The sequence below is a fragment of the Pygocentrus nattereri genome, chromosome 10, assembly GCF_015220715.1.
Source record: "Pygocentrus nattereri isolate fPygNat1 chromosome 10, fPygNat1.pri, whole genome shotgun sequence".
Lineage (NCBI taxonomy): Eukaryota > Metazoa > Chordata > Actinopteri > Characiformes > Serrasalmidae > Pygocentrus > Pygocentrus nattereri.
In genome coordinates, this window is record NC_051220.1 from 10069075 (window position 1) to 10141163 (window position 72089).

The 72089-nt window shown below is 38.9% G+C and overlaps 4 protein-coding genes across 6 annotated transcripts in view; 3 read left to right on the forward strand and 1 right to left on the reverse strand.

The window, feature by feature from the left end:
- The first annotated feature begins 17554 nt into the window (after positions 1-17554).
- On the forward strand, positions 17555-23648 carry LOC108438750 (endonuclease domain-containing 1 protein-like). Its single transcript, XM_017716769.1, has 4 exons — positions 17555-17632; positions 21308-21644; positions 22396-22666; positions 23005-23648. The coding sequence occupies exons 2-4, from the start codon at positions 21333-21335 to the stop codon at positions 23199-23201; spliced, it is 780 nt and encodes a 259-aa protein (XP_017572258.1). The 5' UTR covers positions 17555-17632; positions 21308-21332; the 3' UTR covers positions 23202-23648.
- Positions 23649-33188: 9540 nt separating this feature from the next.
- rlf (RLF zinc finger) lies at positions 33189-47587 on the reverse strand. The gene is given in 9 exon segments (XM_017716733.2): positions 33189-33332; positions 33334-38298; positions 38404-38545; positions 38713-38849; positions 39114-39316; positions 39691-39826; positions 41241-41322; positions 42380-42534; positions 47402-47587. Coding segments are annotated over 9 exon segments (6006 nt in total). The 5' UTR covers positions 47564-47587; the 3' UTR covers positions 33189-33308.
- A 4016-nt stretch (positions 47588-51603) lies between these two features.
- On the forward strand, positions 51604-68281 carry LOC119264141 (phospholipase B1, membrane-associated-like). The gene is made up of 16 exons (XM_037541812.1): positions 51604-51754; positions 54023-54084; positions 54310-54400; positions 55388-55446; positions 55858-55925; positions 56583-56626; positions 58631-58751; positions 60249-60300; positions 60605-60685; positions 61470-61535; positions 61897-61988; positions 63598-63679; positions 64953-65054; positions 65232-65327; positions 66395-66466; positions 66556-68281. The coding sequence occupies exons 1-16, from the start codon at positions 51700-51702 to the stop codon at positions 66670-66672; spliced, it is 1260 nt and encodes a 419-aa protein (XP_037397709.1). The 5' UTR covers positions 51604-51699; the 3' UTR covers positions 66673-68281.
- A 1367-nt stretch (positions 68282-69648) lies between these two features.
- larp1b (La ribonucleoprotein 1B) overlaps positions 69649-72089 on the forward strand; it is a 62807-nt gene continuing 60366 nt past the window's right edge. For all 3 annotated transcript variants that reach the window (XM_017716737.2, XM_017716738.2, XM_037541877.1), the window contains exon 1: positions 69649-70267. In XM_017716737.2, coding sequence (XP_017572226.1) covers positions 69988-70267 — 280 coding nt within the window. In that variant the 5' untranslated portion in view covers positions 69649-69987. The remainder of the gene's footprint in view (positions 70268-72089) is intronic.

A 72089-nucleotide genomic window follows, 5' to 3' on the forward strand; every position in this document is an offset into this window, starting at 1 on the left:
CCCACTAGTTCTGTTAAACAATATGGGAATATTTTTAATTGGTTAAAAGACGTCACGCCTCTTCAACTCTTATACACCTCTCACACTAACAAACACACACATTGCCCAGAAGCAGCTTTTCTGAGCCCATCACACAGAAGAGCAGTACAAGTAAGTAGAAACCATTTTCTACTTCAGTTTTTTCTGATTAACTAAGCATGCTAACCTAGTACATATGAGCAAACAATGCCCAGCACAAAGTGTGACCTGTCTGTTAGGCCTGTTTATCCATAAATTAAATGTCAAGTATTTGAAGGGCTTTGTTTCAAAAGCTATCAAAGACCACTTTCAAGACTTCACTCATTTATAAGTTGTTAGGAGTGGGCTTCTCACTCATGCTAGGATTATTCCTTGTGTGCATGTGGCATTTACAAGGAAGATCATGTGAGTCTAGAACTGAAAGATTTGGGGAACATGTCTAAGTGTATTTTTCCCAATATTGCAATAACAAGTTAAAAGCAATGATAGTCTATAAATGAAGCTCCAGGCCTTTGTCAAGAAGACACACCATTTTTTGGACTTGAGGTTTGAACACTATGTAGATGGGAGGGAGTTCTCGAATGAGATGGCAAGATCATGATGAGGACCTGTAGTCGCAGGGATGAATATCAGCTCAGTCTTGCTGGGATTGAGCTTCAGGTGGTGGGCTGCCATCCATGTAGAGATGTCAGACAGGCATGCCGAGATGCGACTGGAAACCTGTGTGTCAGAGGGAGAGAAAGAAAACATTAGTTGAGTGTCATCAGCATAACAGTGAGTAAGAGAAGCCATGAGAAGATATTACATCACCAAGAGAGCTAGTGTAAAGAGAAAAGAGAAGAGGACCCAGGACCGAGCCTTGGGGGACGCCAGTAGAGAGCCTGCATGGAGAGGATGTGAACCCTCTCCATGTTACCTGATAAGAGCGATCCTCCAGTAAAGTTGGTAAAGTTGTGTAATCTTAAAAAAACACCTGGTGGTTGATTGACAACAGGTCAGTAACATGACTGGGTATACAAAGAGCATCTCATTGAGGCTTTCGAAAGTAAAGATGGGGATCTGTGAAAGACTGCATGATCAATACAAGAACAAAGTTTCTCAACATAAAATAGCAAATAACTTTTGCTTTTCATCATCTACAGTACATAATATCATTAAAATGTTCAGAGAATCTGGAGAAATCTCTGTATGCAAGAGACAAGGACAAAAAAACAGTATTTGTTGGCTGTGGTCTTTGGGCCTTCAGGCAGCACTGCATTAAAAATGAACAAAACCAATAAAATTTCTCAGTTTCAACATTAGATATGCCGTCTTTGTACTATTTTCAATGAAATATAGGGTTTAAATGATCATTGAATTTGTATGATCATTGAATATGTACATTTTGCACAACGTCCCGACTTTTTTGGAAATGGGGTTGTAGATTGATCTTTAAAAAAACAACATACTCCTTTTCTCTTTCTGGATGAAATTCTAGGTTCTTCTTGCTCTCCTGTCCATCCAGTCTCTCAAGCACAGGACAAGTAAAGCTCAGCACCATGAAAACAGCAATGGGACATTTCCTTTTCCCTGGTCATGCTGCACAATGTTCATGCCCCCTGCAAATTATGACTCATTCATACGCAATCACTTTGTCATTGAAGATTTTAACACTCAGGATCGGCATGCATGGGAAAGGTATCTACTGAAGCATGAACTTTGTGCAAGAGAATGGCAACAGTCGTTCGTACACATCAATGATCTACCTGCAGTCAAAAGCATCTGCAGTCCACACGGCGGTTTTCATGTGAGCAGTAATTTTTGCATCAGCAGGCAGCGATTATATGTTAAGTTAGAAGTCAAAACTTTGAATCACACGACTGTAATGTTGCCTATCTAGATCATATGTATGTCTATGTGATTGTGGTATGTAACCTTGTGAATACTGGCAGCATCGACTGTGTGCCTATGCTCTACGAAAGGCAGGTCAAAGGGCACCCAGACTACAGGCTGCCTTGTGCATGACGTCACACATGAGCCTCAGCATTCAGAGGACAAGTAGACATTTCATCTGCAAGAGAAGGGAAAAATGAACTAAATGCTTAACTAATATTGATGTTTTTCACTGAAATGTAAATCAACTTTTTAATCCTATTTGGTTTAATGTTTACATAAAAGCATGCTTGCAAAGCAAAAGTTGCAATAATCTTTGGTGGAGGATCAACTTCGCTTGTGCATTGAGATAATAACTGTCACTTTCTTCATCCTCATCAGGGATAAATTGTTCAGTGCTGAGACACTGATTTTGCATCCAAATCCTTTAAAAATCCAAGTTGGCTTGAATGTTTTTAATTCCAGTTCCATATCACTGGAATTAAAATGAAGCTGTGCTGAATTTCTATCAGTATTTGTTTTCCTCTACTATGTTATCTGTGTAATATTAGAATGAGTCAACAAGTTGAGTGTGTTACTGTTTACCTTACCATGTATGAGAGATGGGTGGATTTGGGTTCCCTACTGCTGGTTGTGTTAGCATAATGAGTCCTTTGACTAAACACTGTCACAGCATAAGCGTGAGTGTGACATTATACTGAGGTTCTGTCTCTTTTGATCCATTTGTTGTGAAACTTCCACACAGGGTAAAGGGCAACATAGTTTTCAAACTATGTCAAAAACTGAAAAATGACAAAAATAGAGTTTTGTTCAGACGGCCTCAAATTACAGACTGTGGTCCATCTGTTTCTCTGCATGCTTTGTCTCCCTATTCTTCAATGGCCAGGACCCCCCAGGACCAGGTATTATTTGGGCGGTGAACCATTCTGAGCATTGCCGTGACATTAAAAGGAAGAAATATCTAGGTCTTACCTTTGAAGACTTGCTGCAGCTTTTGCTTTGGCGCTTTGACAGTGCATTTTAGCTTTTATAGCTAATTAAAGAGCACTGCTCCTAATGTTGCAGGCCTCTAATGACAATAACATTATAGCAATTTGTGTTTGGCCTTGGATGGTAGAGAACAACATACTGCATCAAGGAACTTCTACATCTTCTAACCGCACCTGGATCACTGATCTCTGATCCAGTCACCCTGGCGCAATAAACACTAACACACCACCACCACGTCAGTGTTTATGCAGTACTGAGAATGACCCACCACTCATATAATACCTGCTCTGTGGGGGTCCTGAGGTGGTCCTGGCCTTTGAAGAACAGGGTAACAAAGTATGCAGAGAAACAGATGGACTACAGACTGTAACCGTAGAACTACAAAGTGCTCCTATACAGTAAGTGGAGCTGATAAAATGGACACTGAGTGTAGAAATAAGGAGATGTACTTTATTGCGTGGCTGGTCATTGTAAGTGTCAGCAGTAGGTGTGCTGCACATTATCTGAACTGCATTCTATCACGTGTTGCTAATCAATAAAGCTTTTACTGCATTTAAAAGTGGATCTTTTCTACTTAAGTGACGCTCTTATATTCCTTCAGAGGAACAATTTGAATAGAATGTTGAATAGCATATCACACTGCTGAATGAGTTTAGACTGGGCACACTGCAAACAGCATGTATTAGACAATTTTTTTAAAAATTACAAAGAAACATCGTCAATTATTTGAAATAATTTCATAGGATTTATCAAAATGTATACACTGTGCCACAAAATGAACCAAACACCTCTATTGTCTGTTCTTCATGTGTGGAAGTACATCACAGTGTCCACCAGAGGGCAACAGTAGTTGATGTAAAAGAACAGAGAGGCATTAGAGCAGGGGTGTCCAACTCAACCACTCAAAGGACCATGTTAAAAATCTCAACAACTAGCTGGACCAGCTGTATTTTCAATGAACATTTTTCTCATTGTTTATTCAAAGTATGTCAAAACTACAATGGCAAAAAATATGCACTGATTACTTGAACGATTCGAAAGTTATTTTAATTAAAAATAAACTGTTTAATATAAAACAATAGGATACACTAACAGAGCTGGTAAAGTAGATTGTAGTAGATGATGCGATGATGTGATGTGAACGCATTGCTTCTGCACCCACTGAGGCAGCCGCAGCAAGAGATCTGGAGACAAAAGATCATAGGCCTGTATTTTTCCTGCTTTAACACCTGATTTGACTCGTGAAGTTGTTATTAATGAGCTGAATCAGAGCAGAAACACCAAGTTTGTAGCCAGACAGAACAACCACTCACACACGTTATGTATGTTATGCTGAAACGTTTTCCAGAAATGTTTTGCGTTGCCCATTTCTTTTGTTTGTAAAGTTAATTTGGTAACACTTTACCATGGGTGTTTCCTTTACTCCAAACATAACACTTCTCATTTAATCCAAAAAGATCTATTTTGGTCTCATCCGTCCACATCTGTCCATCTATAATCTTGCCTATCATGAGTGTGACAGTCTTTACATTTATAATAATTTATTACCCAGTTAATATTCAGCACAGTCTGGTCAGGTGTAAGTATTTAAGAAGAACCTGATCAAACTTCAAGAACCAGAAACTGGTTGTAGTCTTGAAATTTTATTTGGTTGCATGGATTAAATTGAAGTTTGGAATGAAACTGAAGAAGTTAAGCATTAAGAAATGCTGTAATACCTAATATATTGTCAAATGGCCAGTTTAGTGAAATTTGTTAAGTATGAACCACATATACGTTTATATAAACAGGAACAGAAACTTTTGGGTGCAAATAGCTTGTGTAACAGTTTACACAGTCCTCAAAGAGAAAATGATCATTAGAAAAGGAGCCACTGAGTCTTTTCGTTCTTCTGCTATCTGATATGAAGCTGGAGTGAGATCCTGACATGCTGGCAGGTTAAGATCCTGCTCTCTGGATCTGCTAAACCACCTTGAAGCCTCTCGTGTGTGTTAGTCAACCGTGGCGCTTCTTACAGGTAACTTTGCTGAAAATCACATAAAGCAGCAAACTTCAACCTCCTTCAGTTTTTCAGTGAACTGGTCATTTAAAAGCTTTAAATGCTTTAACTTGTGAAAACATTCTTACTGTCACGCTAGGTGAGCTCAGCAGAGAGGCTTCTGAGAAATCTCAAGGGGGTGTGGTCTGTTTCATATTCAATTAATTACCATGTTATGCCTTTCCTCTGCACTCCATCACTGAAGAGCATTCTCGGAATCTACCACACAGCGAGCAGTGCAGGTAGGACTGTCTTTACATCAAATCTAAAAATTTTTATTCAGTATTTTTAATATACTAGCATTTTTCCTCCTGTAAAAAACCTGATTTCTGAAAAAGTTGGGACATTTGGTAAACTGCATTAAAAATAAGAATGTGATTTGTTCATTCTTTTGAAACTTCTTTTAACTGGAAAGAAAGTACAAAGAAATGATTTTTATTTCTCAGCTGACCAGCTTGATTGTATTTTGTAAATATAAAGAAACATTGACTTTGATGTCTTCAACACACTTAAAAATGCATTTACATGTAGTTAATAATCTGATAACAAAAGAAAATCAGAGTTTGTCAGTAATCTGATCAATGCATTTACATGCTCTTGGGTAATCAGATAATGGGGAAACTCCAGGTCTACTTGAATCAGACAGTAATCAGATTTCTGCTTTACAACCAGCCAATAAACTGCCAGAAGAAGACCTGACATAAATGGAATGTTAAACTCAAACTTCATGACGCAGCATTTTTTAAAGCTTTTTACCTGAAACTATGAACAAGAAAGTGGTCTACTGATAGCCTAGTAGATGATCCTGAAGGACCGGAACTCCAGCACACTCTGCGTTCCAATATTATTCTCAAAATATTACCACTTTATTTTTTAACAGTTGCATTATGCGGTTTTTGATGATAACTATCTCCAAATGCTTTATACACATCAAGTTCACTGTAGACCCACATTTGAAGCACTAGTTTACCTATTCTATTCAGAAGGCCTGCTCAGTCTGGAACTCAGTATTGCTGCAGGGCCATGAATAATGAAAGAACTGAACTTTGTAAACACAGTACAAAGTATTCAAGTATTAGGTGTAGCCTAGTATTTAAGTAAGAAAGGGCAAATTTCTTCATCTTCAGTAAATAACCATGCATAAGTACAAATAACTGCACAACAGAATTTACCCAACAGAGAAACTTTAAATAAGAATTTGAAAGTGCAAATGTCTTCAGTAAATAACCATACATTAGTACAAATAATTGCACAATATAATTTACTCAACAGAGGGACTTTAAATAAGAATTTGAAAGTGCAAATGTCTTCTGTAAATAACCTTATCTTAGTACAAATAATTGCACAATGTAATTTACTCAACAGAGGCACTTAACCCTCTCTACAAAGAGACCATGTTATTCTATAGAACTATGTAAGACATTTTCACAAGCACAAGTTGTTAGAGGCCCTACAGAGGCACACGTCTGCATTTCCTGGCTGCAAAATCGTCAATCAGGTCATTATATGACAGTTTCTGAGCCACGTCACCTTTGATGCTGATAACAGCCAGACCACTTAAACGTTCCTGCCCCATTGATGAACGCAGGTATGTTTTAATGAACTTGAGTTTTTAAAAAGCTTCGCTCAGCAGAGGCAACTGTGACAGGGAGAGTTAGTGCAATTCGGAGAGCAATCCACAGATTGGGATATGCCTCTTGAAGCTGATTGTCATGCAGAAATGTCAGCATTTCCAAGGCTGGTGTCTGTGGTGGTAGTTGAGGAAGGTTGATGATTTCCTGCATCATCTCAGGTCCATCAATGTCAGCTGTTCCCTTTTCTGTGAGTGTCTTGTGTATTTCATTGCAGTGTTTTTTTTAATGTCCTCCTTGGACATTCTGTGCACTTTGCTGAAATCAAGCAGCACTCCATATTTTTCTTGACTTGATTCATTGTCTCAAACCTCTCCTGTGGTGACATTAAAGCAGAGTCCATAACACAAGTGAAAAATGTGACCTCAAGGCTTTTAAGGGCATAACTGAAGGGCTTATCAACAGCTTCATATGCAAACTGCCTTTTTGTGCTCCTGAGCCTTTTCTCCTTAAGCTCTGTGAAGCCCTGAATATAGAACCAGAGTTCCCTGACAGTTGACACAGATTGTCTGTATTTGGAGAGGTTGTTTTTGGCACTATCAATGAGCCTGACAGCAATATCAAGCTGCATGGAACTGGATTGAAGTAACTTGTTCACCTGGTTAGTGATGGTAAGAAGTTCACACCACACAAAATCAAAAATTTGCTACTTCCTCAGCAAGAGCTTGAGCCTCCACTTTTGCCACCGGATCACTTACAGCCTCCCTAGCCTTCAGGAGTGCATCTCTCTTCTTTTGTTTGATTCCGGACAGCTGTTACACTCTGAAGCCTCCTCTGCCATCTCACATCACTCCAAGATTTCAGCGTTAGTTTGATAGCAGTTTGACTAATGCTTTGTCAAAATGGCCCATCGCTGGGTGGCACCTGAGAGGAAATTGAATAGTTTCTGCAAATACCCAGAGTAGCCAGTGGCATCTTGAGAGGATTTGGCAGCATCAGCTATGACAAGATTCATAGTGTGAGCTCCACAAGCAACAAACAATGCTCTTGGATTTAACTGTAGCAGTCTAGCCTGAAGACCTTGCTTCTTCCCTGTCATGTTGGCTCCATTGTCATTGGCCTGTCCTCGACAATTTTCAAATGGAATGCCAAGCTCCTTCAACTTGTCTCGGACAACACTGGACAGGTTAAGGCCAGTAGTTTGCTCCACATCAATATATCCCAGAAAGTATTCTTTAATGTCTGGTTGTAGCTGGAAACAGACAATGTGCACTATTACTGACATCTGTTCCTTGTGACTTACATCTAGAGTACGATCAAGAATGATGGAAAAATATTTTGCTAACTGGATATGTTTCACAATGGTACGTAATGTTTCTGAAGAGATGATCCGAATTAGCTCGTTTTGTGTCTCATGACTGAGGTAGTGTGTGTGAGAACTTTCATCTTTTATTTTGGCCAAGTGATTCTCCATTACATGGTCATATGTTGCCATAAGCTCTACTTCCTTCAACAAGTTGCCATTGTCTGGCTCATAAAGATGGTCAGAAGAGCCCCTAAAAGACAAATTTCTTGAAGCCAGTGAGAGTGTGATTGAGAGTAAGCATTTGAGAACATCTTGCCACATTTTTATTTCTGCTGCCACATTTTCATTTCATCAACTCCTGTTGATCTATTGCCATGCCCTTCTTTAGCCGTGTGTCCAGTTCTCTCCACAACTACTGTTGATCTTAGACCAATCACAGTGGCGCTCTGCAGTCAGCTTTACATCTTTCATACTAAAAAGCTTGCATGCGAAGCAGAACACAGCACTGTTCTGTGGAGAGTATGCTACCCAGCTTCTGTTAACCTTCTCTCCATTTGGAAGAATTTTGAACTGGAGGCTGGAATGAAATGCTCTTCTATCGTGTCCCTTTGGAAAATTAAAATCAGGGCTGACTTTGAAAGGACCTCTCTGCACAATTTCCACATGAACAGCATCTAAAATGTGTGCTGGCCATAGACCAGGATCAGTTGGAGGGGGCATATATGTCTCTACAGTGTCACTTGCTGATGGCCTCTCAGTGACAGGACTCACTCTGCCTTCAGAATCAGTGGTTATGTGAGGCTGAGTTGTAACTGTACCTGAACTGGTAGTTGATGGTCGTTGGTCAGGGCTGGGTGCTGTTGCAGTGTCTACAGACCTGCTGGTTGGTGGTTGATGCTGTGTGCTTGAACTGCTGGTGGATGGTTGATCATCTGAATCTTCCTCCTAGCCTTGACCTCCTCCTTGCACGTATCTAAGCATTGACCCTGCATTCACAAATACAAGATAAAATACTCAGGGATTCTTTACTGAAATACAGTTTTGAACCATGGTACAAAAAATATTGCATACATTAATCATTGATTTATATAGGCCTATGTGTAAATCACGGGCACATGAAAAATTTCAAAACTCTATTTTACTTTTATAGACAAGGATCGATGGGGCACAATATAAAAATTCTGTACATAATTTGAAATGTCTATGAATATGAAGGGGGAAAAAATCTACATTACTGTAAAGTTGAATTTTTCAACTTACAGTTTCACCAGTAGATGTTGCCCTTGGCCTATGAACCTCTCGCAAAATGTCAGCTACTAAACTTGATAAACACCTGTCTAATTTGTGGCGTCACATCACATTCAGTTGCAAGGTTTCTTCAAAGTTCACGTTACCAAGAGCCATTTTCCATTCATCAACTCATTACTTTGTGAAAGTATCACCTGTAGCGTTACTTTATTCACTACACAGTTACACACTTGTGGGTTCATAGTACATAACAAACACCAAATAAATGTCCTGAAATACAGTATGCTAATACTTGGCTGATGACTTCTGATGGCTACAAGAAGTAGCAAGCCCTAAGTTAAGCTTTAAAATTAACCATTGTTATTTAAAACATTGTCCTACCTGTCTCTTCTTTTCTCTCTTTTCCACCCCTGGCTCTTGATGCCTTTTCGAGGCAATGTCCAAACACAGGTGTCTGCCAAACTTGAGAATGAGGCATAATCGAACAGACCCCTCGGATGTGGGGGAGGGGAACACCACTAGGAGACTGGAGAGAGGGCTGCACAGGAGATTCATCTTTTTCTCAAGCAAATATGTTACTTTTGTGTTGCTTATATCTATTAACATCCATTACATATTGTTATTTTATACATGTCGTTATTATGATTTCTATTATTATGATGATTTTTCACAAGCCTGATTTTTTGGTGCCCCACGTACAGTGCGTGATCCGCATAGGCGGAACACCGGTACTGCATGGCTGAACTGCTGGAGTCCCAAAAAATGTTCTCAGCATCCAAGTGCTACCTTTTGGACAAACAAGACAGTGTGCTGTATAAGAGCCATCTGTTCTGTGTTTCAGAGCTCCTACTGATGAAGATGTGGCTGCAACATCCACTGATTCTTCTGCTGGCCTTCAGCTCACTGGCTTCCTGCAGGCTGGTGGATGATTTTTTGGCTACTCCACCAAATGGCTGTCCTCAGTTCTTCCTGAACACTCCTAATGGTCATGTTACACCCACTATTCTGCAGCCTGCTCAGCGTTATCAGCGGATCTGTCAGGAATATCTGGGTCTTGATAGATTTGCCACTCTTTATGACACTCAAAATAGGATCCCTGTGTACTCGGCCTATCTGCATGTTCCTCACACACAAATTGATACAGTTGATGAGTGGTGGACAGAACCGGGTGTGGGTACTTTAACACTACATACTTTCATCTAAATGCATTTGTAGATGCGATATCAATGTTTGTTACATTAGACTCTAGATATATTTTTATATCAGGATGTTACATGATACTGATTTATATTAAAATGTTTAATATTTGGATATTAATGGAATTCATGTTTTGCCTGAAATTTGCAGCTCACCATGAACCAGCAGGCTCTCAACAGAGATTATTTAAACAGTGGGATGGACAAGGGTCATTTATATCCCTCCTACCATAACAATGATGTTGAAGGAATGGACGCCACGTTCTCCCTGACCAACGCAGCACCACAAGCTAGATCATTCAGAACTCAGTGGTTCGGCCAGGTTGAATATCCAGCAAATGAGCTCATTCAGATCGACTGTGGAAGTAACACGGCTTATGTTGTAACAGGAGTGGTGCCGGATCGGATCCTCACCATCAGCAACAACAGAGGTAACATATACAGATAACACACACACTCAGACTGTTCTGTGAGTTGCCACATCCTGAATGCCTGTTTCTGGTGCACTTTCACACTGAAATATACCTTTATAATCAATCCCCTGATAGCAAGAGGATCAGTGGTCCACCATTGGTCCACCAACATTTTGCTTAGAGTTTTCCAGGCAGTCCACCTGTGTTTAAGAAAAATATTGTACAAAATTTCACTTCATCATCGCTAATTTTTCACTCACAGTCCAATTTACTGATTTTCCTTCCTTCCATTCTTTATATATACTTAATGTAAATTAATTTAGTAAGCACTGTTAATCCAGCACAGCGTCAACAACAACATTTTCTCTAAAATCATTTTAGGTCAGGCCTTTTTTTCTCTCAGTTGTTTGTGATATATGTCTTTGTTAATTTTCTATAATGAAACTCTCTGTGTATTTAAAATCTGGTTGAAGAGAATAAAAACTAGTTAGACTTGTATTCAGGACAGTAATCTGGGTGGCATGAAGGGGGACCAGCAGTGGCATACAGTCATTGGGGTGCCGACCTTATCAAGCCAGTGGGCCAATGTATGCTCACTGTCTGCATCAATAAATCTAGTGCACTTCCTGCAATAAAATACTGAGATATTTCAAGAGCTGAAAGCTTAGACTTTTTCTTAGAGCCTCATAATTATTAATGCTTTGATTGAACACCAGGAATTCACTCATTCAAAACAGTATAACTGTAACTTAAACTTCAGTCAGTTATATTTATTTTAAAAATGAACCACTTTTTTAAAAAATTAACTATTAAAACAGGAAAAGAGCACTTAGGAGAAGGGAACTGTAACAGGACAGAATCATTCAGATGTTCATGGATTAAAACGGCAAAAGAAGCTTTATAAGTCAGTTCATCACCTGAAGTCACCATCAATGAAAGGTCAAGTCCAACAAAATACAAAAATGGACGTAACAAACATCCATCCATTTTCTAAGCCGCTTCTCCATCAGGGTCACGGGGAGTGCTGGAGCCTATCCCAGCAGTCATCGGGCAGAAAGGACGGATACGCTTTGGACAGGTCACCAGCCCATCACAGGGCAGACACAAACAGTCACTCACACCCAGGGGCAATTTAGCATGTCCAGTTGGCCTGACTGCATGTCTTTGGACCGTGGGAGGAAACCCACGCAGACACAGGGAGAACATGCAACCTCCACACAGAGAGGAATCGAACCCAGGCCCTCCTCACTGTGAGGCGACAGCGCTACCCAATGCGCCACACGCGCATAACAAACAGGATCAAGCTATTAAATCTACAAGGAAACACTCTAAAAGGCAAAGAAGATCACATGACAATGATAACAGGTGAGCAGAGTCAGTAATCTGTAGAAACAGATCGTGGAAAGGGGGACTGAGATGATGTTACAGTCATGTGTTCTCTCAGAGGGTTCTGGGAATCGGAGTCCAGGAACCAAATCTGGCTTTTTGAATGTTCAGAAACATCACTGAATTTATTCTTAAATTAAGAGATATAACTTCCCAAAAGTTAATGGCACTTTAGTTGAAACTGCATTAATGAATAAAAAAGAGCGAAAAGCAGAAATATACACAGTTTTCAACAAGGTGGAGAGTACAAAGAGCCAGAAAAATTTTAATTGATTCTTAAAATAATGACTACTGCAACTTCTGACCATTCAGTCTAATCAGAAATGCAGTGGTGGATGAAGTACACAAATCATGTACTTGAGTTAAAGTAGAGATACCCAAGGTAAAATATTACTCCAGTAAAAGTACAAGTCCTTACTCTAGACCTCAACTTGAGTAAAAGTACAGAAGTATTTGGCTTCAAATGTACTTAAGTATCAAAATTAAAAGTACTAAAAGATTAATTATGGCTCTGATGTCCTGTTATTTTTGTAAAAAGACTCACTTCACAAACTCATTTTAGGTGAAAATCCTCCAGTGTCTCTCTTTGTAAACGAGTCTTTTAATAGAACGTCATTAATTATTGACACTGACGTCTATTAAAATGATCATAAGCACAAAACACTTAAGGTAAACAGTTTCCATCAGGGAGAACCGAGTGGCTCTGAAATCACTTTTACAGACAAGCAAAGTTTCAGTTTAAGATTACTTTGTTAATTAGTTACTAGTTGAATAAAAACTTGATTTAAACTCAGGATCACAAATAAGTTTTCCTTAACTGTATTGATCTGTAGGCCTCTGTTCATAAACATGTTTGCTATAGAATGAACGTGTCTGTATGAATTCAGAAAAAAAGAAGCCTGCTAGTCACGACTGCATATGTCTATTTACACAAAGTTAGGTTAGGTCATCATGTAGGTGACGTATGTGCTCCCAAATTTTTACGCTGCTGCTCTGACGTTGAGCTGTGTGCTTGCACTGGGTTGGTATGACCAACAGGTCAAAACAAGCTCAGAACAAAGTGACTGCTGTGCCCTGATTGGTGTTCTTGCTTTGCACTTCTTTTGTTTCGACATGTTACGTTTTTATACACACAAAAACCAAAAGGAACGACTGATTTTTCAAAATGTAGCGGAGTAAAAAGTCAGATATTTGACTTTGAAATGTAGTGGAGTGAAAGTAAAAAGTCGCCCAAAATGTAAATACTTAAGTAAAGTACAGATACATGAAAAAACTACTTAAGTACAGTAATAAATTACATTTACTTAGTTACTGTCCACCACTGCAGAAATGGTGTGCTTGTATACATCTTTTTGATCCAATGTACGGTTTTCAGATAATCTTCCTTAATTTATTTTTTTCCTATAGTAATGAAAGGGCTGACACATCCATCTACAGTATTTTTACTTGACCAAGAGACACCATTTTGCACATACTATCTCTGTACAGTCCTCCAAGCATGAATTCAATGTTGTTCTGACCCTCTTACATCTGTTTGTTATTTTTTCTCATCCCTTGTCCCATTTCTCATCCCTCATCCCATTCATTTCTGCCATTACACAAACTAAGACTTTAATCTAATACTTTCTTGCCCTACAGCCAACTGCGTGAACTCGCTAAGGATAGTACCTCAAACTCTACCACACAGCTATACTGACCTGCGCTCCTCTATGTGTCATTTTTTCATCCCTCATTCCTCCCATAGAGTCCCATTCATTTTCACCCAATCCCCAGCTCCATTATTTCTTTTGACTGACAGGCCCCAAACTGCTTGTCCTCACTCAAGGCAGGTCCCCAAGCTTTAATTCATAGCCATACTGACCCACACTCCTCTATGTCATTTCCCTTGTGAACCATTCATTTTCTTTTTTTTTTTGACCCGCCTCACACCCCCCCTTTGGAGGACAACTTTATTCTTTATTTTTATTATGGCATTAGAAATAAGGAAAGAAAAAAAGAAAGTGAAGAAAGAGAAAAAAATACATTACATTTTCAAATCTTTCAGCATTTTTTAACTAATATAACAAAAATATAATCAAAAATAATAAACAGAGGATTGGGGATAGGTGGTCAGTGCAGGTGTTTGTGTGTGTGTGTCTGTGTGTGTGTGTGTGTGTCCATTCATTTTCACCCACAAACAAGACACATACCCGTTATTTGACTGTAATGGTTTATTTTAAATAGTTTTTTGCTGTGGGGCAGTTTGAACTAATTTGAGTGTAGTAAAGTGGTCCATATCATAATGAACTTGATGTTTAATTGTGCATAAATTACCTGAAATGTTTCCTTGTGGATGTCAAACAACAAAGTCAATTTCTGTGTAATTACAGTTAGAGTGGCAAGTCACTTCTGGACTGCATACTGCTGCCTGGACAACAGTGGAAATGTGATAGGACATGGAGCTTTTCTCATGGATCAGTATGGTGACATGCTACTGAAACCAAATCAAAATGTGCAGGACTTGGAGAACTTGCTGAGTAACGTCTATTACCCTGGACCCTTCCAGGTGTTTGGAGGTCTCTGTTAATGATCATCACTAGTTATATCAATGTGATTATACACAATACTGTGTTACATTTTCTTTGTTTTTAGCAAATAAATTAATGTTATTGATAGAATTGAAAATGATTGTGATTCATGTTGAAAAGGATGTGAAGCAACGTTATAATTGCATTCATAACTGAGATGTACAATATATGCATGTGTGCACAGAGCTGTGTTATAATCATATATTGCTTTTCAATAAAGCTTTTGCTGCATTTAAAAGTGTCAAAATTAACTGCAAAGCACAACCTGTCATACAGTCATCCAAATCAGAACAGGCCCCTTTCACCCTTTCACAAGAAATGGAAGTGAGTAAACGCTGGGTAAAAGTTCGGCTATTGTCTTATGGACAGTTACTGACCTCAGAAATACAGACATTCGTATCACCTCAGCTCACAACAGAAAGGTATGTCACTGTATCTTCATCATAGTTGCCAAGATTGCAATTTGTGTCCAGAAATGCTGGAGAACCAAACACACAAAAATGTGAGAGTACAAACTAAATGAAGGATATAAATGCTTTGTGGAGAAATTCCTTCACAGCATCAGCTAACTTCTGCTAACATCTATAGAGTAAAGAAAATGGAGGTGAAAATAACTATAACCAAAATGCTAGATTAGCCTGCCATGACTACATCCAGTAGAAAAATGTGGAAATGTGAAAAGATCCTATCAGAGTCAGACTCAGAATCTTTAATCGCCAAGTATCAAGTATCAAGTATCAAGAGTTTTCCTTGTTACAAAATTAAGTCCAATTAAACAAATTTACAAAAGAATATGTATATATATATATATATATATATATATATATATATATATATATATATATATATATATATATATATATTACAGTACTGTGTGAAAGTTTTAGGCATCTAAGCAATTTTTTAAATAATTTACCTGATCAGTGACTTTATCACAATACATACATACACACAATACATTAGAATAAAGTCATATTCATAATTCAAATAAACTTAAAAACAATAAAAAGTAACAAGAATTTCTTGGGTCCATATTTTTCCTTGACACCTTCACAGCCACCAGAGACTTGTTAATATCATCAATTACATCATGAGCACAATTTAATGAAGCACTGATTGGTCAAACCAGGAGCTGCTTTAAACTATATATAATACTGGGCTTCCTCGAGGAGAGGTTTGAAAATGGTTAAACAAACATACTAACATCCATAAAATCACAATTATATATATATATATATATATATATATATATATATATATATATATATATATATATATATATATATATATATATATATATATATATATATATAATAAGCATTATTAATTAATATTCTATACATTTTGTTTATTCCAATATTACCACTTTTCTCAGCAAATAAACACAAACAAATAGATTTTTGAAAATGTGACTTGGGTGCCTAAGACTTTTGCACAGTACCATGCCATGTATATATATATATTTGAAAATATATGAAATTATATTTTCTAAGTTGCATTGCCTCCACACACCCCATCTCGCCTGGAGATACATACATATATATATGCAAATGTTTGGGTCAAATTGTTATTGATGATTTTGTTATCAATTTTAAATACATAAATTGCGGCTTGGTCAAAAGTTATGTCACATTCTATATTTTATGTTTCATGTTTCTTTTAAAATCATCAAACACAGACTTTGCATGCTAAAATTAGCAGATAAATGCCATATTTAAATGTGTTCTCTATAAAAGATGTGTTAACTTATTTTCACAAATCAAAAAAACTTGTAATTTAAACAGGGTGTTCAAACAACTGCATACAACTGCATGCATACTGCATTTGTTTTGTCTGAAAAAGTGGTAAACGCCAGCTGTTTCCAGCTTCAGTCATGGAGAAGCTGTGATTCTGCACAGTTTAGTGTTTCTGCTCTGATTTAGTTCATTATTAAATCCCTCATGAGTTAAATGAGGTGTTGAAGCAGGTAACAGTGCAGAGTCCTCATGACTGGCTGCCAGATTCTGTTATTGTCTCCAGATCTCTCTTGTGAGCCATCACATTAGACAGCTTCCTCTGGGCAGTGCAGATCACGTCATCTACAACACATTTATTACTCAAATGCCCCTCTGTTCATTTACATCAGTTACTGTCAGCCTCTGGTGGACGCTGTGGTGAACTTCCACATGATGGAGATGATGATGATGTTTGATTCATTCTGTAGTACGGTGCTAAGTTATAAGTCATAAGAAAAAAATCTCACATCATTTAAAATATCTTTATAGTATTTGCTATTTGTGGCGCACTAAAGCTAATCTCATTCAGCAGAGTGTGATATACTATTCAATATTCTATTAAAATGTCAAATTCTGGTCCTCTAAGAGAATCTTAGAGCATCATTTCACTAGAAAAAACAGTTTGCCATCTGTGACAACACAAGGAATATTAGTGTTGTATGTTAATACATAGTTCCTGTGGAAGTCTTAGAACAGGGTTCCTGAGTGGTGCAACTGTCTAAGTGTTGGCCCTGTCATCAGTGACCACAAGTTCGATCTCTGGTGATGCTACAGCTGTCGGTGCCCCGGAGTCCAAGAGAACACAGTTGGCCTCGCTTTCTCTGGGTGAGTAGAATGGCAAACCGTCTCCCCCCATCACTCAGTGCAATGCTAATCAGCGCATGCAGCTGATGTAACAGATCAGGTGGTTAGCATTCTCCTCCAAGCGTGTTAAGCTGCTGATGATGTGGGATTGCTTACATCTTATAAATATAGTTTACCTAAAAGCCACAGAAAATGTTAACTTTAATATCATGAACATCTCTACAGGGATATACAGAAGGCCTATGTTCTTGTTCAATACTGCAGAATGCATTTGACACTGTAAATGGTTTAACCCGGAAAACACTGTCACACTTGGCCTCTTAGCAGAAAGGCCTCTGTGAAACCTCAAAGACATTTGACTCATTTTACAGTTAAATAGTGGGTAATGCCTTTCCTCCAAGCACTGTCACTGAAGAACTTTTTCATTACCACACAGTTAATATTTCAGGTAAGCTGCGGTTTTTGGACACTGAAAGAAAGACTTACTGTGTGTTTTAGGTTTCAGTTGTAAATAGAAAGGTTTTGTCTGAAAAAAAAAGCATTTGTATTATTTATTCATCTAGTGCAAGCCTGAAAATGCAGTCCTATGGCATTGAGTCTCATGGCATTGACTTTTGTTATTGTTTTCCATAAATTATTCTATTTTTAAAGTCGGAATGAAATTACAGCTCTGTAGAATTTATAGGTGATATATTAACTCCGCTATGTCGTCATCACTGATCTTGCATTTTCTCTTTGTCTTGGACTAGTTGTGCTCGTTTTCACATTTCATTTTTTCTGTGCACTTTCTCACATACATAAATCTGACCCTGACAATTTGGGTTCTCAAGGCCTCCACTGTGAAGCTTAACACTTAAAATGATAAGCAGTTATAAACTCATGTGGCATAATGCAAACTGCTTCCCTGTCAGTCAGCTCATTTAAGAAGATTAGGGGAAAGTTGCACACTTGGCAAAAAATGTTCTACATAAAATGAAAAAATGTTGAATGAGTAGACATAGAGGAAAACAGAACCACTTTTTAAAAGATATTTGTTTTTCAAAAAAGTTGTTTTTCATCATAGAGGAGAACCATTCATGCATTCAACTGGCTCATAATGCTGTAGCTCACGTCTTTTTTCAGTAGCACTTAACCTTTTTCCCCATATGTATCAATTATATATCACTGCTGTTGAAATAAAACCTTATCTCCAAAAAGGTAAACTTACAGGAGAAGGAAAAAAACGTAATTCAATTTCACTGTAAGTCAATGTAACCCGATTTTACTCAAGTCATTTTGGTTCATTTCTGTGGGTCCATTCATCATGATATTTACACACAATGTGTGTTTTTAAATTATAGGTCTAAAAGTCTGAGACACCATAGAAAAATTGGGATACTTGTCAATTAAACCTGCAAATAAACAACAGAAATTTGTAGAAACAAAAAAAGTCATGACAACTAAAAATGAACAAGAAATATTTGAAATATTTCTGCACTATTTCTTGGTCGTTAATTAAATGTGAGCAATTTGTGAAATTGATCATGTTTAGGCCTTTGTACAAAAAGATCAGATATGTTTTAGTCTTATTCCATCCAGTGAAGCTTGTGCCCAGATGACTCTCTGGTGGGTCTGATCTGCTGATCATAGACTTTTAGCGAACTTGTGAACTTGAGTCCATGATAATATCATTTGTAATGAATATGTTTGTATTAAAATAGAAAGTAGTGCAAAACAGAAGCATTTTTATTCATATATTTATAGAAAAAATGACAAAAATAGATTCCAACGGTAATAATAATAATGTGATAGTGGCAATTCTTAATATGTACATAGATCAGAAATATATGTAAATATTTCTGCATTGTACTGACACATATTTTGAAAGATAAATGTAGATGTAAATATATTTCCTTTGTATATGGGTTTTAATCTCAATTAGCATTATGAGAATAACTGTCAGCAAAACCGCTGTCAAACAGAGCTAGTTTGTCTCACCAGAACAAAACTGTGAAAAGTCTCACCAGAGTGAAACTGTGAAAAGTGTCAAAGTGTTTCAGCAAAACTCGCTCTAACGTGCTCCACCTCCTTTTGTTTCCTTCTTTATTTTTCTCTCCAAGTTGAATTTTACTTGAGTGCAATTACTAAAGAGCAAAATTTACAAGAATGGATTCTCTTTTTACCACAAGCCCCATTGAACATTCTCCTATCCACAGGCGAATGTCCTATCCACAAGTGGCAGGGTTGGGAGGGTCACTTTAAAAATATCTTACAGATTATGGGTACCTATTAAAAATTTAACTGTAACCTAGTCTAAACTAAAGCACTCAAGCACTAAAAGGGCCTTTTTGAAAAATCTGGGCCAGCTGTGTTTTTATTTCATTTTTACTTAACATTAAGCCATGACCCAAAGGAGCCATTCCTTATTTAAAATATGCCAAACTACAACAGCAAAATAGGCATTGAATAAATAATTCTAAATAAAAATATGTTTTAGGTAGTTTTCTTAAAACTGCCTTTTTGCCTAAACTAGACACCAATCATGGTTTCTTTCTGTGCAACCACTGGCCCACAGATTGCTGTTTGGGGGGGGGGGGGCGGTCAGGCTGAAACATGCTAATTATGAAAGAAAATTTAAATTATTGTGCCTTGTGTTTGACACAAGCAATTCAAAGACCTTTCATATTAAAGTAATGTAATCTGATTACTTTCTTGCTTACATGTCTTTAGTTAGATAAATCTCTATGAAGAGAGAAATAATAATAACAAAAGAGAGAAATAATTTCAACAAGAATTTAACTTTATGCAAGCCAAACATGGAAACTGCACTGTTTATGAAACAGAACATTAGATTATTGGTATATATGCCACAAATATCATTATCTTTATTATGTCCAAAGATTAATCTGTTACAAATCCAATTTTGAGACCTGTCACCAACAGTAATCATGAATTGACTGGTCATTATGTGTGTTCTGTCTGCTAAATGGCTGAACTGGCCCATAAGGTTTTGAGTTGATGTGTTGTGTTTGATGACAGTAATTCACAAGTATTCCATTACAATCCGACCCTGATTACTAATCTATTAAAAAAAAGATGGTTCTTCAAGGGTTCTTCAATAAAGAAAATGGTTCTATATAGAATCATGAACACTATTTGCATAATTAAGTGGTTCTTTGCATGGTGAAATGGTTTTTCAAATCGATGAAGAGTTTATTGTATATGGCTCTATATAGCACCAAAAAGGCTTCTTCTATTGTGACAATTTGCAACAACAGAAGAACCTTTTTTGTTGATATATAGAACCCTTTTCAACGGTTCTAATAAGGTTTCCAGTGTGTAGCTCATATCTAGTGTTGTTAGTCAACTAAAACCTGGCACTGAACTAACAAATATACCAGCTTTAATGTTAAAAAGGCGGCAGATTGATCTGTATGTTAAATTTAGCCAGGGCACTGGGCGGGCCTGGAAAGATCCAGGGCTCTGTCTAGTTCAGTGTAGGACTGTTTTGGGTAATGTTCATCCAGATTTTTTTTTATTAACCTGGAAAACACACAAGATTCTACTTTTTTATTTAATAAGAGGATAACTGAGTTCCAGTTTCAGGAAATTTGGAAGAAAAAAAGTAGGTTTTGCAAAAATGCTAAATATTCTTCTTTTTCCACTGGGGGTGCAGTTTGAGTTGTTGATGAATTTTCAGAAATCAGCAGCACTCAGAATTATATATTTATACCTCATGGTGGATGTATGAGCCAAAACATAAAACACTTTTCTGTAGTTAAACAAGATAATCTTGTGTGTGAATACTGACCAAGTTCCATATCTGTAGGCTTTAAATTTTCATCTGCTTGATTTATTTCAGGGCAGAAAAATACTTCATGCAAATCTGAACAAAAACAATAGGGATCCCGCAATTTCAGTGCTTGGACCCCAACACTTTGCATTAAATTTGCTTGTGCAACATATCAGTAAATGCTTCAGTAGAATGGTACTGAAATATTAAGGTCCCACTAGGATCAATTTTCATTCTGTGTCAGATTTCATGAATAAATATCTCAAAGAGCGACGTCCCATGCTGAGTTCCAGGGCTTTGTGCAATCTAGGCAAGAACCTGCAGCTCAGTCTGTCCTTTGTGTCTTATCAGAGTCGTGTTTCGGAGCTCTAATGTGATGATGAAGTGTCTCCTACATCCATTGATTCTTCTGCTGGCCTTTTGCTCACTGGCGTTCTGCAGGCTGGTGGATAATTTTATTAATAACAACGGCTGTCCTGATTTCTTCCTGAGTACTTCTAATGGGCGTGTCACACCCACCATTCTGCAGAACCAAAATCGGTATCGGCAGATCTGTCAGCGGTATATGGGCAGAGATCGATTCGCCACTCTTTATGATACTCAGAATAGGATCCCTGTGTACTCAGCCTACCTGCATGTTCCTCCTGCAAGACTCAGTAGAATGAATGAGTGGTGGACAGAACCGGATGTGAGTGCACTTTTTACCTACATACTTTTCTGTACTTTAGTATAATTAACCCTTTATTGCACAATGTTGCCTCAGGGCAACAAACTAATTTTCCTCACTTTGGAATAACATTATGCATATTTAAAGACAACATTTGAGTAAGTCAATAAAAAGCATGTACTTGCTCATACTATCTCTTAGCGGGCACAGCTCTATATTATTTCTTCTCATTGTCTCACAAACTTTATTTATTTATTCATATTTTTTAAAAAAACAAACAAAAAAAAACTCGTATCTCCAAAATGATAACTTTACAGGAGAAGGAAGAAACATCATTTACTTTTAATGTAAGTCACTTGAACCAGAATTTTTTCCAAGTCACTGTTTCAGTCCATTTTGGTCCATTGTTCATGAAATTTGCACACAATGTTAAGGTCAACAAGGATTTTCAAATTAAGTCAAAACTGAAAAACATAAAAAATGGAGATATGAGTTTTTTTCTGACAACAGCAATTAAATAATCAGGTCCATTTTATGCCAGAAAAGAAAATTTAATATATCATTTTTTACATCTCATAATGCGTGCCAAAGAGGGTTAATATCAGTGTTGGATTCATATTTATAATATTGTGAAAAGTGTCACATATCATATTTTTCAACAACTTGTCAATAAGCAATGTCTAGCTTACTTTTAAGGACTGAACTTAGATTAAAAGTAGATTTTTTAAAAAGTAGATTTGGCTATTTATTATTTTTTGCTTGAAATTCACAGCTCAGCCATGCACAGCAGGCCGACAACAGAGATTATTTAGGCAGAATGCATAGAGGTCATTTATATCCTGCCAGCCATAACAATGATATTGAAGGAATGGACGCTACCTTCACCCTGACCAACGCAGCACCGCAAGATCAAAGCTTCAACTCTAGATGGTTCCAACATGTTGAGGAACCAGTAAATAAGCTAATTCTGGTCAACTGTAAAGGAAACCGTGCTTACATTGTAACAGGAGTGGTGCCATCTAAAAAACAAATCAACAACAGAGGTAACATACACAAATAACACACTTACTGCAGACTGTGGAACAGAATGCCTTAGTTGCTTGAGTTTTTTTTCATGTCAGATGAGTTTCCCAGTCATTCCAAATGACCAGTAAGATCAGATATATTCTATAAACATACACTTGTTCAAAAGTTTGGTATCACTTGTGACTATTGCTTCACCCCCCACCACCCCCAAAACAATGATTCCTAAGTTAATGATCGTCATTGAATGCATTCTATATATAGTACTGCACTGATGTTTAATTCCACTTAAATTACCTGAAATTTAAATGTATTTGTTGATGCAAAATATCAAATTTTCATTTTTGTGTAATTCCAGTTAAAGAGGCCAGTCACTTCTGGACTGCATACTGTTGCCTGGACAACAATGGACGTCTGGTAGGACATGGAGCATATCTCATGTATCGGAATGGTACCATGATGCTGAACCAAAATCAAAATGTGAGGGACCTGGAGAACCAGCTGACCAGCTTATATCGTGGACCTTTTCAGGTGTTTGGAGGTCACTGTTATTGAATTGATCATGACTGGTTATATCAGTGTGATAATGCACAAAACTGCTTTGCATGCTTTTTAGAAAATGAATGCATTTTATTGAAAGAATCAATTGTGATTGTGATGCATTTTGAAGAAGAAATTGACTTAACTGTTTAAACAAACAGAGAAAGCAGCATCTTTATCTAATGACAGTGTTTTTTATGCAAGATTTAGTACAAGGTTATGCTACAGCTAACAAACATTTCAATAAGATAAAAAACTACATAAAATACAAATACATAAAATGCAAATAAGATAAAATGTGTATAGTGCATAAAAAAATCAACATTTATAAGTTTAAGATGTGAGCAGTAGATATATGTGCATATAAATGTATATGAAAGGTGCAAATTATGCATAAGTGCAATACTGAGCTGTGTTATAATCATGTATTACTAGTCAATAAAGCTTGTGCTGCATTTAAAAGTGGCAACAATTTACTGAAAAGCACCACCTGTTATACAGCCATTTGCAAAAGCCCTGAAAAATGATGTCTGTACATTTTAATACATGATTAATACATGATTGCTGTCTATTTGCTGAATTTAACATATTGGAAAACAAATAAGTTTAGGCACATTTAAAATTTTGTTTCATGTTTTGTTTTGTTTTTTTCAATATGTTACACTAATAGAAACAGTAAAATAAAATTAGCAGAAAAATACAAAGTTTAAGTTGTTTTCAGCTCCAGTCATGGAAAAGCTGTGATTCTACACTTGTTACTGCTTCCTCTACCCTGAGTCAGCTCATTGACTTGAGGTTTAGACAGCTGACTCTAGGCAATGAGTGCTGATCACATAATCTGCAAACCACTCCAACCTCCATAGCTCTTTTCCATTCATTATTGTCTCCCTCTGGTGTTTTTTCACATACAATCCGTGGAGACACTGGACATGTTTCTGTAGCACAGTGCCTACATTGTTCAGATATATCATAAGAAATAATCTAGAAATAATGTAGAATATTATCATATGTGCTGTTTGATGCTCAGATTTTTTTAGGTGGGGCTGTAATGGGGCCACAGTTCCTGTTTTTTTGTATAAATTGTTCACATCATGAACACATACAACCCCAATTCCAATGAAGTTGGAATGTTGTGTAAAACATAAATAAAAACAGAATATGATGATTTGCTAATCCTTTTCAACCTATATTCAATTGAATACACTACAAAGACAAAATATTTAATGTTCAAACAGATAAACTTTGTTGTTTTTTGCAAATATTCAATCATTTTGAATTTGATGCTTGCCATATGTTCCAAAGAAGTTGGGACAGGGGCAACAAAAGACTGGGAAAGTTGAGGAATGTTCAAAAAACTGTTTGGAACATTCCACAGGTGAACACGTTAACTGGAAACTATGTTCAATTGATTATAGGTTGGTTGGAAAGGATTAGCAAATCATCATATTCTGTTTTTATTTATGTTTTACACAATGTCCCAACTTCATTGGAATTGGGGTTGTAGTACCTGTTCTGTGAGTGTGTGTGTGTGTGTGTGTGTGTGTGTGTGTGTGTGTGTGTGTGTGTGTGTGTGTGTGTGTGTGTGTGTGTGTGTGTTGTTATTCAGGCAAAAGGTTTGAGCCAGATGAATCTGTTTGGTTAAAATATTTAAAACTGTGTTAACATAAAACCAGTTGATTTAAAGGGAAATATTATCCTTATTACTGTTTTTATACCCAGTTAATAATTCAGGACAGTCTGGTCAGCATTCAGTTCCATTTTAAGCCATATAGAACCTGATTTAGCAAACTTCAAAATTAGTAACCATAAAACTGGTTGGAGTTTTGGAATTAAAAAGTTTTTAATGAAACTGAAAAGGTTGGTGTAGCTAAGACATGCTGTAAGCCTAATGTATTGTCAAATGGACATTGTAAGGATATTCGTAAAGGTCTGTATGAGCCACATTTACATTTATAAAAAAACAAACAGAAACTTCCAGATAACACAGTTTATATAGTCGTCAATGAGAAGGAGATACTTAGAAAAGGAGCTGCTGAGTCTTTTCGCTCTTCTGCTATCTGATATGAAGCCGGAGCAAGATCCTGACATGCTGGCAGATTAAGATCCTGATGTCTGGACCTGCACTTTGAAGCCACTTGCCTGGGCCATTCCAGGGGTGTTTAATCTTATCTGCAGAAGGCCGGTGTGGCTGCAGGTTTTCACTCCAGCAAAGCGGACGATCACCTGACGAAATGTTTGAAGACTAAGAACAACTGATTAAACAAGTGGAGTCAGGTGAGCTCCAGCTTGTTTGGAGTGAAAACCTGCAGCCACACCGGCCCTTTGTGGATAATACCACACATCACTGACTATTCAAATACCTGTACACTGGATTGGTGCTAATGTCTCAGGCTGCCACCTTCTAGTTCCCCCTTTTTAGTTAAGCTCTTCTACTAGACCTACAAGTAGAGTCACTGTGTATGGTACCACAAGAATACTATAACAAACAGAGACTAACTGTAACCTTGTAAGCTATAACTAAAAAGGAGAAACCAGAATGTTGCAGCCTGAGACACCAGCACCCATCCAGTCAACATTCAAGAACCATGCTTTAAAAAATTTGAATGGCCAAAAAGATAATATACCCTGTTTCTACCATGACCCAAAATGTAGCTAATCTGCCAAGACATGCTTCTTTAGTTTTAGCATTGGAGCTACAATGCTGATACAATGGAAATTTCTACCCCACCAGTTAGCATGGTACTAACTGCATGCCTTAATCAATCAATCAATCAATCAATCAATCATTCAACCTTTATTTTGATGTAGCCAAGCAAACTGAAAGGGATTGAAAAAGCTGAAATGAAATTTATCTACTGAAACTAGGAAGAGCAGCGTTCATACATGGGATTACTACTTAATTTTGAGATAAGGCTTGAACTGTGAAAACATTGTCACCTTGGAGAAGTCCAAGATGGGCGTGGTTTACTTGACATTTTGTTAAATACCAGGTTATGCCTTCTCTTCTGAGACTGAGAAGATTTTGTGAAATTACTAAACAGCAAGCATTTCAGGTAAGCTACAGGTAAATATTGTCCTGTATTTGTATATTTGATTGTTTGAAGCTTTTTTTTTTATTATTTTGGCACAAGAGTAAACATTTCTTCATCATTTACATTGACATTATTTATACATCTGTTTTCAGTTCAATTTAGAATAAATACCTTTTGCTTTAAATGATGCTTATACCAAATTTTTAAATTTAAAATTTTAATTTCAGTAGTGACAAGTACATGACCAGCATATTGCTGCTGTCGGAAGAAAACCTCCAAAATGATAGCTTTACAGGAGAAAGATAAAACATACGTTACTTTTAATGCAAGTCAATGGAACCAGGCGTCTTTCCAAGTTATTTTGGGCTGTTTCTTTTAGTCCATTCATCATGAAATTTACATACATTGTAAAAGGCCACGAGTGTTTTCAAATTCTGTCAAAAACTGAAAAATGTCAAAAATGGAGATACGAGGTTTTCCTCTGACAATAATGATATACGTCTTTGAATGGCTGTTCGCACAGAAAAAAGTTTATCAAACTGCAGAACATATGTAACAATTCTTAATGTTATGCTCTAATTTTCAGGGACACATTTACTTCAATACAATGGAATCTTAAATGCAGGGGCGTGGCTAAAATAAGGCTCCAGACAGATTAAAACTGTGGTGGTAACATTAAAACGTGGAACAGCATTTTTTATTTAAAAATTAAACTCATGCTAAATCTAACTAAAAAAAACTTTTAAAAACTACTTAAATCTTAAAAAAATATATATATATATCTTCATTGGTTTCTTTCAGACTTCAGAGATGTCTACTTGATGATGAAGCATCTCCCACTGATTCTTCTGCTGGCCTTCAGCTCACTGGCTTCCTGCAGGCTGGTGAAGCATTTTTGGGCTGCTCTACCAAATGGCTGTCCTCAGTTTTTCCTGAACACTCCTAATGGCCGTATTATACCCACCATTCTGCAGGCTGGTCAGCGTTATCGGCAGATCTGTCAGAATTATTTGAACATTGATAGATTTGCCACTCTTTATGACACTCAGAATAGGATTCCTGTGTACTCTGCCTATCGCCATGTTCTTCACACACCAATTGATCGAGTTGATCGATGGAGGACTGAACCAGACGTGAGTAAATGTTTGTGCTATATACTGTATTTTAACTACATTGCTTAAGACTATAGTAATATCATATAATATCAAGGTTTAAAGTTTATGCTGGACTCTTGCTACAGTTTTTGCACACCTTTTAAGGACTAACAAAATAAAAATAATACATTTTAACTATTTGAAAAATCTGATGTGTAGCTCTCCACTGACGAGCAGGCGGTCGACAGAGATTATGTAAACAGTGGAATGGATAGGGGTCATTTATATCCTGCATATCATAACAACAACGCAGAAGGAGTTAGAGCTACCTTCACCCTCACCAACGCAGCACCACAGACTGGAAGCTTCAACATCCAATGGTTCAACCAGGTTGAGCAGCCAGTAAATCGGATCATTCAGGACAACTGTGATGGGAACCAAGCTTACATTGTAACAGGAGTGGTGCCATCTCAAGAGACTATCAACAACAGAGGTAAAGATTACAAAAACAGCTATGCCTTTGGTGTTTTTGTGAGTTGTCAAAAGCCTCTTATACATAAATCCATTCAAACTGTATTGAACATGGTTGTAATTTTACAACCCCATTTCCAAAAAGTTTGGGATGCATTGATATGCAGATCATTTAAGCCCTGTACTTAATTGAAAGACTACAGAAGGAAATAGTGCAACAATTCAAGAATAAAGTTTCTCAATGTAAAATAGCAATATTTTGCTTTTTGCTTTTCATCATCTACGGTTCATAGTAACATTAAAAGATCCAGGGAGTCTAGAGAAATCTCTGTATGTAAGAGACAAGGCCAAAAACCAGTATTTGGTGGCCATGATCTGAGGGCCCTCAGGCAGTGGAAACGCCCTGAAAACATAGCAGTACTATGTTTTCAATATTTTGAAACAATATTTTGCTAAAAGGTTTGGCAATAAGAATAAAAAGGATAACATGCCTGCATTCCTCATTCATACTGGGGTGATGAAGTGTGTGGGTGGCCACAGTTATAAACTGTTTGCAAGGCAGTCACTGTAGTTACTGAGCACACTGACCTCATTTCGATGATGTCATTGAAATTAAGACGATATATTGAAATTATAGCTGTTTTAATGATGCCTAGCTAACCAACTACTGGTACAGATTCATGGGGGGACAAGGGGTTTTTCAGTAAAAGATTGCTGACATTGTCATAATTTGCTTTCAATTTGACTTCTATAAGCTTGTTCAAGGGGAACAGCTTATATTGACCTAAAATTATATTTATTTTTCAATAAAGAAATATGGTGATTTTTCCTATAGGCTGTAGAGAGACCGTATTGTCTTACTGTGCACATACCTGCCAGCTTCCAGCTTTAGCTTTAGCTTTGATATCTGATATTTATTTTTCAATCAAGAAAGTCACAAAGTGAGTTTTAAGTAGTTTTCCACCTTTACTAAACATGCCAGGGAAAATGTGTGGCACCTTGCATGTCACCTTGTGCACTAATGCCCCCCTATACCATAATAATTACTGGCTTTTTAACTGTACACTGATAACAAGCTGAGTGGTAACCTGGAGAACACAGTGTTCATGACTTCCAAAAAGAATTTCAAATTTTTATTTGTAGGACCACAGTACACTTTTCCACTTCCCCTCAGTCCATTTTAAATTAGCTCAGACCCAGAGAAGGTGGCAGCATTTCTGGATCCTGTTTATATATGGTTTCATCTTTACATTTTAGAGTTTTAACTTGCATTTGTGGATATGGTAATGAACTGTGTTCACAGACAGTGGTTTTCAGAAGCCCATGCAGTGATTTCCACTCCAGAATTATGTCTGGTTTTAAACAGTGAACAAAACACGTCTCTCTCATTGAAAACTTCACTTGTACAATGTGAATCTGTCCTATATTGCTTAAATTGTCTGAATGTGGCCCTTATAGGTATCAAATAGTAAACTTCAGTTTTGGTCTAATTACAGTTACAATACCCAGTCACTTCTGGACTGCATACTGTTGCATGGACAACAATGGAAGACTGATATCCAGCGCAGGGTATCTTGCATGGTGGACAGGTGCGATGCAGCTGATCACGTATCGAAACGTGCAGCTCCTGGAACGAGAGCTGACCAGACTCTATAACAGACCCTTCCAGGTGTTTAGGGGTCTCTGTTAGTGGGTTGATTATCGCTGGACAGACCAATGTCATTATACACTGTTTTGCTTTGCACATTTTTTCAGAAATTAACATTAATATTTTATTATATTAATATATTTCATTATTATTCAAAGAATGTTTAAAAGAGAGGGATGTCCTTATCTGATTTGTCCTTTTCTGGTGATCAGATCCTCTCTGTATCATGTATCACTTTTTAAAGAGATTTTAGCTGCATTTCAGCACATGTTGATACTTCACTTAAAATCAAGTGATTTTAATATTGCACTTGCATATTATAACATGAACAAAACATGTCAAAAGTCAATGGAGAATCTTCATGACCTTCTAGTGCTTCAGAGAAGGCCTAATTATTTCTGGGAACTAGAATACAAAATACATGTATGGAATTTGAGTTTTTATTTAAAAGAATTATTATGATAATTGTATTTAAGTTCTGAAAGTATTACAGTAATATTCTATGTCAATGTTTTGTTTTGGTTTGGAAATAGTTTTGGTTGGAACAAATGCGGTTCAAGTCCTGAACTGTCCAATCAGCATTGTTTTCTCTGTGGTATCTAGGTATATACAGCCAAGTGAGGTTTCCCATTAATTAGAACTTAAGGAGCTGAATTGAAGGCCTTACACATTAGATTAATTACCAACATAATTAGGAAGTGACACAGGACTCAACCAATCATGCTTTGATTTACAAGGAGACCAATTTTGTGAGATTAAAAAAAAAAAAAAACATTACTCCTTTTAGATCTTCTAGATACGTCACTGACTGTGAATACAAGTAGGAGTCTAAGCAGGTTCCGGATACTATAGCTACAGAGAAACTGGTAGACACCAATCAGATAAACAGCACTCAAAGCTTTCATCTTTGAGAGAGAGCAGAAAATCAAGCTGCTTCAGATCCAATATCTGGAGTAGAACATCAAAACTGGGTAGATGTGTAGTTTGTGTGAATGTTCGTGTCTCTTTGAAGGGGAACATAATATCAGTGAATTTAGTACAGCGCAGTTTGTTAAACACTTCATAAAAAATCATTACAGTTCCAGATGCTTCTTTGTAGTTTTGTAATATGTGGCACTTCAGGTATGTGTTCCAACTTTAATTTAAAGTCATGTTGATTAAATTTCAGAAATACAAAACACCATGATGAATTCTGTGTATTGTGAAAAAGTCTTGAAGTATTGTGACATTTTTGCCATATCGCCTACCTTTACAAGGACTTGTTATAACAGGTACTGAAATGAGTGTCCTGCTCTTCTACTCTCTTACAATGAATTTAAAATCCCTTCATGAGTTAAATCAGGTGCTAAAGCAAGGAAAGAGCAGCAATCTTCCACGACTGAAGCTCAGGTCTGCTGGGGTATACAAAATATCTATTCCTATGATGTGCTGATATTAGACAACTGTTTATTGGCCAGCATTGAACCTAAATGGAGCAAGTGCAGATTAAAGTGAAAATCTGCAATCATTCAGATAATTTAGCCTTCTTTTACATCAGAGGTGCCCAGTCCTGTAGGTCTACCACCCCGGAGTTGAACCAGCACACTTGGTTGTAATGTTCAGATGCCCCTGAAGACCTTCTTTACCTGAATCAGTTGTGTTCTATTAAGACTGGAGCTAAATCCTCAAAGGTGCTAAATCTCCAGCACTACCAGTTTTAAATGTGACACTGTCACCATCTGGTGGCCACATACAGTGAATGGAGATGCTCTATTACTACAGCTTTTTAATAAGCAGTAAAAAAGGATCCCAACTCTTTTCTATAATCAGTGATAGTATGTGCTGTTCGTCTGTAGCGTATCCTGCCAACTCTAAATACAAACAGGAAACAGGAACCCACAGCCTTCTTGTCTTCTGGTCCTCATTTGAACCAACAAGGTTGTAGGGTTACCTATTTCTCATTTTAAGGTTTAAAGGAGTGGTTACCAGCATCTTTTGCCCCATGTGAACTTAGCTGAGGAATGTAACAGTACCAGTCCCCTACCAAAAGCCCTTCTGATACTGAAACAGTATCAGCTTGCTCTTGTTAGTCTTTGCAGACATTGTTGAACCTCACCAAAATGGGACAGGTCTAGTGGTTTCTAAGTTAGTGGAAGCCAAAAATGCATTACACATGTGTGTTAGATTACATAACTTGGTACACACCAAACCCATAGTGGCTTATTTAAAAGCATGCCTTATGCAACAACTGACTCATGCAACAACCAAAAAAGAGAACAGTAAAAAAACAGCATGGATTTCTTATTTAACACAGCCTGAAATTTTGCCCTGGAGATGACGTGAATCCTCTCAGACAACCAAGTTTTCAGTCTGAATCCAACCAGAGCAAAAAATTTATCAACCTGAACCACATCAAGTTTTGAGTCCAATTCTAACCCCAACCGACCCATTATCACAAAACTGCAGAAGTATTACCCAAGTAGAATCCCAGGGCATTATTCAAACTGGGATGTACTAAAACAGGCAGGCTGTGAATCCTCAACTTAGTGTTTCCCCCACTGTGATGCAGTTTATTATTGAGCCCGTCATGAGTTAAATCAGATGCAGAGAGCATCCACAACTGAAGTTCAGTTCCCTTAACCTGTTGAACAACAAATTTTTATCATGAGCTGCTGTTTTGGCTAGCACTGACAGCTGCCTCAAGAACAGCACTGAACCCAAAAGCAGTAAGAGTTCAGTTATCTGTTCAGATAACTAGGTTGTTTTTTTTTTTTTTTTAATTATTAAATCGGAGGTACCTAATCCTGGTCCTAGAGATAAACCACCCAGTATCAACTCACCCAAGCTCAGAAAAACAACGTGGTTTGGGTTGAACAAAGACTGAAATCAACCAAAACAAGCCCATTATTGACTCAACAACCTAACAAACCCTAGGGATATGGGAAGACTTCAACCCATACAAAGGCTGAGTCTCAGCCTCAGATGCTCCATTCACATTATCAGTGAGATGGGAAACAAAGAACTGCAGGTAGTTTCTTGTGCTGCGCAGTAACAGAGAGGAATACACACTGGATTGAAGAAAAAAAAAAAAGATGCGTGATGTTCATCTTCATTAAAATCATCATTAAATCTAAGTTATTTTTAGTTTTCTTTTTAAAGGATTAAGTAGATTTAAGTGAGATATCCCTGCAGGTTTAGAACACATTCACCTGCTCCGAGTATGTTTTTGCTACAGCTCCATTTTGAAAATCTTCTGACCCTACAAGCCTAAGTCTGTAATTGCTTACCTTGTGATTCGATTTTGTTATTTACTCCAGAGCCCATGTGCTGATAGGCACAAGTCTGGCTTGCAAAATTAAAACATATTCTTGGTTAACCTTGCAAGAATCTCAGACATGCACCCTCTGATTGGCAGTCACTGCCTTCCTGGTCACAAAACTTTTTTTAAAAAGCACTGATCACACCATTCTACGGTAATACATATTCTTTGAGAAGCTGGAATAAAACCGTTACAGATACTGGAAAGACAAATGAGTTTCAGAATGCCTCTATAATAAATAATTACACCAAAACAGTGCTAGCATAAATGAATGGAAAAAATACAACATACTTTGTTTTCCTTTCCCAGTTTTTTTATTGGATCTTATTTACACATATAAACATTTTCCTTGTATGGCAATCAAGGTATTTAACCTTGCAGTTTGGCAAATCAAAACAACCAAATTGTAATAATGACGTAGTAAAAAAAAAAAAAAAAAAAAAAAAACACCTGTGGAAGTCATTTAGATCACAAATAATAATAATAATAATAATAATAATAATAATAATAATAATAATAATAATAATAATAATAATAATAAAATAAAACTTTAAAAGAGTAGGCAAGCGTTTACCTGCCTTAAATAGTCCCAAGCAGCAGTTTATGCTTTTGTTTCAGGGGGTACAAGATGAAGAAATGAAGCAGAAGACTTAGGTCTTTCTAAAACTACTACTGGCTTAAGGAACTGAAGCTGTTTTATAGCTTGGTCACCACAGCCCCTCAAAGCCCTTTCCAAAATAAAACGTAGGTTCTGGATGGAGCTGCACTCCCCTTTAGAGAGCAAGGGCTTAAGGTGTAATGATCGAGACTTTTTACCACGGGAGATGACCGGTCCTCTCTGGTCATTTTCCTTGACTGAGCCATTGCGTCGGTGAAGATCACGTCGTCGTGTAGGTTCTGGTTTATAGCAGGTGTTCAAGACTGCCACTGTCCGCACCTTGTCGCATCGCAAATGCTCTTCCTTTTCCTGAATGAACTTCAAGAATGAGGACTCGAATCCCAAAGGCTTATAAGTTGCGATGTCAAACGCCTTTGGGGACAAGCTGTGCGTCACTTGATCTTTTTGGGCTGGTGGGTGAGGCACAGTGGGTAGTGGCTCAGAGAGTTCAGAATTTTTTCGCCTGAGAGGCTGTCGTGTCGGGGTAGGACTTGCAGGTATACAGATGGTAGTAGAGACACTAACTGGTTTGCTTTCTCTGCCCAAAGGTTCTTGTGAAACATCGTCAACAGTTATTCTAAGCTTGGATGGTGGAGAAAGGTCTAGCGGTGGAGGAGGCACAAGGGGAGGAGCTGGAGACTCTGTTTTTGGTCGCTCCTGAGACAATTGCTCCTCCTGAGCTGGATTTCCCTGGTCAAGAAGCTCAACAGCACGCCCGTTAGACTCCCCATAAAGCACATCATCTGCAACAATCAGTACACTGCTATCAGGAGACAGCTCCCCTGAGAATTCCACAAGCTCCTTTCCCATCGATTCCGTTTTGATAGAATGGAGGCTCATAGGCACGGAAGGACCTCCTGGATTCTCAGGCTCAGATTGATACTCCATTTTGAGGACACCATTAGGAACTCTTGTCAAATCGGGTAAAGCAGACACCGCAGATTTCTTTTGTATGAGTTCTTCTAGCTTCTCAGCTGTGTAAAAGAGCTTGTCTTGATTTTGGGACAACATGGAAGGCATCATTTTGTGAACTCTTATATAGTGTCGTCGCATACTTTTGATACTGGATACCACAGAGTCACAGTTCTGCACCATGCAAGGGTAAGCCCCAGGCAAGCAACGATCTTGGCACATCTGCAGTGCCTCCTCAGGTGTTCGATAAACAAATTCATCCCCGTTTTCCTTGGACTTGGCACATGGCTCCTCTTCTGGTGCTTCTTCAATAGGTTCAAAGTTCTCAGTCTGACTAGTGCCACAATCTGTACTGCAGCACCTTAAAGACTGCTTGAGAGGTGACCTTTGGGAGACCTTTGATGACTGAGAGGAGGGTGTAATGATCAGTTTTTTCTGGCAGCCACTGTTGGACCCATCTCTTTTATGGGCGCTTTGAAGACGCACCACAAGGGGAACGGAGTGGTCACAGCGCCTGTAGAAGATGTGCTTTTTGAAACTGCTGAACTTGGATTGTAAAGGTGGGGCTGAAGATGGGGCTATGGGCTTTATCGGAGTCTGGTTCTGATGCGTCTGATTGGTGTGACGCAAAAGGCTGCTCTTCAGGTGGTAGGTGGCATTGCAGTTCGCATAGGTACACCTGAATCTCGGAATGGGTTCCTCCGATACTTGATGTTCTTTGCGGTAGTGTCTGTTCAGAGTAGAGAGATAATTGAACTGCTTATTACATCCATTGTATTTACAATGGAAAACATCATCATCCTCATCCCAACACACCTGGGAGGTGTTGTAGTGGTGTACATTTTGCAAGTGGCGCAGAAGACTGTACTGCTTCATGAACGCCGCACCACAGCCCTTGTGTACACAGTAGTAGGATTCATCTTCCCCTGCATCATCCATGCACTTATTCCCTTTTGTCACCAAACGCTGGCTTGCCCTTCTCTCCTGCACGATACCCTCTACAGCAGTTCTGCCCTCAGCAGGGCCATGTTTCAACAATGAAGGCTGTCTACTCCTTGGTTTCTTCTCCTCATTCATAATTTTGTCATCTCTTCTCTCCTTCTTACCCACCCACACCATCTCTCTCTCCTTGTTTACAGTTCTGTCTTTCAAAGCAGGAACACTCTTTTTCTCCACAGGAACCTCTTTTGCTTTCAAAGATCCTGAACCTTTTTTGCTGTTTGGTTTGGTTGGAGCCTGCAGAGAAGGAGTAGCCTCAGCCTTTTTTTTCAAAGATCCCAAACTTTCTTTGTTGTTTGGTTTGGCCGGAGCCTGCAGAGCAGGAGTATCCACAGACTTCTTTGCCAAAGGGCAGTTTGTTTGTTCTGCAACTGCCATGTTTTTGTTATGCTTAAGGCGATAATGAGCCTTCAGCTCTTTCCTTTCTTTGTAGCCCTTAGAGCAGAGGTGGCACTTGAAAGGTCTGAACTTGAGAGGATTAAAAATATCCTTCTGTTTTACTTCCTCCTCGTTATATCCATGCTTTGTGACATAGTGATGCACCAGTGCATTGCTAGTCACACTTTCATAGCCGCAGCTATCAACATCACAAGTGTAAGGCTTGCTTGGCTGCTGGAAAACAATATCGTCTGCCTGATTATCAAAGTTGGCTTCTCTAGGTGAAGATGGTGACTCTGCCTTACAAGGTGATTCTGCCTTCCACAGCTGCCTCTTTGAATCAGTAGGTGCCTGTTGAGATTTACTTCCGATTATGTTGGGTGTTGCTTTGGCAGGAGACTTAACATTTGAAGTCGTGGGACAGGACACCTGTGGCACTTTAGATTCTGAACTATCTCTGCGTGGATTACGTCGAACGCTGCTGGAGACAGCAGAATTAAGGCTTAGCTGACTAAGGCCTAGCACAATTTCAGTCAGTGCATCACTGAGTTCTGAGTGACTTGTATGAGCACTGAGTTTTGAGGAAGATGCTGATTGAAACTGCACAGAATCTATTGAAGACAAAAGAACATTTTCCTGACTAGATCCCTGGGTGGATGAACCACTTGGACTTCCGTCTCGACTGCTTTTACTGTCTTTAACAAACTTGTCCTTTGAATGTTCTTCATTTTCTACTTTGCAAACCTTGTTCTCTTCTTTAAACTGATCAGGATGTACAATTTTCAAGTGCTTCTGGATCTCTCTTGCTTTGTTAAAGGTCCTGCCACATTTCTCCAGGCCACAAGTGAATTTTTTACCATCGAAACAGACAGCAACACAAGTCAGTGAACCTCTGGACTCCTTGCATTCCAAGTGTCGTGATGGTGAGAGTTTGTTTTGTGCCCCATTCAACAATTCCTTTTTTGACTCTTGGGACACTTTACAACCATCATCGTCCTCTGCAACAGGAAGCAAAAGTTTTCTTTTTGCTTTCCTCTGTGCCTCAAAGTCCTTCTCTGAGAAGGTGATGCCATGAGTGTCTAAGTGCTTCAGGAATTCTTTACGACAGTAGTAAAACTTCTTGCAACCTAGACTGGTGCAGGTATATGCTGCATCACGGAAGTGCTGAGCCTCATGATGATATAGCTGACCCAGGTCACAAAAGGAGAGACTACAGCCCTTGAGTTCACAGTGGTAGGCAAGCAGAAAGCCATGGCTGTGTTTGTGTGCAAGGAGTTCGTTGGTGGTGTCAAAACGGCCATGGCACCCTGTGACCACACACATGTATGGATGCTCTCCGTAATGCATGCGACGGTGCTGCCTGTGGTGATGGGAACTCATAAATGTTCGGCGACAGAATGTGCACTTCTCCCGACGGTCTTTCATCTCCATGTAATGTCTGACGTTTGGGTCTGAATCTTCATGCTCATTCTTCAGGTGAACTCCTAAGTACTTGTAAAGCTTAAAAGTCCTTGAACAGTCCGTGGCAGGGCATGGATAAATCTCACGATCCTGTAGCTTAAAGTGTTTATAAATGTAATCAAATGTGATGTAATCATCATCATCTGTCTGCTTTTTAGGCACAGTGGCAGCTTGCTCCAAAATATGTTCCAACACAACAGGATCATGCGTAGACTGGTAGTACATGACTAGGGATGGGTCCAAGGGTATCTGGCCAGGCTCCAGGTCATTAAAATCATCCTCTTCTGTCTCCACTGCAAACTCCAACTTCTTTTTTACACTTGTCTCCTTCTTTTTGACTTTCTTCTTTCTCAAATGGCAGACTCTGGTAGGCATTCGAAGGTGTTCTTTGGAATGTGGAACAAGGTCATCTTTACTTTCAAATTTTTGCAGGCACACAGGACATGTCCATACATCATTTGTCAAATGCTTTCTCGAGTGATGGAGGAATCGTGGCTCAATCACCTCCTTCTGGCATATCTGACAGAGGAACTTATATTTCTGCCACCTTTTGGCCCTTTCAGAAGTCCAAAGTACTTCTTTCTTTGGAGAGTTCTGAAGCTGTAACTTCTTTGCACTTCCCTGATGCTGTACCTTAACATTTCCTTCATGCTGCTTGTTCTCCTTTTGTTCGGCATGACCATACTCATTAGTCTCAATTTCATCCTCTTTCTCAGCACTTTCGTCCTCTTGAGTCGTCACTGGCTGAGCACTGGGCACATCCTCCACACCCTCACTCTCGTCTTCCTCAGGCTCCAGTCCTAGCAGCTTAATACAGTAGTGCTTTAAGGTTTTCCAGTCCCAGAACTCAGGGTCAAATGGCCAGTGGGCTTTGAGAGCTAGGAGCAGCTCACAGCGCAACGAATTAGAGATAATTGCGTTCTCCTCATCATACTTTTGATCTGGACGCCTGTAAAGATCCTCAAGGCTGTCAAACACCTCTCTCGAGGGGCTCAAGAGAAACTCCGTGAGCTGGCAGGCCCGCAGCACCTCCAAATCATCTGGAAGGAGGCACGCAACAGTTTTGCAGACAGTTGTTTTGGTTTCTGTGTCCTCTTGTCGTGGAAGTTGAAGGGCTTTGACACAAAGTTCGACTGACACTGCCAAACCAAAGTGCATTGTCTGGAAACAAGAAGCAAATGGGAGACATTTTCAGTTGGGCTTCTCAGTGTAGATAAAGCCAAAAAAGAATAGCATGACTCTCAGGATATAAATACAATTTTTCACCTCAGTCTGTATTACTCGGATGAGGAACAGCAGATGGTAGACTGTCTTAGCTATAGCCCCAAACTGGAGGCACCGTTCTAAGAATGATTCAAGGGATCCATCAATTCTTCTCTGCAGCTTGCTCCAAAGCAGCGTCAACTCCCTGAAAGAGAACCACAAAGAAAAACAAAGCACAGATACATTCAGATGTGATCACTCTCACTGCAATCTGCATCAAGTCTGGATAAGCTCTACTGAAGGTGGAACAAAAGATTAATTGAATATGTGAGAGGTATTAAAAGTAAAAAAAAAAATTTTTTTTAAACGCACCAGGAGCAGTACAGACTTTCTTGCTGTAGTTGCTGGGTGAAGTAAGTGGTACAAAGGATGAAGGCTGTGTTCTCATCACCTTCTGTCTCCATATTGCAAATGATGTCCAGAACATCCTTGCCATCCAGCCTGGATATCTAACAGGACAAGAGAAACATGCAAATAAATGAATGAATGGATATTGTTTACATGCAAGTAAAAGATTTTTACGTATAAGTGTCTTATGTTGAAGCCAAAGGGGAAAAAAAAGAAAAATATTGATTCCTCTCTGAGGAAGATGCATCGCTGATCTAATGTTAGACATGGTTCTGCAGACCTTAATGATGTATTTATCATGAGCCATTTTAAAACGGCCATGCAAATAAATGTTATTATACAGTCCCAATCACAAGATGCATTACCTCCACAATAGCCTCCTCACTGGGCAGCAGTTGGCAAAGTTGTGTGACAAAGGTTTGGCGAAAGTTGGCCTGACCAGGCAGCAAGCTGCAGTTGCCACAGGCTTTAGTGAGAATCAAAGCCTTCTCAACCTCTCCGACTTTCTCCAAGTGCTTGATCCTCATCTCCAAAAAGTCATCCCCTTCCAGAGCAAGATAAGCATTCACTGTAGGAGACAACAGTATACAGAAGAAAATCAATGAATCAGAAAGTGTTTTTTGAGGGGCTTTGTAACCTGTAATTCCACAGTGTTTACATTTGACAAAGTATGCATTTCAGTTTTTCACAAAAACACATTAATTTATATACAGTTACAATCAAGAGACAGAATTTTGCTCCATTTCTTTGAAGCTGCTGAAGTATGACAAAATGTCAATTTTATTTTTGTACTTATTTAGAGAGTATGCCGAGTCTAAGCAAAAGAACTCAGAACTCAGGCTTCTGATAAAATCTACTACTGGCTTGACAAGTTTTATCTACTTTTGTCCTACATTTCAGGTGTGGGGTATGACTAGGCCAAAGTAACAGAGAGCTACAGACCTTCATCTGCATCTGTGGGCTGTCCAGTGAGGAGGGCAACAAGGGTGGGGTTACTCCAGGCTCCACCCTCTCCTGTGATCTGCAGAAGAGCTTGCAGGTCCATGCTCCCGTACTGTGACATGGCTTCATGTGCAGCCTGCATAGAAACACATTGCTGTCTGGAGTCGGCATTCAACCAAAATTATGAAAACAGACCTTTCTGATAACATTCAAATGCACAAAAACTGCTTTTAGCCATGATGAGACTGACGATAAATAAAATAAACCTGACAAAAAAAAAGCAGCAGCTGAATGAATTTTGTAATGGATAAGTAGCTGTTATGTTGTAAATAAGTACAAGTGCATAGTGATTTGCCTGGAGAAAGTTAAAGAGAGCAGTAAAACAACGTTTATTGATCTGTAACTACACAGATACGAGGTGTACAGAGTTATGCACAGTTTGCGGAAAGTACAAAACACTGACAGAGAAATTTTTCACAAAACAAAATGTCAAATGTGCACAATCAAAGAATTGGGTCATGTTTACCTTTGTAAGATTCATGTTATCTATTCTTATTGATTATTATCAATTGATTATCTATTCTTATTTAGCCATTAATTATTTGGTTATATGTGTTTATTGGTTTGCTGTGATGAGCGTATATGACAGACAGACACAGACAGACACCTATTCACTTGTATTAGCTTAACACATTTTTAAGGACAGCTTGGGGACTCGTGGATCCAGAGGTTCACACCTGCATCCTCTCTTTCTCCCTCCCTCTCCAAATGGCTACAGAATGGGCTAAAAAGATCACAACTGTGACCACAATTATAAATTTACAAGTAATAAAATGAATGAACTTGTCAGTGGTGACAGGTACCAGCCTTGAAATATTGTTTTTTTTGGGGTTTTTTTTTTTTGATAACTAGTTATTACAAATTGAATTTCAATAGCAACTGAAGAACTACCTCTCACCAAATTAATCTCCAAAATCTTGCTAATTAAAAAAGCAATACTAGATGTGTTGAAGATGTGTGACACGAATGTATGCATGTATGACAAGAATCAGGCACGGTGGACAGCAGAGATACTTAAATCAGAGAGCTGACCTGAGGTGGCTGAAAAGCTTAACGCATATTGTTATCTGGAACATAAAGAAAGCTCCTGGCATTTGATTTTTTTATCTTTAGGAGCCAGAGGATTCTTAAGCTAATATTTTGTCTGGAGTCCTGAGAATGTATTTATTGTCATAGATAACAAGTCAGGCTGTGCCCAATAAAGTAATTAGTTGGTAGCCAAGAGTTGCAGCAATCCTGCGCCAGCATTTCGGCCTTCCTATCTATTTTTACATTAGTTTAGTCTTTTTTCTTTTTAATTTCTGCACGAAATCAACCCATATTTTACAAGTAGAGATAAACAAACGTATCTTGGAACAGTAGCACTTGCTGAGAAGTTCTGCACTTAATGCAGCTTACGGCTCATTTTGGGCAAAGCATAAAGGGGTACCACCTTCTGTTTTTGACACCATCTGTGGGGGAAAAATGGGTGCGAAGGAGGTGTGTCTCACCTGAACAGAGCCATGGAACTGCAGCCAGGCTTCAAAAGGGATTTCATTCTGAGGTACAGAGAGAAGCAACTCAAAACAGCTCCTACAAGAAAAACAGCAATGTTTAGTGAATGTGACAGTCCAAATGTCTCTGCCCAGGTCTCTCTCAGGTCATAAGGGACCAAGTCAATTCAGGTGAAGTTAAATTCATAAATAATTTATTATTTATATATTACTTGCTGCAGCAAAAACATTAAAAGCCCCTTTCCTTCTGTTATTATAACGCAATCTGTAAGAATTATCTGGAAATAATATAAATGTATATACAAAACACTGTAGTGAAAGTAAACATGTTGGCATGCTCTACCCAACTGACTTAACCATCTGTTGCAACTCTATGTGGTTAAAAGGTAACAAAAGGGGTTCTTTTGATTCCTGAAAAAACTTAAAAGCTAGAAAGACAAATTAATCGTTACTTCTAGGACAGCAGGTAGCATGTTTGTGTTTTTAAGGTGTTCTTGAGTTCTAACCACACAAATATATATGAGGAATAGTAACAGACAGGTTTTGTAGAGGTCTGCACAGGTATAGCACCAAAGCATAAAACTGACCAATCATCACAAGTTTGAGAACCAACCCAAACTGACTGGTAAATTAATACTTTTGTCAATTTATAATATAAATATAAATTTGAATCCGGAGCCCAACTAGAACCCGCTCACATGCACCAACAGACCAATAATTTATTGAGAATGTTTAGGTGATGCTGGGCTGCAAGGCCAAACTATTTACTTACTACTCCTATTTGATTCATTTAGGTACATTTTAATCCTACAAATAAATGTAATTTTTTTTTTCTTTAATGCTAATTCAAATGTATGTTTCTCTATCTGTATCCCAGCAGATATGTATATGAAAAACACCAGATCTTGGCACTGGCCCACAACTCCCATACATGTGCATTCCTACTTGAATGTGGCACCACTGTTTTTGCTGGTGCATTGTGTCCACTTCAGCTAGTTTTCAACCCTCAAAAAAAAAAAAATTTTGTGATGTGTTGATCATTAAATTGCCTTCACATATCATGGTGTTACATTTGTGTAAAAACACCCACCCTCACTTGTTAAATCATACAACATGTGTGTAAATGCAGTACTCACAGCGCAAGCCTCTTTAGTACGAGAGCAACGTTGGGAGAATCAGCCGTCAGGTGCGGTCTCGCCGCCGCAAAACAGTTAATGGAGAGACAGTAGACCTCCAGCAAGGACAGGCCGTGCTCCACAGAGTTCCTGCTTCCAGCATAATGCATCAGAGCCTGCACACAGCCAGGAGAGAGCAAAAAATAAGTGTCATTCAGCTACTCATCTTGGGGCATTCATGGGCTGGAGGTTAGTGAACCAGCCTCGTGACCGGAAGGTCGCCGGTTACATTTACATTTTACAACAGCACATGACTGAGGTGTCCTAGAGCAAGACACCTAACCCCAACTGCTCCCCAGGCGCTGCGCATTGGGCTGCCCACCGCTCTGGGCAAGTGTGCTCAATGCCCCATAGTGTACTCACTAGAGTGTATGTGGTGATTCACTTCATGGATGGGTTAAATGCGGAGGCGAAATTTCCCCATTGTGGGACTAATAAGGGTCTCTTAATTACTTTACAGGCTAAGCCTATAACTGATTAAATTACAATTCTGTAGGACAGTGGCTCTCAAACCAGTCCTCCAGAAGTTTCCTGTGTTACAGAAATGTTTGAGCAAAAAATCTGAACCGTCTGGGGGTCCCTGAAGACTGACTTAAGACCCACTGCTTTAGAACCACTGCTTTTCCAGCACATAACAAAATCTCAAATTTCACCACAATTTAATTCAACACTACATTATAATTGATTCTAACATTCCCAACTTGATGCATGTGTCAACGACCCACACACAAATGTAATTTTTGACCACATGTAAAAAGAAAACTTGTTTTCCCCCTACATGTTAGCTACATCAGCCTTGTAGCTCCAACTTCTGATGCCAAACAGGCCTTGGCTCAGTGCTTAAATTTGGGGCAGGGTTAAGACAGCTTTCAAAAGTTTTTCATTAAAGTCCTTTAAGGTGTAACCTAATAGTAGACTGGTGTCCAGTTTTGTGAACATGGACGAAGCCTGGTCTGGAAGTCAACTGTTTCCTGGGGAGTCACAGAAATTTCAGCCAGCAAAAAAAAAAAAAAAATTCAAGTTTTGTTGAAAAGAGTAAAAAGCTGAAGATTTCAAAGATAAAAATAGGCCTACAAAACTCAACTGCCTTGGACGACCAGCTGTTCTCTGCTGGCAAGAGCATTGGATTTCGCTCAAAAACAGCAGTCTTAACACTGTAAATACTTTATTCATTTTATTTTAAGAAAACATTTTGTCCCCCATTTGTTAACTTTTTTCAGTTTCAACTATTTCTGTTTCACTGTGATTTCCCACCGACACGCCTATTTGGTCTAGAATTAAGCCAAATCTGGGTCCGGAAAACTGGCCCTAAACTCTTAAAAAAGAACCCTTTCCTCAAGGGTTCTTTAGTAAAGAAAATGGTTCTAAATAGAACCATTAAAACTCAAAAGAACTCTGCACATCATGACTGACAGATTATTCTATACAGAACCTGAAGCTATATAGAACCCTTTAAAAAGGTTCTTGTTAAAAGATGGTTCTTCAGTAAAGAAAATGGTTCTAAATAGAAAAAAAAGAAGATTCAAAGAACTCTTTGCATGATTAAATAGTTCTTTAGATTGAAGAGCTTTTCAGTGTGATGGTTGTTAAGATTTGGTTTGGAACAGCTCTGCGGAGAAGGGTCGAGCACCCCCCCACCCCCACCCCCACCCTCATCCAGAGCTTGTCCCTTGATACACAGATTAACAAGCTGCTTCATTAATGAGCTGAGAGTACCGAGCCCTCTGGAGAACATGTTTGAGAAGACTCCTTATAGAACACTTCCACTTCACTCCATCTGCTAGAGTGCTAGAGAGCACTGATTGGACCTTTGGGATCAGAGCGGATGCACCTCGAGCACGGTGCTATTTCCCACTTGCTCCTCTCGGCTCTCTCACACACATAATACACACATAAAGTCATACACAAAGGGAATCCCCCTCGTCATAAATCCTGAACAGAAGACAGAGAGAACCGAGAGGGACAGTTTGGTGGGGCAAATGTCACTCCATATTTAACCCTGTGGGATATTCTTAGGCAGGTTTCGCACCCCTGAGTATTCGCACCCCTGAAAACCAGATTCAACAAGAGTATGAAAGATACAGCAGTTTCAAGGACGATGGTTAAAAATACACTCGTCAGCTTTGGATAGCACCATGTATTCTCCTGCATGGCACATGACATGTTCTGATCCAATTGCATGTCACTACCTTTAGGGTTGTAGCAAAAAGTACCAAAAATATGAAACAAAGATTCAATAATTTAGGCCATAGGTCACCTATCTTTACCACAAAGGGCCAGCATACCTGCAGGTTCTCATTCCAACCAAGCAGGATACACATCATATAACTAACCAACTGTTTAAAGACCAACTGATTAAACAAGAAGAATCAGGTGCTTCTGCCTGACTGGAATGAAAACCTGCAGCCACACCAGCCCTTTGTGGATTAGATGGGGACCGCTGATTTAGGCCATCCCTTGCATGATCTCCAAGTCGTCTACTAGACCTAGATGACCAGTCAAAACAATGTTTTAGAGCGTAAAAGAGTTAAAGTTTTGAATTCATCACACAGAATACCTCAGCTGTCCAAAGTGACAGACTTAAGTAGCTTGTGCTTAAAACACCTTGTAGAGATTGATCTAGATAAGTTTTAAGGAACTGTCTTGACAAAAACAATCTGCCAAATGAACAGATCACAAACTACGGAAACCAGGGCAGACAATACCTCACTAGTGCAGAACTGAGAAACAGGGATATGATATTGGCATCGTGTCAGTATTGGCAGATATTTCCTTAAAATAAATTATGGGACAGGTGTTTAGATCTGACAGTTCAAACTAATACTTTGCGTTTAAAGTACTCAAAATGAGCAGTGTGTTTAGGTGATGCTAAAAAAACTTTTTTTCAATTTTTCAAAAAAATGTTATTCAATTGGCTGCGTTTGTAATCCTACAGAAGTAAGTGGGATTACTCTGTTAAACTACCAACCCTAATAAAACTCTTAGGGATACAGGTTTGTGTAGAATCTCAATCGACTTTTTAATAAACACCTTTAGGAACGAGATTTCCTGCCACATTAATACACTTCTATATAAATATGACTTAAAACCTCTAAAACCAGGGCACACTCATCCAGACTGAAGGCCTGGTTTAAGTCACCTGCACTTAAAACCTCTTTACGCCCCAAGTCTGTGCAGAATCTGTCAATTAACTTACGCACATCTTTTACACTTTATTGGACCCAAGCGATCTGTCAAACGAACACAAAAATAACTTCTGAAAGCAGGGCACAGGATAGCTCACAGACTGGAAGAAATCCAGGGCCAGGTTTAAAAGACCTGCGCTAAAACACAGCAGGCACAGCACACAAAGCCTTATCCTTGCTGGGGCTGTCCTACAGGGCCCCCAAAGACCGAAGTGAGGGGGAGCCGTCAGGAGAGCACAGCATCCATCAGAACAAACGCAAAGGCCTGGCACTCACAGCGGTTGCCACAGCAACGCCACGGCTGCTGGTGAGAGAGCTACCGAGCATGTCCTGTTGAAGCTAGTTTCCATTTTGGTGCTCTTTTCAACAATACCAACCACCCCCCCCCCAAAAAAAAAACCTCCAACACCTCACATTTCCGTTTCCAGTTCTGGACACTCCAGAATGGCAAAAATTCCCACAATGCTTAGCATGAAAACTCATTTCAATGCCCTAATACATTACTGCATTATTCAACACATTGCTTATTATGTCTTACTCAATATGCGGTTTGTTCTTCCTGGAAACAAATGTGAGTGAAGCTATTTTGTGCTCCCCTCAGCCAGATGTGCAAAAAATAGGCATAAGAAAAAAAAAAAAAAAAAGCTGAACAGAAACACTTTTGCACGCTTGATCGCACGCTTGATCGGAGCACGACCCTGCACTTATTTTGGTAGTGAACTATGTTTTAGTGCATGCACTTCTAAAACCAGCCACTTTCAGACAGATATGAAAACGCATGCATTTCAAAATTTGTCAATTATATGCCGAGTACAAAACACGCGAAAAGTCATTTTTCTTCCTTAACTTGCTTTGCAATCTGGAAGGACAAGATAAGGAAAATTCAGTGTCATTTCACAAAGAGGAACAACAGGATCCGGCCATCTACAAGCAAAACTTAGCTTTGCTACGTGACCAAGATCACACACACTGTCCCCCAGGTGGGGCACTAGCCCAAGTGTCCTGGAAATAATGAACTTGGGAAAGTTGCACACTCCATTTATAAAACGGTCATGCAAAAATGAATAAATAAGTATGTAAACACAAAAAGGGGAGATCAGGTCAAGGCCAATGCTGCCCAGCGGCATACAGACAAAAACAGTCGCCCCACCCCACACTAGCCAGCTGGAGAAGCCCCTTACAAACGAGACCCCCACAAAGAACAAAGTAACATTCACGTTGTGTGAACGGGCTGATGTTCAGTACAGACAAGAAGGAAAGCCAGAAAGCAGAACTGCAAGTTAATGCGCACCGCTTCCTTCAGTGCAACGGTAGTTTGCACGAGGCTTAAGTTGCCTTGTATTCTCGGTAGAATTGTCGCGTTCCACCTTAAATGGCGCTGCACTGTTGCACAATTTAAGGTGGAACGGGGAAATTGACATAAGAAGCTGACTTTCAGCTTCGTGTTTGCACAGACGGGGGCTAAGGAGGGGTGGGTGGGAAGGAGGGGGGGTTGAAGGTCTTTCCCAACTACACGCACTCCAACCCACCCAGCAGGCTGCATGGCCTTGGCTTTGCTACTACCAAAAATAAATAAAAAACGCGCAGATCCGACCAGAGACGCTTTGCGACCTAAACTAACGCATATTTACACAACACAGCGCATGCATGAATGTCGAGAACGCGCACGGGAGCGCGCTGCTGACAGCACACATAGAGAACCCCTCCGCCGCCTCTCTGCACCGTTTCTGTTGTTTTTTTTTCCTTCTTCTTCTTTCCTGCTCTCTCTCTCCCCCCCTCTCTCTCCCGTTACAGTTACCTGGCAGAAGCTGTCGCAGTACTCGGTGGAGGACTCCTCGGACACGTCCTGGTGCCGTAGCCCGGCCTCCAGCTGCTGCAGCGTGGCCTGCAGGCTCTCCATGGCCCAGAAGGCGTCGTGTTCGGCCGGGCTGCTCCACTCCGCCTCCGCTCCGTCCGCCATCTTCAGCGCGAGCCACGGCGCGTCCGCAGCCCACCGCGTCACGTGGCGCGCGCGGCGGGGGCGTGGCTGCCAAATTCTCTGGCAGGGTTGCCAGGTCCTAACAACTGCACGGATTCTTGAAAAATGATAAAAAATGATAACTGTACTCTTTTTTTTGTAAAGTACGAAGCCCCTAACGTGACATGGTGATTCATTTTTAATAAGCAGTGGCCAGGAGTTGATACATGAGGCCACAAATTAACATATGAGGCTACAAATGACTATTTTGAGGCCATAAATGAATATATCGAGGCCACGAATTAATAATTGAGGCCACAAGTTCAGTTTCTCATAACTTATGGTCTTAATATAGTACTGGCCTCAATTTATGAATTTTGTGTGTGTATATATGTGTGTGTGTGTGTGTGTGTGTGTGTGTGTGTGTGTGTGTGTGTGTGTGTGTGTGTGTGTAATTTTATTACAATATATTATTTAATTGTCTCAATATACTAGTTTGTGACTTCAAGCAGAGTCTCTCGCTGCCTTGAAACGCAGACTGAAGACACAGCTCTTTATACAGCGCTTATATGAGCAATGAATTAAGTATTGATTGTATTGCACTGCACTGTTCTGTGTTCAACTCTGTTCCTTTTCTCTGGGTAACACCAGTGACTTTTGTTTCTAGCAGTATCTCAGCTCAGGACCAGCTTTCTCTCTAATCTATTGGTAACTAGCAAATATACTTTCTCTAGATAGACAAAGCACTTGTTATAAGTCGCTGTGGGTAAGAGCGTCTGCTAAATGCTGTAAATGTGAATGTAAAATCAATATAGTAATTCATGGCCTCAATATAGAAAGTTGTGACCTCAATATAGTAAACTGTGGCCTCAATATAACAAATTGTCTCCTCAATATAGTAACTTGTAGCCTCAGTGTAGTAAAGGGTAACCTCAATATAGTCATTTGTGGCCTCAATATACTACTTTGTGGCCTCCATATAGTAAGTCATGGCCTCAGTGAAGCATATTGTGGCTTCAGTATAGTAAATTGTGGTCTCAAAATATTAATTTGTGGCTATACCTTATTAACAAATAATCACCTTGTCACATTAAGGGCTCCATATGAAACTAGCAACTTTTTTTTTTTTCATCATGTCCTGTAACAAAAACATTCTGGATTTCTTTTGCAAGTATAGATCAAACATGGGGTAGAAGATTTCACCTTTTTTTAAGGAAAGAAATATCAGGCTAATATGTAACCTCACTGAAAACATCTTTTGGGAGTAATTACATTCATAAATGTCATTAGTAATCATTTGCAAGTTGAAATGATGTGAAATGTGCTGTACTTAAGCACTTTGGACTATATTTGTTTCTCTACATACTTTGTTAGCCCCTGGTACTCTGTTCTTCGATGGTCAGGGCCTCTGATACGACTGTGTGACTGTGTCACTTGTTCCAGCACAATGCACGCTAACACACCACCACCATGTCAGCGTCACTGCAGTGCTGAGAATGACCCACCTCCTAAATAATACCTGGGGGTGGGGGGGGTCCTGACCATTGAAATACAGGGTAACAGAATATGCAGAGAAACAAATGGACTACAGTCTGTAACTGTAGAACTACGCAGTGAAACATTAAGTTCAGTAAAGCTGATAGAATGGACAGTGAGTGTAGATGTAGTGGACTTGATGGCTTATGGCTGATAACATTAAGCTTTGTCTTATGAACGATATATGCTGTCCTAATGTTTAACCCAGCTGAAAAGATTCCACATGCATGTTTTATGATTCATTTAATTAAAATTCGTTTTGATTAATGAATAAAAATGAAAATGGTGTAGAAAATCCTACATTTACAAATTTTGGTTTAGATCTGAAGGCACATTTGCAGACTCTCTCAGTGTGTAAAAACAAAAGCATGAAAGCTGTGCGGACTCTTTTTTGTAATATATATTTTACATATAACACACATCCATTATTTACTTGTGTTATATAATTATGTAATCTTGTTTGTTCTGTAATGTGGGTGTTGTAATTGTTCAGTTACAAATACGACACTGCCAAGCCCAAAGCTAGTACATCAAAAACAATGTTCTGGTAATGAAATTTAAGTATTTGAGCTAAATGTAAAATTTGGCTTCTCAGTAAGAGAAAGCAGGACTGGCTGTGGTGTCCAGCTTCATGCAGTAGTGTTGGACAGTAGTAGTAAGCTGAGCCCAGTCCAGAGTTAAACAACTGATCTCAGATCTGATTCCTCAAAAACTGATTCTAGATCAGCCCTCCTGAGGTGGTTTGTGTAAACAGGCCCTGCTTCTCTGCTACTCACAAGGACTGAACTAAACCTGCCCCATACACAAATACTCTACACACACACCTCTTTTGATGCTCTACTTGCGCTATCTGGAACATTGCTGCTAACACTGTGTTTACACTGTTTACTCAAGTTTTACTACCTCAGTAACTGCTGTGTTTATGTCTGTCATCTGACTTCGTGGCTCACAGATCATGTTAATATCTCTGCACCTTATTCTCACCACCTCATGTCCAGATATGAGTGCTGTGTCAGCCCCGCACTGTTCTGTCTGTTTACTGTGTCTAATGTCTGTTAAATTTGTCCTATTTATTGTTTCTAGCTTCATTTTTTGTTTGCACACTATGTCTGCATGTTTGCACTTTATACTTTTTGTTCCATGTTGCACCGTGTTGTTCCTGGAGGAACGTAATTTCACTCCGCTGTGAACTTGTACACAGATCGAATGACAATAAAAGCCTCTTGACTTGACTTGGTAGTAGTCCTTTTGCTTTTTAGGCTTGTAGGCTCATCTTCCTGTCCTAGGGTGGTCAAAAAGCTGATCTTTTGGTTGCCGAGGTTAAGGGAGGATCCCCCGCCCCACAGCCCAGGGGGATGAGTGGTTTAAATGATTAGTGAGTGAGTGGGTGAGTTAATAATCCGCATTCAGGATGGATATTGGTCTATAAGAACTGCAGAATTCTTGATCTTTTCCTTCTTTAGGGATGTCTGCTTCCTTAGGAGACCAATTAAATGAGGATAATGATAGCGGTCAAATTTCACACCTCAAGATCTTAAACTATTCTGCAAGGTATCCATCTCTTCCTGAGGTCTTGTTATTTTTTTAAACCCCTGCTATGATTTCCTTGGTTAATAATGCATTTTGGTTTGTCCCAGTTGATGGAAGATCCAAGCTATCAAGAAACTCCTTAACAGTCGGGGGTTTCCCTGAGTTGTCTGTGAAAAGAGTGTTCTATAATAATATAAGAAGGGCCTTTCTATGTCATCTGGATTATGTGAAATCATGCCTGTTTGTGGATTTATTATCTTGCAGATGGCATTTCAAGTCTGCTCGGAATCTCATACTCAGAGTCTACATATAGTACTGGGCCTTTATTGTATTTATAACAGTCAATAACTATTTAAGTTGTCTTTTAGCCTTTAACTGATCTTTAAGTAATTTTCCTCCAAGGACTGCCTTGCTTAAATCCCAAAGTATTTACTTTGCCATTGACATTATTTTCAATGTACTGTTTTTAATTTCATCCTTCAATTGCTGGATGATGTGAGGTGTATTAAAGATGTCTGTATTAAGTTGCTAAGTTCAGCTTTTAGGTCTTGTTTTTAAATGTAGATTGAGATGTACAGCTGAATGATCATGTAGGAACTTTCTGTGAGGGAGTTTTTAGAGGTGGATGTCTGGTTCCTATCATCACCACTGCAAACAATTCTGGATCAGTAAGTCTCTCTAGAGCGGAGCATTTCACACCAAACCACTCTGAATAGCTCTGTTCACAACTCAGCCTCAGAATTACGCAGACATTTAGAAAAATCAGTGGAATTCCCCTCTCCCTTCCACACCCAAATACACCAGTGCATGAAGTGGATGTACTTTTTAGAGGCACCACTAGGGGGTACAAAAAGTGAACTTACACCAGTATCTTCAGGCTATTTCAGCCTATTATCTTCACTAATGGATATCTGCCTATCATTCTGTACTTTGCCATGTTTAACAACCATCAGCCAGGCATATTTTTATCATTACAGATTAAAGAGAGGGTGTTGACAGTAGATGAGCCGTCTCTGAAGAGCACACTGAGACTGTATGCACAATCTTATACTCAACGCAGAGGATCAGAAATCATGAAGTTTCTCATACTGGCCATCACCACACATGTTCTCCTGTGCTGTGTAAATGGTGAGTCAAAATCATGCAGACTAGTTCATGTCTTCAGGGACCACGCTGGATGCTTCAGATGTTTCATTATATTTTAATGAATATTAATATTGAGTAATTTGCATTTTTTTTTACCAAGTATCTGGCCTGTATTTATTATTTTGTTTGTTTTTATTGTTTTTCCTATGACTCTCACCACTGTACATCTTTGTTGGGTTTTGCTCTGTGTTGTTTTTCATTCGAAACCTTGTTTACTTTTGTTTTTCCTGTGATATTCATGCATTTTTTGGCCTTGTTTTTAACGCACTGCAATGCAACCTTGAAATTTTGAAAGGCGTTATATAAATAAAACAATGTTATTGTTGTTAATAATAGTAGTAGCCTTAGTATTACAATATTAAAAACTTACAGCATAAAGTTGTCAAGTGACACGAATGTCTTCCAATGAGTTTCACTCATTTATGCATAGAGAACAGACTGAATGTTGCTATGTCAAATGATGATGTTGTAAGAGTCAAAGAATCTATCAGAAAATGAACTAGTCTTCATAAGATCCCATTAGATGGAATATTTTTCAATGAAAATGAGCAAATATAGTAATAATACTCTTGTTTTGTTGTTAAGTTTTGATTGGAAATAAAAGGGTTAAATTATTGACCTCTCCAATGGAAAACTGTCCAATCAGGATTGTTTTCTTTGTGGTATCTAGGAAAATGCAGCCAAGTAAGCTCTCCTATTGGTTAGAACTTCAGGAGCTTGGCTCAATCCCAATTCTTATTTTTACCTCTACCCCTTGTTTTCGAGGGTCACCTTGCCCCTTGGAACTGAGTTACAAGGCATAGTGGTTGAAATCTACCCTACCCTGGGAATGCTGCCCTGTAGATGACCCTGCCAGTCTGCAGTGATAGCAGAGGGACAGTAAAGCTGCTGCTGGTCTTTAGTATAACCATTTGCCTTCAAAGAGGGGGACACGACAATTATATATTATTGCTCACCCGTAATTCTTCGATGAAGTGAAGCTGAAGTAGAGCTATTTACCAGCTTCTTGTTAGAATTCTCCCGTTACACCTTTTACCCTCCACCATTTAAGGTGGAACAGGAAATTTAGCTACCTAGCTACCGAGACATTAGGATACTTGCTTTTTTTTCATTCTTATAATGAAGAAAAGGAGCATAACACATTCAAACGACATCAAACAAAGATAATACAATGGTTATTGTGATATTTAATGGAGAAAATTCTCACATTTGTGAGTTTCTTTGGTCATTTATGCAGCCATTTTGTCAGTTTTTCTTTTTTTCTCATAACATTCAGTTTGGAGTGTCTCTGACAAACCTTCGTTTGGAGGGCCATGTAGCCCTAACACTTCACCCTACTGCTCTCAACAAAAATAGGGACACCCTACCCTTCGCCATGAACACGCAAAACGGAAGGGCAGTGGTAGGGGCAAAGGGTGAAGTGGGTAAGGGCTAAGTAGTAAGGGCAAAGGGTGAAATGGGTAAGGGCTAAGTGGTAAGGGCAAAGGGTGAAATGGGTAAGGGCTAAGTGGTAAGGGCAAAGGGTGAAATGGGTAAGGGCTAAGTGGTAAGGGCAAAGGGTGAAGTGAGTAAGGGCTAAGTGGTAAGGGCAAAGGGTGAAATGGGTAAGGGCTAAGTAGTAAGGGCAAAGGGTGAAATGGGTAAGGGCTAAGTAGTAAGGCCAAAGGGTGAAATGGGTAAGGGCTAAGTGGTAGGGGCAAAGGCTGGAATGGTATTAGGCCCTTGACTGAAGGCCTTATATGTTAGATTAACTTCTAACATAATTAAGAAGTAGCAGAGGAATCAACCAATCACACTTTGATTTACATTGGGTGGGAAAAACATCACTCTAGCCCTTCTGAAAGTTCTAGATATGCCACTGACTGTAACTGGAGCAGATTCTGGTTGGTTAGGAAGGGAAAACAGCAGTGACAGCTCTGTCAGGACTATACCAAAAGAGTCACTGTAAAACTGATACATACAAGCTCTAATATATGGCCATGTCTGTTACAAGTTTCAAATAGAACATAGGGAATGTTTTTTCACAAGGTTTCAATGTTCTTGTTTAATCTAGAATGACCAAAATGTTCATGTACATTGGCATTAGCTTAGTGCTAACATACTACTACAATTCCATATGTTTGCTAGCAGGGGTTAGCATTATTGTAGAGGTGTTTTTTCCTTGTTTTTGACCAAGTTTCAACATTTCTGGCCTCTGTGAATGTCTGTTAAATTTGTTATGTGTATGTTTTGTTCTTGTTTGTCCTAAAGGAGACTGGTGGAACGAATATGAAGAGGCCTTAAAATACTACAGTCAAGAAGAGCTCAGTCAGGTATGAGGTTAGCTGTACATACACTGCTACAGTTTACTGTATTATGTAGACCAACTGTAGAAAGGAAATCTGTTGCAACAAAATAGACATTACCAAACTACACAGCTGCCTCTGTCTTCCTTGCTTTGCCATTTCATACTCTTTCAGTTCTTGGCTCTTGGGACTGAGTTGCCATTTTAAGCAGCTGTGCGTTACAGTCATGAAATAACATGTTGGTTCTTACAGGAGCAACCAGGGAAAATTCGGCCCCAGAGCTTCCAGCACCCTCCATTCCAATGTCCAGACATGAGCCCCTCTCCCACCATACCCACCTCAGGTAACACTCATCTCTAGACTTGACTCAGGTAACACTCTCCTATATATCTATCTCAGGTAACATTTATTTCTATGCCTGACTCCAGTTACAATCACTTCTATATCAGTGTCAAGTAACACTCACCTCTCTACCTGACTCAGATAACAATAATTTAAGACTCATCTCTATACCTGACTCAGGTAAAACAAAAATTTCTATACCTTCCTCATGTAACAGTCACCTCTATAGCTGACTCAGGTAATATTCATCTCTACTTAACTCGGGTAATAGTCCCCTGTATATCTGTCCCAGATAACATCTCTATAACTGGCTGAGGTAACAATCACCTCTGTACCTCACTCAGGTAAGACTCATCTCTACACCTGACTCAGGTTAACTCTGATCTCTATGCCTACCTCAGGTACCATTGCCTTCCATACCTTCCTCAGGTAGCACTCTCCTCTGCACCTGTCTCGAGTAACAGTAATATCTATAACGGCCTCAAATAACAGTTATATACAGACCTACCTCAGGCACCACTCTTATCTATATCTACCTCAGGTACCACTCTCTTCTATACCTTCCTCAGGTCGCACTCTCCTCTATACCTGACTCAAGTAACTGGTACCTCTATACTTTCCTAAGGTAGCACTCTCCTCTATACTTTACTCAGGTAAGAGTTACCTCTACCTTCTACAGGTAGCACTCTCCTCTATACCTGACTCAGGTAGTAGTTACCTCTATATTTTCCTCATGTAGCACTCTCCTCTACACCTGACTCATTTATCTCTATATCTGCCTCAGGTAACATGCCCCTGTATACCTGATTCTTACAAGTCTATAACTAATCTTTTAATTTTAACAAAAAAATTAGAACTATAATGCTAACCGCTAGGTTTTATGCTCTGATGGCTTTCATTCAGTGCAAACTATGTCAGTAGTTTTAGCCAAAACATCCCTTTAATCAGTGTTTCTATGTTTAGCCTCTGTGTCATGACTGTGTTGCAGTGGAGCGAGTGAAAGCAGCGGACATCAAAGTCATCGCAGCTTTGGGAGATTCTCTGACTGTAAGCAGCTCAATGGCTTCTTCCTAATAAATGCACTACATAGAGCATTAATACATGGCTTTTGCATTTATTTGCATATATAGCAATTGACTGTTTATCAGCAAATTCTGCAAAGATTAATATTTTTGTTAATTTTCATTTAGTATTTTATTTACGCTTCATTTTAGCAGATATGTTCCATCTTGTTGGTGTTTCTCATAGCAGTATTGTTTTGGAAGGGTCATTATGTGGCCTAGCAATTGATTTAGAATGTTCTGTATGTTATTCTTCAGCAATATCAGAAGGTAAAGTTAGACTTTGCTACACGTGCTGACCTTTTGTTTTATTTTATTTTATTCGTTGGTGCTATCTTACATATGCATAGTCAGTATCTGAGAAGTGAATGAATCTTTTTCGCCGTCTTTCTATCAGACTGCCATTGCAGCCAATGCTTCTAACATCCTGGGAGTGCCATTTGAGTATCGTCACGTATCATGGAGGTAAGCTCCATCAATCTGGAATCAACTCCACAAATCTGACTGAAACTACCTTTTGTTATGTGATGAAAATGCCACAGTATTGAGTGCAGTAAGTCACTGGGGAACAGGGATGGAGTAATTACTGGTTTTAATGATATGTGATAAGATATATAATATTACAAAACTCAGTGATAACTATGGGTGGTTAAAGTCTTTAAAAAATGGTGGAAGTACATAACTCTACTGCTACAATCCACCTTTACAGTTATAATCTGGGCCCAGTTTCCCAAAAACATGTCAGTGTTAGGATCGTCTTTACTGGTAGAGAGAGTGTTCAGTGTGATGCTAGCTCTACCATTTAAGAATCATCTGTTGTCATCTGTTGAGATCCTGCCCTGAACAGTAACTGGGGGTAATTTCATATTTATTCATATTGTAGTTGAATAAGTAAAGAGTAGGAATGGAATCCTCACAGGTCTACTTCTCTCTCTTACTCTGTCAATGCTCTGCCTATACTATATTGTGTGGCTCCATAACTCCACTGATAGGGGATATTTTCACTCTGTTCTGAAGGCTAATTAAGGCCAAGGGCCATAATAATAAACTTTTATTATTTTTATTTAGTTTTATTGATTGTGTTTTTTGCATAATCACCTGCTTTTATCTCCCTCTCTGCAGTATTGGGGGTCATGGAACATATCACGATGTTATCACTCTCGCCAGTAAGATATGATATTACTTCATTAGAAATAAATAATAATCATGTTTGAGTTAATAAAGTTAACTCTTACTGTTCAGATATTAAATGATGAATATTACTGCATTTTTGTTGCATTACTGCATTCTGTGGCCATTTGCATAAAGCACATTTAACACTGAAAAAAAGTTATATGGATATATACAGATATATGATATACTATATATATGATATACTATATATATATATATATATATATATATATATATATATATATATATATATATATATATATATATATATATATATATACACTGCTCAAAAAAATAAAGGCAACACTCAAATAACATCCTAGATCTGAATGAATGAAATATTCTCATTGAATACTTTGTTCTGTACAAAGTTGAATGTGCTGACAACAAAATCACACAAAAATCATCAATGGAAATCAAATTTATTAACCAATGGAGGCCTGGATTTGGAGTCACACACAAAATCAAAGTGGAAAAACACACTACAGGCTGATCCAACTTTGATGTAATGTCCTTAAAACAAGTCAAAATGAGTCTCAGTATTGTGTGTGGCCTCCACGTGCCTGTATGACCTCCCTACAATGCCTGGGCATGCTCCTGATGAGGTGGCGGATGGTCTCCTGAGGGATCTCCTCCCAGACTTGGACTAAAGCATCCGCCAACTCCTGTACAGTCTGTGGTGCAACGTGGCGTTGGTGGATGGAGCGAGACATGATGTCCCAGAAGTTGCTCAATCGCATTCAGGTCTGGGGAATGGGCGGGCCAGTCCATAGCTTCAATGCCTTCATCTTGCAGGAACTGCTGACACACTCCAGCCACATGAGGTCTAGAATTGTCCTGCATTAGGAGGAACCCAGGGCCAACCGCACCAGCATATGGTCTCACAAGGGGTCTGAGGATTTCATCTCGTACCTAATGGCAGTCAGTCTACCTCTGGCGAGCACATGGAGGGCTGTGCAGCCCTCCAAATAAATGCCACCTCACACCATTACTGACCCACTGCCAAACCGGTCATGCTGAAGGATGTTGCAGGCAGCAGATCACTCTCCACGGCGTCTCCAGACTCTGTCATGTCTGTCACATGTGCTCAGTGTGAACCTGCTTTCATCTGTGAAGAGCACAGGGCGCCAGTGGCGAATTTGCCAATCCTGGTGTTCTCTGGCAAATGCCAAGCATCCTGCACGGTGTTGGGCTGTGAGCACAACCTCCATCTGTGGACGTCGGGCCCTCATACCATCCTCATGGAGTCGTTTTCTAACCGTTTGTGCAGACACATGCACATTTGTGGCCTGCTGGAGGTCATTCTGCAGGGCTCTGGCAGTGCTCCTCCTGTTCCTCCTTGCACAAAGGCAGAGGTAGCGGTCCTGCTGCTGGGTTGTTGCCCTCCTACGGCCTCCTCCTCGTCTCCTGGTGTACTGGCCTGTCTCCTGGTAGCGCCTCCAGCCTCTGGACACTACGCTGACAGACACAGCAAACCTTCTTGCCACAGCTCGCATTGATGTGCCAACATTCAAAAGTGACCAAAACATCAGCCAGAAAGCATAGGTACTGAGAAGTGGTCTGTGGTCCCCACCTGCAGAACCACTCCTTTATTGAGTGTCTTGCTAATTGCCAATAATTTCCACCTGTTGTCTATTCCATTTGCACAACAGCTGTGAAATTGATTGTCAATCAGTGTTGCTTCCTAAGTGGACAGTTTGATTTCACAGAAGTTTGATTTACTTGGAGTTATATTGTGTTGTTTAAGTGTTCCCTTTATTTCTTTGAGCAGTGTATATATATATATATATATATATATATATATATATATATATATATATATATATATATATATATATATATACACACACACACACACACACACACTCACACACACACATACATATATAGGTGTGTGTGTGTGTGTGTGTGTGTGTGTGTGTGTGTGTGTGTGTGTGTGTGGGTTCCACAGACGTGCTGGATTCTATTAAGTGTGTCTTTTTCAATCTCTTTTTCAGACATTGTGAAACTTTTTAACCCAAACATCCTGGGCCCGGCCCCACTGCGGACCTTACACAATCACCCCACAACTCTTAACGAGACTGGCTTCAATTTAGCCGTCACTGGACACAACACAGTGTAAGCGCCACATGTTTACCTACTAGTGTCTGATAATGATATTAAACATATTATACATTTAAAACAACTACAGCTCGTTCAGCATTTTAGACACATCTAAAACTATCTGATATAATTACTTATTTGCTTGATGCACTATATTAGGATAATTTTTGACATGCCTTTGCAACAATTTTGTTTTTTTGGCTTAATTAATTAATTAACAGTAATGTAAAAGTTTAAGTCATTTGAGTGAAGTTTAAATTTGTTTCAAGCTTTAAATTGATGCTTCTTTAAACCAACTCCATTTAATCAACATGTTAATATTTTTTTATAATATCTTATTTTTACCCGCGACCCTGACGGAGAAGCGGCTTAGAAAATGGATGGATGGATGGATGGATCTTATTTGTATGGGCGGTTACAATAACGTTGCAATGGTTTTTAGGCCTTCCAGCATATTCTTAGTACAGAGTGAGTCTGCAATAATCAGGAAACAGTACAGTCAAACTGAATGACAGTTTTCATATGTAGGCATTATGCAGCTATCCTTTTCGACTGCCGGTTCTAAGCATGGAGGGTAACCGCTGCAGTGGCGTTTCCACATGGACATTGTTTGACACGGAACGCTTAAAATCAGGCTAACTAGCTTTTTTTGGCACGGATTGCTTACCGTACTTGGAACCTGTTTAAAGAATAAAGACTCATATCTCATAGCACAATATTTGAATGACTGGTGTTGAAGCAGTACCCTGCTGGCCAATGCTAATGGTAATGTAGCTAGTTAGCTATCTGGCTACAGGTGATACCCACTGCAGTACAGGCTGTTTCAGTAACAGGTGCTCAAACAACAACCGTATAGAGGATAAAGAATCTGAGAACAGCCAATAGACTGGAGTTGTAGTGACAGACAGAGTCCTTGTGGTGGGTGGTAGGTGCATGGCTATTAGGGTTTTGGCAGTTAGCCACTCTTTTGTGTAGTTATCTTGGGTATTTTCTGGTTCTGATTTAGCGGTACAACAGATGGAAAAAGAAACTATGGCCAGCCTCAGCGCAGAACGCAGGACGACCCAATATGGTGATAAGGCCACAACACTGCTATACTGTTTTAGTTTTAATGTCAGTGAATATTATTTTCACTTGCATTTCACCTGGACTAATTTGGTTTGTATTTCAGTTGAGGAACATGTTTTTGTGTTAATAGGATGGTTTGAATTTACAGTGAAGACCTTGTTATGTGACACTTTGTACCTTAAATGCAAACCACTAAGTATTATATCATCATATTATTACTGTAATCACTGTTATTATGGCAATAGATGTTCAATGCCCTTTGAAAAAGACACGCAGGCAGATCTTACTGCAGGGCTGCTGTATCATCTATCATGTTAACATTTTAAATATATATATTTATATACATATATTTTTCACTTTTAACATGTCACATGTTTTTTGTAGTGGTGTTTCTACTGTAGGTGCTGATAAGACTGTGTAACATGCTGATTATTTTCTTTCCAGAAATTTCTCTGAACAGGCCAGAAACTTGATTGACACCTTCAAGACCTACCCAGTAAGATCTGATTACTTCCTATTTACCTTCAGTAACTCAGCACACATACAAAATAATCACTCCTTCATTAAACTAAATTAGGTGCTGCAAATCCATGCTATGGCTGAACAGCAACAAGAACAAAATCTGCACATACATATTCATAACTTTAAAAAATACTGTTTTGTTTTACTGTTTTAAGGGTGTTATTAGTATTTATTCTGTTATATAGTGTTTCACTGCCAAGATTAATAGCTTTATACATTTTAATGGCTGTCTAATATAACTAGATACACGCAGGCTATTTGTGTTTTGTCCTTTTTAGGGCTTGAATTTTGAAGAGGATTGGAAGTTGGTGACTATCTTAATTGGAATGAATGACATCTGTGATTATTGTAAAGACAAAGTAAGTCTACCTTTTCACCATCAACTGCCTTCATTCAATACCGCATTGAGATGTTTTCATGTTACTTTCAGGTAACAATACTTGAATTATTTTTGCATGACATGTTACTTTTAAGTAAATGCATAATTTTAAATACTTGCTTTACTTATGAGAAAATTCTTGAGTTACTTTTAGGTAATTATTTGAATTATTTTTAAGTAAATGCATTAAATTTGTAAAAGAGTTAATTTGAGTAATTACTTGATTTAATTTTAAGTAGATGCATGAGTTACATTTAAGGAATAGCTTAGTTATTTTTGAGTAATTGCTTGAGAGTTTGAATAATTATTTGAGTTACTTTTGAGCAATATCATTTTTGAGTAATTACATGATTTACTTTTAATTAATTAAATGACTTATGTTCAAGTAAACACCTGAGTTAATTTCATTTTGCGTAAATACTTTTGTTATTTTTGCGTAATTACGTGCATCAATAAAAGTTGTTTAGCTAGTTATGTAAGTCAAATTCATGCATATGTTCTATAATAATAGTTGACTTACACAAAGTTCTTGCCTTAAATAAAATGAGTTATCATTTATTAATTGTAATCAGGTGAATCAGGTGTGAAATATACAAATCGTAATAAACCATGTGAGAGAGCTTGACAATTTTTTATGGCCTATATATCAATTCCAGTAACAAGTTGACCTAGTGTTGTGACAAATATTGCTTCTTATTCTAATATATATCTGTCACAATGTGAACTATATCAGTGTAAGAACCACTGTTTGTGTTTGTTTGTAGACATTATTTTCCCCTGACAGCTTTATCCACTACCTCACCGAGTCTCTAGAGATGATGATGAATGAGGTAATTCTTGTCGTGAACTTATTCTGTGTCAAAATACAGTAAATAAAGCAGGAATGGACAATGTCATAGATTTACATTATTTTATTATTATTTGTAATAAGTCAATAAAAAGTACACAAATGCAAGACTACATGGCATTTTGGTAAATCAACACTTAGTCAAGGACAAGGCATAATCCATGTGCAGGAATAGTTTACTTTAGGCACTTTTAATATAAAATACACTCCAGAAAGCTGGAATTATAGTAGTTTTAAATTATGTAACTTTGTGCATCTTCATTGCATTTCCACGGTGTTGGAATGGAGATGATATTTACAATACATGTCATGATATTGATGTCATATGTCTGTACATCTGAAAGGTTCCTCGAATGATCGTGAACATGGTGCAGATCCTTACCATGAAGCCTCTGAGAGAAGTGAAGAAGCCCAACCTGGGCTGCATACTTCAAAAGTAATTTCCTACACACACATTGAGAGTGTCTGTCAGTAATTCATCTCATATTTGATGGTCTGCAACATTCTGCGAGTCTCACCTCCCGGTTATTGTTGCTATGTCACACTTTCAGCTCGGGCAGCCTGGTAGCATCTGTGTTGCTACTTTCACATGCAGCTGAGAAAGAAGTTTTCTCTGAGGCTCATTCACAACATATACACGTTCAAGTGGTTTATGTGAGAGATAAACAGAACACTATGCTTGTAAAATGAGTGCCGTTGTTTATCACTTATCTGCTGTCTATTGGCTTCGACCTGCGTACTGATGTTTTGAACTTGAAGCAGAAATGAAATGTGGCTTTAACATTATTTGTAATTAGACAGCATATTAAATGTGTACTAGATTTATTAGATATTAAATCATTCTATTTTTAACAAAGTTTAGCTTACCTTGGAGCCAGCATTAGTCTAGTCTTTACTGTACTCACTATTTTCATTGAGCCATGAGTTTGATCGTCCACATTTTCAGCTCTTCTTCAGGAAAAAAAAAATAAATAAAAACAACTCCACCCTCCATATGATCAAAATAGTGCATGTTTAATGAAATGTTCCTCAGAAACACCTTTTCACATTTCTAAGCTCAATAACTCTGGTCACTGCCGTTCTCACTGCAGGTTTGTTACAGTGAGTTATGTGGTGTTTTTTGCTTTTTGGAAGGAGAACCGTTTAGAGACGTTTTTGTTTGGTTTGATTTAGTGTAGATTTGAATTGGTTACGAGGCATTTCAGCAGGAAAGTTGTTTTGAGTTGGTGGTGCTAAAGATGTAAGCAGCATTTATGTGATGTGAACGATGATTTCATGCAAAATTTTGGGCCATTTTTTCCATTTAAACCTCAATACTTTCCATTAAACAGAACGTGTCACGTTCATAACACATCTTCTCTGTGCGCTCTCATTCTAGGCAAACTTTATGCAAATTAAGGACAGCTAATCAGACTGTTGATATGTCCTGCCAACTGTGTCACGCCCACTGTCATACAGTGAGATTTAACACAGGAAAGCACACTGAGGGGAAATATAGCTGACAAAATATAGTTGACAAAAGGTAAATAATACTTTAGATTTTATACTTTAGATTTTTTTTTTTTTTAGGCCGCTTTGGGGTTCAGAGCTGGCCTCTTTATCACTTTATCACTTTGCACCTCAGCCTGTGTGTGTTCTTGCCACATGCCCCCAAAGAAGCCAGCTATTGTCAAGGGAAATGATTCAGTGTTAGCTTAGTGCATGGCTACTGCAGAACTTGAAAATGTAAATATGAACATTTAAATAAAAATGTGCAAATTCCTCTCTAAAATATGCAAACATGAGCCATTGCTATGGTCAAATTATTAAAAAGTTCAGATCTCTGTGCTATTATTATTATTAGTAGTAGTAGTAGTAGTAGTAGTAGTATTGTTTTTAGTCCTGAAATCAGAGACTGCAGCCCCCTCAGCAACCCTACTTCCCATGTCTCTGCATGTCAGTCATTATTTTAAAGCTGTTGTGGGACAGGTACCATGGGCAAAATGGGTTGGGTTGCTGTCCCTGGGCGGTGGTACTATAACACATTCTTTTCTCTGTCTCTGTAGAAAATTCTGTTCTTGTTTGGTCTTGCCTGACGAGAACTCAACTGAACTGGCAGAGCTGGTCGAAGCCAACCTGCAGTTCCAGGTGTGCAGTTCAATCTAATTCTTTACATATTTAGATGATTTTCTAGGAGATCCTTACTGTTAAGTAGCATTGGTATGCCTTAAAATAGTGTATATATCCAATACTATTAAATATGATGCATAAGCCCGAATGGAAATGTTTTGTTTATCATGAAAAACATGACAAAATCCCTCAACCTGTAGGTCCCCATTGCACTGAACTCAGTCCTACAGAAGATAAGACAATCAAAAAGTGTTTTTCTTTGGGATAATGTTACAGTAGATAAAGTTAGAAAGTCTGAATGATTTATTTGAGTTAAATTGGATATGGAGCATCTGTTTCTTGCTCAGGGGACAAGAAAGAGAGCAACCATTTGGTGCTGCAACAAAAATGGCACCCTACTAGAAGGACGATTTTGTCTATTTTTTCATATAGAACCATGACAACGCACTTGAAGAGACAAATGGTTCATTGTATGGTTAACTGTTTCTACTGTATGATGGAAAACCTGCTGTATATTGGTCTTCTCCAGGGTATATTTTGCTTTTTATCTCAATTTACATGACCAAATCGTAAGGCAAATTATTCAGTAACTGCATTCAATAAATGCAAATGTTTATTTATTGTTTGCAAAAGCTCCCAAATTAACACAACATGTGTTCTATGATCATACATATATATATAATTATGTAAATTGCTTACAATTTACTGTTGAAAACCAGAAATCGTAGTTATTTTTTTATAAAAATCATTTCTAGAGAGCAGATCACTGAAGAGACACCATCTGTTTATAGTTTATAGCCCAGATTTGTGGATAAATGGGTCGACTTTCAGTAGAAAAAAAATTGTGAGTTCAGCTTACATCACCCATCTATTTGACTGGAAAGAAGACAGTTCCAGATCTGATACAACACCCACCTGTTGAATGTAGCTTACGAAATATGAAAGTTATGAAGAATATAACAAAGTGCATTTTGGAACCGCCGGTGGTTCCAAGGACTTTAAGAGGCTACAGAAAGTTATTCTATTTAGCATCAAAAAGGGTTCTACTATTACAAGTCATTTACTGATTACTATTGTTATAATAAGAAGACATAGTTCAATGAAAAAATGTAATTTACACTGTTTTCCAAATTACTCCAAGGGGGGGTTGTGTAATTTTTCACCAAACTATTCATCAAACGGCAGTAAGAGCATTTTGTTGTTGTTAGCAGTGAGAATAAGCTGCTTATACTTCACATTGCCAAATAGCCATTGGTTTGCATATAAGTGTCTGTGCATTGTCTTTTGTCAGAGGAAGCTGGAGGAGCTCTTGAACAGTGACCGTTTCTTCAAAGAAGATTTCGCAGTGGTCCTTCAGCCCTATCTCACCCATGCCAACCCACCCAGACTAGCAGTCAGTTCAGTCTAACTTTAAGAGATGGTGATAAATGTACTATAAAGCACAATAACCAGTATAGTTTTGGTCAAAATGCCTTATTGAAGGTTATTATGATTGGTTGATAGCATTACAAAATCAATGCAGTTGAATGACCGATCAGTGCTTCGATGTTTTGTTTGTGGTTTGTTTCAGGATGGCACAATTGACCTGAGTTTCTTCACTCCAGACTGCTTCCACTTCACCATCAAGGGTCATGAGGAACTCGCTAAGGGTCTCTGGAACAACATGGTAAATCTGAATTTTTACGTAACACAATCATATATCTTACTGAACATGATTACATAGACAGAGAACTCACCCTTGAAGCTTGAATGTACGCATACTCATACTTCTACTCACTGGCCTCTTAATTAGAAACACCTACCCTGTACTTCCACTCACTGGCCACTTTATTAGAAACATCTACCTTGCACCTCCCCCAGCTGGCCACTTTATTAGAAATACGTACCTTTTACTTCCACTCCCTGGCCACTTTATTGGAAACATCTACCTTGTGTTTTCACTCACTGGCCACTTTATTAGAAACACCAACTTTCAGCTCCCGAGTGGTGCAACCGTCTAAGTGTTTGCCCTATCATTAGGAGATCGTGAGTTTGATCCCTGGTGATGCTACTGCCATCCGTAGCCAGGAGTCCAAGAGAGCACAATTGCCCTTGCTCTCTCTGGGTGGGTAGGATGGCCCTCCTTCTCCTCCCATCACTCAACGCGATACTAGTCACAGGTTTCACAGGTCTTGGAGGAAGCCTGTGCTAGCCTCCTAGCGTTAGTAATATCATGTGATTGGGGGAGTCTTAAGTAGTAGCGAGTGGAATTGAAGATGACTAAATTGGAGAGAAAATCAGGTAAAAAAAAACACAAACTTTCTACCTCCACTAACTGGCCACTTTATTAGAAAAACATACCTTGTATTTCCACTAACTGGCCACTTTTTTGGAAATACCTACCTTGTACTTCTACAAACTGGCCAGTTTATTAGAAACACCTACCTTGTACTTCCAGTGTCTGGCAAGTTCATAAACTCCACCTGCCTTATAGGTCCATTATTTGGATGTATAATTGTAGTGGAGTGTAGTGGAGATAAAAGAGAGGGATTTCTGATAAAGTGGCCAATGTACAAACTGTGTTTGCTGTAAATGTCCTATATTTGCTGTATATCTTTACAGAAAGATAAGATAAGATAAGATAAGATAATCCTTTATTAGTCCCACAGCGGGGAAATTCACAAACAGTTGAAACTGAGTTGAAATTAACAAAACAGTTACTGCCTTCATTACGATCATTTCTCTTTCTGACAGTTTCAGCCTGCTGATAGGAAGCAGATGATCAATAGTTTCTCAGATCCAGTAGAACTCATCTGTCCATCAGCGGTAGAGTAAAAACAACATTTCTGTATCTTCATTACTTCTTCTACATCATAGTCAGCAAATTCACATCCATTTCTCCTTTTAAATCACAGGAGCACCCTTACATCTACACCAGGCCCAAAGCTCTGTCCTCTGCAAAGTCTCTGCAAATCACCTGGACTCTTATGACCCTCACTGGTCTCCTTACTGTCTGGATGAGTGTATATTAAGCACCTTCTCATTCCCTCCATCTGCTTCAGTACTGTTTTTAGCATGCACAGAAAAAAATAATGCAAATATATTACAATGGTTTTGGCAGTAATTATGTAGATGTAGTATATTTTATTCATGTGGAAATTATGTGCACATTTAAACAGAGTAAATTTAACGCATCACCTCATTTCAGTGTGCCCTCGTTGACTTTGCTACACAACTTCCCCTCGGCTAAATCCCAAGCACCATCGTAACGACAGTGACTTGTGATGATACATGGTGCAGCCAGTGTGCAGTGGACTTTAAATGACCCATTGGACTGGCAAACATCAATGTAAACCTGAGCAACAGAACTTGCCCAGAAAACACAGAGGCAATTTCCTTTTCAAGCACAAAACATGAATGTCAGAAAGAGCAGCTCGGCTAACCACCAAGCAAAAACAAGAAAGAAGAGCAGTGCACCAAGGTTCTCATTTAAAAGCTGAATATTTAAGCCAGACAATTCAATTGTAATTCAATTACAAACAAAGTTAAAGTACTTTACACTAAAAAGAAAATGGGATATATCACAAAGTTTGGTTAGCTAGCTAGCTCACTGAAGCTAGCCACTTAGCTAAGCAATGGAGATGTGACATACTATGTTTAGCTGTTGAATCATTCATTGAAATCGCCGTCATCTCACTGATATGATTTCTTCAATGCCAGCTCAGCATGGTGTATTTTTGTGTTTACTTCAGAGTCGTGTGGGGAAGTTAGCATGCTAAAAACAGTGTTGAAGCACAGTGCCTGCCGCTGTGCTAGTCCTGTACTTTGGTTCCATTGAGTTTATCACACTTAGAACACACCTTATCACCGACTTTAACAGCCGAGCAAAGAAAACAATGATTAGGTTTCATTCATTATTAGTGCTGGGCTAAAACACAGGCTTCCAGTGCTTATTACTACAAGCAATGCAGCTATGAATGACAGAATAGTCCGTAAATGAGCTGCTGTGAATGAACAACTACAATTGTATGTATATAGTTATTAAATATAAACATGTTTGGTAAATATTGAAAATTATGCATGTATTAATAGTGTGTATATCATTTTTTAAAATATATACTTTATTTATAAGGAATCGCAGAAAAACACAACCCATGCTAATAATGACAATACGCAATCAGAAATAGTAACTAGCACCAGAGCATCTAGAACAAAAAAGGGAAAGAAAAGAAGAAAAAGAAAGAAGGAAAATAAATTTAAAAAGTAAAAATAAAATACAGGCTGTCGAGTTCAAGCATTACAAAGAATAAATGACAATAGATCAAACTGGAATATATCCAATATCAGACTAGGACTGGTATCAGACTAGGACCCTTCCAGACTATTCAAAACCACTCCCCAAACACTCTGGAAGCGTTTATATGATTTAGCATCATTGCAATGTAACCGATCCATTTGTATAATGAATAACATCTCATTTAAAAACCTGTTAAAGCATGGTGCCACTGGGGATTTCCAAGATAAAAGTCTGACTTTTTTAGCTGCAACCATACCCGCCAGCAATGCAGCAATAAATTTGGACACCAAGTGTCTGTGTGTATATAATTTTGAATGTCATTATTTTAATGAATAAATGAGCAACCAAGAACTCAATGTGTTTGTGTTTTTTTATGTAGGTTTTATTACTAAAAGTTAATTTAGTGAACAATCCATCCATCCATCCATTTTCTAACAATCCATCCAATAAAAATATTGTAAAAAATGTAATATCTACATATTTTAGTAGAAACATATTCTGTAGAGTGATGAATTACGCTTCTCTATGGTTCGGTCTGATAGACGAGTCTGGGTTTGGAGACCAGAAGAACATTACATGTCTGACTGCATTGTGTCAGCAGTAAAGTTTGGTGGAGGAAGGATGATCCTATGGGGTCATTTCTCAGGGGTTGTTCTAGGCCCCTTGGTTCCAGTGAGCTAAGCCAATTTGTGTACAAAGTAAAGGCCACAAAGGCACCCCTGGGTGAGTTTGGTGTAGAAGAACTTGACTGGCCCTCACAGATCCCTGACCTCAGTCCCATCAAACACCTTTGGGATGAACCAGAATAGAGATTGCGAGCCGTGCCCTCTCTTCTTCCAACATCAGTGCCTGACCTCACAAATGTTTTTCTGGATGAATGGGCTAAAATTCCCACAAACAAACCCCTAAAAACTTGTAGAAAGCTGCCCAGCTGTTAAAGCTACAAACGGGGGACCAACTTCACATTAATGCCTATTAATTTAGAATGGGATGTCATAAAAGCTATTGTGGGTGTAATGCGCAGATGTCTCAGTGCTTCTGTTCACATTATGCACTGAGCTTGTTGTAATTACAAATGTGTGCCACAGGAGGGCAGAATTGGATATAAATTCACTATGTGTGTCCTATGAAGGCTCTGTTATTTAATTATTGATGTAATTCAGATGCTCTATAACAAACAGAATAAAAATAACTAGACTAGAATAGTATTTTTAATTATAAAATGAAGGAAGTTCCTGCAACATGAAAATCAACTTTATATATACATTCTACAACACATTCTCACCATGCAAAGAACCACTTAGCATGAAAATAGAATAGAGCCCAAGAACCATTGAAGAACCATCATCTTTAAGTGTGCTACACATACATGGAACTGGAAATGGAAGCAGGTCAAGCAGCACTTTTGCATCTGTTGTTCCGTTGCCCCTAGGGTGAACTGGGGAACTCTTTAAAACGTATGACTCCTCAGTTAGCTCACTACGTAGGCCTCAAGAACGGCCGGATTGAGACTGACCCACAATGACCGACTTGTTTTCGGACAGTGAGGGCCACGTGTCAGATTTTGCAGCAAACATTCTGCAGTACCTCTTGTCAACCACAGGGCGGGGGCAGAGAGCGCTTTGCTCGGCTCCCTGCATTACCGCCGTCTGTCCACCTGGGGGCGGTGAAGAGTCCGTCGCCGCGGCTCAACGACTCGTGGCTGCTATTCGTAGTGTTTCCCTTTTAGGTGAACTGCGGATCAGCCGAAACGTCAAAGTCGATAAGAAACGCGGCGACGCTTTATTTGTATTTTTATGATTTCTCTGTAATTTTCGTGCTTTTTTCTTCATCACAGATGGCTTGCACCGGAGCTAAAACACTTCGAAGATAAAAAAATACTTGTCCAAAATTTAAACACAAAGTTCTGAGGCAACTCCGGAGCTTGTTTCAGGTTTCAGGAGCTGCTGTCAGCTTTTCTAGGGACTTTTTCGCTCTGTTTTTGTTCTCCTTAAGCACTGTCTCTCTGTTTGTGTGCTTTTTCGAGTCCCACCACCAGCAGCCTCTAGCTATGTCCACCGTCGACTCGGCCGTGAGGGACGGCGACCAAAACAGAGACAACAGTAAAGACGACCCCGGAGCCAAAGTCGAGCTCCCGCAGGAGAAACCTGCCAAAGTCGGCGGAGAAGAACAAAACAACACGGCGGAGAAAGAAAACGAGCCGAGCACGACGAGCACGGACACGAAAGAGGGAGAGAACGGCAAGACGAAAGTGCTGGAGGCTCCGCCGCCCAAAGTGAACCCGTGGACGAGGAAGAGCAGCAGCACATGTCCTCCCAGCACCCAGACTGGTACATGCAGCCTTTAAGTTTACCCTTTAAACTTAAATTTTCCAGCGAATAACATTTAAAGTCCACCTTTTGGTCAGCCAAAAATAGTTTATTGGCCTCGTGAGCTTGTGTGTGGGTGTTTTTCTACGAATCGCCTTCCTATTCGCCAGCTTCTTTTTCGAATTTCCCCGTTCCACCTTAAATGGGGCAACAGTTACATTCTGACGCCTGAGGCGCCGAGTGTAACCGCAGCACTATTTAAGGTGGAACGGAAGATTCGAACAAGAAGCTAAAGTTTAGATAAGCATGCAAAAAAGTGACACAGGAAAAGAAACAAAACGAATGTTTATGAGGTTAGTTATTATGCTGGTGTGTTTAAACAAGTGTTTGGAGTGCTACTGTACCTTGTAATCGTTTATGTATGCTGTTTATTCATACATGTCCAGAAAAGGAGACATGAGTGACAGTATAGTGTGGTTTATATTATATTGTGTTGCATCTAGCCTCTCGATCAGTTTGTTAGCCGTATATTATACTTTTTAGGGGTCCAAGCACCAACAGCTGTAGCATTTTCACCTTATTTTTTTCCTTGCACCCTGTCATTTAAAGCTCATTCTGCAACCTCAGCTCCAAGTTTGTGGCTGTCAGACATATGGTCCTGCCTGCCAGGCTGTAAATAAGTCCAGTGTCACAAATACCCCCTCGTAGCCTTCCCCAGGTCATCGGCTCTCTACGCAGTCTCTTTCTAGATCTTCTAGATAATCCCACTGTTTACCCACAACAAGCAAACCCTCACCATCGTCATGTTAAACGTGTTATTATGGACGCGAAGACTGCAGAGTGGACCCTGTTTGACCTGAGGTGACCAAATAAGGCCCTTTGATTCGAACACTATGGCAAACTCCTGCCATGGGAAATAAACAAGCTTTAATATCTGTTGACATGGGCCCGATCGTTTGGATCTATCAGGACAGACTTGCTGATGAAGCCAAAACGCGAGGCTCCCCCTCCCCCCACCCATCAAACAACCCCCCCCCCAGCCTCCCTCCCAAGCCTGTCTGATCAGATTGCAGGCGGAGAACACGTGGAGTTGCTGACAGCTGCAACTCCAGCCAACACCGGCAGTGCACAGGGGCGCACAGAGCAGCACGGCCAAAGGCCTAACACAGTGCGATCACCTTACTGCTGCTCATTAAAGGGCCCATAACATGCCAAATCCTATTCCCCCCACTTTCCTTTAAAAATAAGAGTTTGATGTAGTATGTAAACGTGGTTAAAGTCTCCAACTCTGCCACTTACTCGTTGGTCTGTACACTCCAAAGTCTGGTTTTGAATGAATTGTTTTTGTGATGTCACAAAAACATTTGCTTACCACCTGCTGTTAAGCTGTGCCCTTTCATGCTAAGAGTATGAGGAATGTTTTAGCTTGGCTGTTTTCTGAACGAGGCACAGTACAGGGCAGCCAATCAGAGCCAGTCCATTTACATATCTTAATATAATTAAATTGGTCAAAATGTAAACAGAGTCATTCAGAGTGGTTTGGTGTGAAACGCTTTTAGAGAAACCTAGTTAGAATTGTTCACAGTGGTGGTGATAGGAACCAGACATCCACCTCTAATAGCTCCCTCACAGAAAGTCATTGTATGATATGGTTAGGAGTACACTGCCTGGTGACTTCGTTTATGATAGTTTTGGTCTCCATGGTGGAGAGGTCAATGCATAGTGTTGCAAAATATTACTTACTATTTCAGTTTTTTCACTATTTTATCATCAACATTCCATATAAAACTCAAAAGACATGTGTAGGTTCACCAGTGGTTTTGGATGGTAAATAAAATGTCTG

What these genes read in the sequence shown, in the direction of transcription:
- LOC119264141 (XM_037541812.1), top strand. Translation starts at nt 51,700, where the DNA reads ATGAAGTTTCTCATACTGGCCATCACCACACATGTTCTCCTGTGCTGT. An exon ending in GTCAAGAAGAGCTCAGTCAG is followed by an intron (nt 54,085 to 54,309) that starts GTATGAGGTTAG and finishes TGGTTCTTACAG; the next exon opens with GAGCAACCAGGGAAAATTCG. An exon ending in AGGGTCTCTGGAACAACATG is followed by an intron (nt 65,328 to 66,394) that starts GTAAATCTGAAT and finishes TCTTTCTGACAG; the next exon opens with TTTCAGCCTGCTGATAGGAA.
- LOC108438750 (XM_017716769.1), top strand. Translation starts at nt 21,333, where the DNA reads ATGATGAAGTGTCTCCTACATCCATTGATTCTTCTGCTGGCCTTTTGC. An exon ending in AGTGGTGGACAGAACCGGAT is followed by an intron (nt 21,645 to 22,395) that starts GTGAGTGCACTT and finishes TGAAATTCACAG; the next exon opens with CTCAGCCATGCACAGCAGGC. An exon ending in AAAACAAATCAACAACAGAG is followed by an intron (nt 22,667 to 23,004) that starts GTAACATACACA and finishes GTGTAATTCCAG; the next exon opens with TTAAAGAGGCCAGTCACTTC.